This window comes from Tachyglossus aculeatus, chromosome X2, assembly GCF_015852505.1.
Source record: "Tachyglossus aculeatus isolate mTacAcu1 chromosome X2, mTacAcu1.pri, whole genome shotgun sequence".
Lineage (NCBI taxonomy): Eukaryota > Metazoa > Chordata > Mammalia > Monotremata > Tachyglossidae > Tachyglossus > Tachyglossus aculeatus.
The window spans coordinates 7,331,082-7,403,170 of NC_052100.1; the positions used below are offsets into that span (position 1 = coordinate 7,331,082).

The 72,089-nt window shown below is 46.5% G+C and overlaps 1 protein-coding gene across 1 annotated transcript; it reads left to right on the forward strand.

The window, feature by feature from the left end:
• Window positions 1-30,482: 30,482 nt before the first annotated feature.
• LOC119949693 (titin-like) lies at window positions 30,483-40,465 on the forward strand. Its single transcript, XM_038771607.1, is given in 5 exon segments — window positions 30,483-32,092; window positions 32,284-32,927; window positions 33,366-33,757; window positions 34,466-39,778; window positions 40,190-40,465. Coding segments are annotated over 5 exon segments (7,974 nt in total). The 3' UTR covers window positions 40,205-40,465.
• Window positions 40,466-72,089: the final 31,624 nt, after the last annotated feature.

The following is a 72,089-nucleotide window of genomic DNA, read 5'->3' on the forward strand; positions in this document are numbered from 1 at the left end:
GTCACTTAACTTCTCTGTGCCTCAGTTACCTCATCTGTAAAATGGGGATTAAGACTGTGAGCCCCACATGGGGCAACCTGATTACCTTGTATCAACCCCAGCGCTTAGAACTGTGCTTTGCACATAGTAAGCGCTTGACAAATACCGTCATTATTATTATTATTATAAGCCAGTTAAAATCTTAGGGACACAACCCTAAAGCAAAATTCTTAATGGAAAAAGCACAGGTCTGACAGTCAAAGGACCTGGGTTCCATCCCGGTTCTGCCACTTGCCAGCCATGTGATCTTGGGCAAGTTATTTAGCTTCTCTGTGTCTCTGTTTCCTGATCTGTAAAATAGGGATTTCAATGCCTGTTCTCCTCTCTCTTAGACAGTGAGCCCCATATGGGACAGGGACTGTGTCCGAGCTGATTATTTTGTATCTAACCCAACACTTAGTACAGCGTGCTTCGTACATAGGAAGTACTTTTAACAAATACCACCATTATTATTACCTATATTTTATATACTACTTTGACTTATATCCCTGCAAATATGCACTTCAGGCACCAGTGGTCGCTCAGCAGGGAATTAGGATTGAATTTAGGAATCATTATTCTGGTTTTGTCAACAGAAATGGCCAATGGAGACTGGAACTAAGTTGGTGGGGTGTGGGAGGGAGGGGCATGTAACAGAACTCTCCTCAGTGGGTACTCATCCTCCAAAACTCTGTTTTTCAAACCTTCAGCTTTTCAATTAATTAATTAATCCATCAATCAATCAATAGTATTTATTGAGTACTTACTCTCTGTAAGGCATTGTAGCAAGTGCTTGGAAGAATTCAATAGAGTTAGTAGACATCATAATTAATTGTAGTATTTGTTAATTAATTAATTATGATATTTATTAAGTGCTTATTATGGGCCAAGCACTGTTTTAAGCACTGAGTAGACTACAAGATTATCATATCAGATGCAATCCCTGTCCCACATGAGGCTCATGGTCTAAGTAGAAGGGAGAACAGGGATTGAATCCCCATTTGACAAATGAGGAAACTGAGGCACAGAGAAGTTAAGTTACTTGCCCAAGGTCACACAGCAGGCAAGTGGCAGATCCAGAATTAGAACCCGGACAGGAGCTGACAATCTAGCCGAGTTTCAGACACTAAAATAAATTACAGGTAGGGGTAAGCAAACTAAACTGAAAGATAACGCTAAACATAATACTAGGGTGGGGAGGAGGGTAAGTACCCAAGTGCTTAGGTAATGCGGAAGTACCAAAGTGGCAGTAGAGGGGAAAAGAAGATGGGGAGATGAGAGATTAATCAGGGAAGGCCTCCTGGATGAGGTGTGATTTCAGGAGGACTTTGAAGATGGAGACAGCAGAGGTCTGCCAGATGTGAAGGCGGAAGGAGTTCCAGGCAGAAGAGAGGGCGTCAGCAAGAGTTCAGCAGTGAGAAAGATGAGCACAGGGCACAGTGGGCAGGTTGACTTAAGAGGAGCAATGCATGTGAGCTGGAGTATAGCAAGAGTCTAGAGAGAGAATAAATTGGGGCCTCTCCACCCTATTCCATCAGGGAAGAGAGGTCTCCCACAGTGGCCGGGTGACCTGGTGGTTGGAAGAACTCAAGTGAAAATGAGCCAGGGTTAGGGGACACTCCCTTCCCTTCTGCAGAGGTTCCGTGTCCATGTGGCCAGCAGAAGAGGAGGCTTGTCAGTCCGGCTCTTTCAAACCACTTCCCCTCTCCCCAGAGCCTAACCCCTTTTCCCCCTTCAGAATTCTTGAAAGCTCTGGTAGTTTCTCCTCAGGGTAAGGCCCAGCCTCTGGCATTCAACTAGAGTAGTTTACAGGGATGCAATGCCTTAAGAATGGCATTTGTTAAGCACTTACTATGTGCTAGGCACTGTACTAAGCGCTGGACAACACAGTTGTCCAGGATAATGTCTGGAGTCACACCAGGAAACTGCTGTCACCAATGCAGGGAGACAGCCTCAAGGGCAATCTAAGAGAAGGAGCATGGCCGAGTGAATAGAACACGGCCCTGGGAGTCAGAAGGACTTAGGTTCTAATCCCGGCTCTGCCGCTTGTCTGCTGTGTGACCTTGGGCAAATCACTTCAATGTGTCTCAGTTACCTCATGTATAAAATAGGGATTAAAACTGTGAGCCTCATGTGGGACAGGGATCGTGTCCAACCTGATTAGCTTGTATCTATCTCAGTGCTTAGTACAGTGCCTGACACACACTAGATGCTTAACAAATACAAAAAAAAAGTGCCATTTGAACGAGTCTGTACTAAGCCAGTGACTGACTTCTAGGCCCCTGAAAGTACTCTTTAGGCATTGCTGTGAAGAGTCACTGGCACTCATGAGCTGTTCATTCACATGCCCGAGTAATACACCAAAGGATACATCGATCTAGATTCATGGAGAGTGATAATAATAATAATAATAATGGCATTTATTAAGTGCTCACTATGTGCAAAGCACTGTTCTAAGCTCTGGGGGGGATACAAGGTGATCAGGTTGCCCCACGTGGGGCTCACAGTCTTAATCCCCATTTTACAGATGAGGTAAATGAGGCTCAGAGAAGTTAAGTGACTTGCCCAAGGTCACACAGCAGACATGTGGTGGAGCCAGGATTCAAACCCATGACCTCTGACTCCAAAGCCCGTGCTCTTTCCACTGAGCCATGCTGCTTCTCACCCCTGGCCACAAAGAAGGTCTGTGGCTGGGTCCCGACGGGGCCCGCACTGCCCGGATCCCATGACAGGCAAATGTGGTATGCTCGGTCAGTTGATCAGTCAACCATTTTTATTGGGCACTCTGAACACAGTAAGCGCTCAATAAATATGATTGAATGAATGAATGAATCGAGCACACACTGTGAACAGAGAGCACTGTACTGACGGAGGATAGAGGGAAGGGACTTAATTTTTTCCACGGAGTAACACCTCTATTCTTACCTTAGACCCCAGTCCTTGGTAAAAGAGCTAAGAAAGACAAAAAAAATTTTGGGTTTTTTGCTCCGACAGAGTCATGTACAGGTGGCACAGGCTTTCAGGGTATAACCGTAATAATAATAATAATAATGGTATTTGTTAAGGACTTACTATGTGCCAAGCACTGTTCTGGGATAGATACAAGGTTATCAGGTTGTCCCACGTGAGGCTCACAGTCTTAATCCCCACTTTAGAGATGAGGTAGCTGAGGCACAGAGAAGTTAAGTAACTTGCCCAAAGTCACACAGCTGACAAGTGGCAGAATGGGGATTAGAACCCATGACCTCTGACTCCCAAGCCCGTGTTCTTTCCACTAAGCCACACTGTTTCTCTAACCATAACTTGAGTTATGGCCACTCTATAATATAGGCAACTCAGGGATATATTTGCTGACTCACCCCAGCATAATAAAGCCCCATAATGGACCAGGGCCATGTTAAACCCCTTGTTTGCCCAGGGCTACTGGATTTTCTGGGGTCCCCATGTGATGTGTGGCATCACTATGTCATGCTATGTGCTATGGCATCAGAGCCATCTTCCCAGCTTAAATGATTAACACTCAATGCCCATCTGCTCCCCCCACCCCAGTCCTGAGCCCCAAGCCACATTCTCAGTTCAGTAGGGACTAATTAGGCATACCTATGCCCTAGGTGTCACTCCCATTAACAATCAATCATCCTCCATCAATAAGTGATGAGGTTATTGCTAATGGGGATATTAGCATTAGCCTGTTTGATCCCCAGGTAGATGCTTTCTAGAGCTGAGAGAGAACAGTGCCACCTGGGTGGGCTCCCTCACAGGCAAGAGTTCTTAGGCCAGGGGAATGGGAGGAAAGGACAAGTGAGGGGGATATTCTCCACCTCTGCTTCTCTCCCACAGGTCTGAGGTTCTCTCTCCTTCCAACTTACCGAAGCTGAGCTGGGGTCTTATGAGTCAGGTTGGCTGGGGGCTGTGATTTCTCCTTGGCTCCTGCCCATTGTCCCCAGCGACAACAGGCCAAAACTGCAGGGAGAGGAGGTGGTTCCATCAGGGGAGGGGGAGTGATTGGGGAGGGGAAAGTGTGCTCTGTCCAGTCATGCCTGAGGGCATTTTTTTTGCAGAGATGGAGTTACAGTGGCCACAGCAGTTTATGCAGCTAGATTAGGAGCCCCACTGTAAAGTATTCAGGACACCCTCCCACCCCTTATCTCAGGTCCCCTAGGCTTCAGCCCCATGAGCTCCTTGGTTAATTCAGCCCTACCCTGATGTTATGTTGTCCATAATATCACCCTACTCCCCTTCCTCCTTTCACCCTACTTACCTTCCCCTGTTCCCAGTCACCTTCCTGCCTTCCATTTGTACCCCAATCTCAGTTCTCTCATCTCCCCAGTTTCCCTACTGTGTTCCAGTATTTTTTTTAATTAGCAACCAACACTGCAAGTTGACCATGGACTCCACTCTCCAACCCCCTTCCTACTTGCAGCCCCCCAACCCAGGGACAACCCTGGTGGGAAGAGGGAGATGGGTGTGATCTCCTCCCAAGATGCTGCTGTCCCATCTAGTCCTGTTTCCTCCACCCACCCCGTCCCCTGCACATTCCTCTGTCCCTGTCCCCAGTCATGTGGCTGTGGCTTGGGGAGGGGAGCTATAACAGGAAGGGAAAGGGGCCAGTGGGAGCTGCAGTCTTGGCAACAACAGCTATCACTATGATTAATTTTAAAAAGAAAAAAAATACTGGAGGGTCAGGCGGGGCCAGAGACAGGAAACGAGTGGTGTAGGTTTAGGGTGTAAGGAAGTAGCATTGGAATAGTTGCTGGAAACAAGGGAAGATAGGGAGATGTGACAGGAGAAAGAGATGAAAGACCAGGGATGGATTTAGGGTGTAGTTTTTACTTACCTGTAGTGCTCAGCTGCCACATCAGGGCTGGTTTTCTAATGAAACCTAACTAATTACATGCGAGTATATGGGCAAATGTATCTTACAGCACAATCATTCACAATACAGCCACATTTTCAGGGAATATAACCTGGTATATTATGGGGTTTGCTTACGTGGAGCCTGCAAATCAAGTCCATCTTCAAGGCACTCACAGGATCATTAATAATAATAATAATAATGACATTTATTAAGCTCTTACTATGTGCAAAGCACTGTTCTAAGCACTGAACTTATTTCTGACCTGTGTTAAACACTTAAAAGGTACATAACATTGTGCTAAGTTCTAGGGAAAGAAAGACAAACTTTGATTCAGACATGGTACTTGGCCCTCAGGGGGCTCATAAGACCCAAAAGAAAAGAAATAATGTGGTAAAAATAAGCAAAAAAAAATTAAACACAACAGCAGCAATCAATCAATGGTATTTGTTGAGCTCTTTCTGCATGACAGTACTGTAGTAAGTGCTTGGGAGAGTACAACAGGGTTGGTAGACCCAATCCCTGCCCACAAGGAATTTACAGTCTAGATCGGGAGACAGATAGGAAAATAAATGACAGATGAGGGAAATGGCAGAGCATAAAGATATTTATTGATTTATTTTTTTAAATTAATGCCTGCCCTTCCCCCATCTCAGGAACCTTAGGGCAGTCAGTGCTCTTCATAGGAGCATCTTTTTTCCAATCTCCTCCAGAGTCTCTCTCAAAGTGCTCACCTGGCTGGAGGAGGAGGAATCCAAGGTGAAGTTTTTCTTTTCAGTCTCTGACGGCAAATGGTTTGGGAATGCAGGCATCCCAGAGGCTCCACCATTTGCCTGCTGTGTGATCATGGGCAAGTCACTTAACTTCTCTCTGCCTCAGTTTCCTCAACTGCAAAATGGGGATTCAATACCTGATCTCCCTTCTACTTAAACTATGAGCCACGCATGAGACAATCTGATTAACTTCAATGCTTAGAAAAGTGCTTGACATTTGCTTAACAAATACCATAAAAAAAGGGAAACAGGAAGAAGAGGTGAAGATTGAGGAGCAGCATGGCCTAGTAGATAGAGTATGGGCCTGGAAGTCAAAAGGTCCTGGGTTCTAATCCCAGCTCCACCACTGCAGGGTGTCTGTTGTGTGACCACAGGCAAGTTACTCAATTTCTGAGTGCCTCAGTTACCTAATATCAGTCAGTCAATTGTATTTAGCCCTTGCTGTGTGCAGAGCACTGTACTAAGCACTTGGGAGAATACAATATAATAATAGACACATCCCCTGCCCACATCGAGTTTACAGTCTAGAGGGGGAGATAGACATTAATATAAATAAATAAATTATGGATATGTACATCAGTGCTGTGGGGCTGGGAGGGGGAATGAATAAAGGGAGCAAGTCAGGGTGCCGCAGAATGGAGTGGAAGAAAAGGCCCACATCCTCCCCCTTGCCTGGAATGCCCTCCCTCCCAACATCCGCCAAGCTAGCTCTCTTCCTCCCTTCAAGGCCCTACTGAGAGCTCACCTCCTCCAGGAGGCCTTCCCAGACTGAGCCCCCTTCTCCCTCTCCCCCTCCTCCCCCTCTCCACCCCCCCGCCTTACCTCCTTCCCTTCCCCACAGCACCTGTATATATGTATATATGTTTGTACGTATTTATTACTCTATTTATTTATTTATTTTACTTGTACATATCTATTCTATTTATTTTATTTTGTTAATATGTTTTGTTTTATTCTCTGTCTCCCCCTTCTAGACTGTGAGCCCACTGTTGGGTAGGGACTGTCTCTATATGTTGTCAACTTGTACTTCCCAAGCGTTTAGTACAGTGCTCTGCACACAGTAAGTGCTCAATAAATACGATTGATTGATTGAGGGCTTAGTCAGAGAAGGCCTCTTGGAGGAGATATGCCCTCAATAAGGCTTTGGAGTGGGGGAGAGTAGCTGTCTCTCGAATATGAAGAGGGAGGGTGTACCAGTCCAGAGGCAGCACGTAGGCAAGAGGTTAGCAGTGAAATAAGTAAGATTGAAGAACAGTTAGCAGGTTGGCATTAGAGGAGCGATGTGTGTGGGCTGGGCTGTAGTAAGAGAGCAGCGAGGTGAGGTAGGAGGGGCAAGGTGATTGAATACTTTAAAGCCGATGTTTGTTGTGGAGGTGGGTGTACAATGGCTAGTGGTTCTTGAGGAGTGGGGAAACATGAACTGAACGTCTTTGTAGAAAATTGATCTGGGCAGCAGAGTGAAGTATGGACTGGAGTGGAGAGAGACAGGAGACAGGGAAGTTGGCAAGGAGGCTGATACAGTAATCAAGGTGGGATAGGATAAGCGCTTGGATTAATATGGTAGCAGTTTGGACAGAGAGGAAAGGGCAGATTTTATCAATGTTTTGAAGGTTGAACTGACAGGATCTGTAAAATGGGGGCTAATACTTTGAGCTCCATGTGGGACATGGACTGTGCCCATCCTGATTAGCTTGTATCTACCCTAGCACTTAGAACAGTGACTGGCACTTTGAACAAATACCATAAAAAAGAGTAGAACTAGTACTTTGGCCTAGTTTTCCTGGGAAAGAACAATTCTAAACAATGTGAGTTTGAAAACTCCCAGCTTTGCCTTACGATTCAAAATGTTTAAAAATACATGGATTTTAAGCAACCCAAACCTCACTTCATATCCATGAGTGCTGAGTGCTAACCGCTAACTGGTTCCCTCGGGATTCTGGTTTTACTTCTGCCTGGGGTGACAGAGAGATGGGTTCACAGGGCCTGCTATTTCCAGCATTACAACAGCCTTGTGTATCTAGTAGGTCCTAACACCACACTGAGGACTCTTCTTCCACCTCAAGGCAGTCATCTCCTTGTTTCGATTTTACAAGTAGAAAGAGTGAAACAGGGAAGAGTGTCTCAACTCTCAGGCCACTGAAGTAACCATGAAAATCAGCCCAGGTCCCCAGGCCCAGAGCCTGAAAGAAATGATGCTGAGCCTCCAAATTCATTCTCTGGTAAATACTAGAAACCCCATAAGAATTGTTTTCCAACTGGCAGAAGTCTCATCTGGTGCACACATTCACCTGGGTGGAAAAAGCTGGCTCTGACATGGCCATTTCCTCTGGAAAGCCCAGGTTTGAATTCAGGGGAAGTTGTTCAAAAAACTCTGAACTTAAAAGGACAAGGCTCACCGTTGTTCTGTGAGCTAACCAGCAAACTAATGAATCAGCGTCCTTTCCTAGGGATTTCCTGTTTCCTTTCTGGCCAAGATTCCCCGGAAAACTGTCTCCAGACTCTTCAGCTTGTCTTCTCTGAGCCGAGACTTTCCTGAACCTCTCCCCTCCCTGGCCCCAGGACTGCTTCGCAGAACAAAATTCCCACCCACCCAACCAGCTATGAACTAAACTGTGTTCCAATCAACCAATCAATCAATAGCATATCTTGGGCTCTTTCTGTGTGCAGAGCATTGTACTAAACATTTTGGAGAGTACAGTAAGAATGGTACATGATCCCTGCCCTCAAGGAGCTTGCATTCTAGCAAGAGAGACAGGTGCTTGAAATAAATGCATACAGGAGGAAATATTACAGCATATAAGACACAGATATAAGGTTTTGGGGGTTGAAGGTGCCTAGGTGATAGGGATGGGCTGAAGTGGCAGTTAGGGTATAGAAGGTGGGGAGATCAGCATGATTTCAGAAGGGCTTTGGAGATGGGGAGAGCTGGGTGTGTCAGATACGAACGAGGTAGGAGTTACAGTCAGGGGGATTGTGTGAGCAAGAGTTTAGAGATGGGAGGGACAAGAATGAGATACAATGAGTAGGGAAGAACAAAGAGTGCAAGCTGGGGTGTAGTGGGAGAAGAGAGTAGATAGGAGAAAGTCAGAGAGTTAATGGAGTGCCTTGAAGCTACTGGACAGGAGTTTCTGCCTGATGTAGAGAGGAATGGACAACCATTGGAGGTTTTTTGAGGGATGGGGAAATGAGTGCAGAACAAGGTTTTAGAAAAATGATCTGGGCAGTGGAGAGTATGGACTGGAGAAGAGAGAAATTGGAGGCAAGGAGATGAGTGTGGGAGCTGATGCAGGAATCAAGCTGAGATATGAAAAGTGCCTGGCCAAATGCGTTGCAGTTTGGATGGAGAAGAAGGGACAGATTCTGAAAATGTTATGAAGGAAGACCCAAGAGGATTTGGTGACAGATCAAATATGGGTGTTGAAAGACAAGAGTCAAGGATAATGTCAAGGTTATGGGCTTGAGAGATAGGGAGGATGGTGGTGCTGTCCCCTGTTCACACTGAGCTAACCCAAGCCCTGCCACTTCAGGGCTTAAGGTGAGGTTGAAGTGTTTCAGAAATCCCCGAGCCTACCCACAAGGACTTCACCAGCCACAAGGTCCCAGACCATGGTATCTAAGACTGTTATCAATTGGGTGTTTTTCATTCTAATACTGGATCCCTTGGGACTCTCTTTAGGGCAGCCAGGTGGCAGGTTTTTAGGTATTCGTACTTACTATGTTCCAGGCACTGTACTAAGCACTGAGGTAGATACAAGATAATCGGGTTGGACACAGTCCCTTCCCCACATGAGACTCACTGTCTTAATTCCCATTTAACAGGTGAGGTAACTGAGGCCCAAAGAAGTGAAATGCCAGGCTCAAGGTCACACAGTAGACACGGTGGCAGAGCCGGGATTAGAACCCAGGTCCTTCTGACTCCCAGGCCCATGCTCTATCCACTAAGCCATGAGGATTTTTCTTGCTCTCTCCAAGGAATGGTGTTTGACCATAAATCTAATTGCTTATCATTTGTTCTGGGAGACTTAGGATTTCTGAAATTTTTGCATTACAGTGCCTGGAGCCTTTCGCAATCATGTAAATGGTGCCAACTGTCCACTCTCGCCTTTGAGGATCCCAGGGGAAAGGTGGTAGTCTTCATTAGGTAGTGTCCGTCGCCTGTAGGAGTCAAGCTCTCATCACAACCTAATACGTACTTTCATTCTTCTGGAAAAAATCATCAAGGCACTGCCAAAAATTATAATTATGGCATTTATTGAGCACTTACTACGTACTAAGCACTGGGCTAGAAAGAAGCTTTTGAGTTCAGGACAGTCCCTGTCCCACTTGGGGCTCACAATCTATCTTATCCCCATTTTATAAATGAGAAAACCTAGGCCCAGGGAGATTAAGCAATGCAGCAGGTCAGTGACAAAGCTGGGACTCTAACCTAGGTCTCTTTACACCTAGGTCTCCTGTGCTCTTTCCGTTACGTGACTCTGCCTCCTCGGTCCCTTTGTCTGACACATGGAAAGAACTGTAGGAGGGAATGGGGCAGAAGGGCCTATAATAATAATGATGACATTTGTTAAGCGCTTACTATGTGCAAAGCACTGTTCTAAGCGCTGGAGGGGATACAAGGTGATCAGGTTGTCCCACGTGGGGCTCACAGTTTTAATCCCCATTTTACAGATGAGGTAACTGAGGCTCAGAGAAGTTAAGTGACTTGCCAAAGGTCACACAGCAGACCTGTGGTGGAGCCAGGATTCGAACCCATGACCTCTGACTCCCAAGCCCATGCTCTTTCATTGAGCCATGCTGCTTCTCATTCATTCATTCATTCATATTTATTGAGCGCTTACTGTGTGCAGAGCACTGTACTAAGCGCTTGGGAAGTACAAGTTGGCAACATATAGAGACGGTCCCTACCCAACAGCAGGCTCACCATGGAAGAAGTCTCAATGGACCTGTAAGCTTGTTGTGGGCAGGGAATGTGTCTGTTTATTGTTGTATTGTACTCTCCCCAGTACTTAGTACAGTGCTCTGACACTGACCTCCCATGATCCTCCCCAGACAAGACTGCTTAAACTATGAGCTCTATGTTGGGCAGGGATTTTCCCTAATATCATTGTATTGTATCTTTCCCAGTGCTTCATTCAGTGGCCCATAGTAAACCCTTAAATATTACAATTATTGATATTTACTCCCCAGCAATATTGCGGAGGATCCCTCCATCTGCCTTCCTGTGAACCTGACTTTCAACTAGAGTGAAGGGCTGGGAGGTGGGGTAACAGTGAGGGGACAGATCCAAGAGAAGGAAAAAGGAAGGCATAGAAGAAAGAAGGAGTCAAGGAGAAACAAGGGCCCACAAGCCATTCATTAACTGACTCTCAGATCCACCGGTAATCCTTGTGGGGCCGGATTAACTTGAAATGGACGTGGTCATGAAGGCTATGCTGTTCCTGTGAACCTTGTCATTGGAGCTTTTTGATTCCCTTCTTTTGTTTTCAGAGGGATCGAGGAGATGAAAATACTTTGAGATCCTTAGGAGAAAGAAAACAAAAGAGAACAATGAAAGAGATGTTGGGAAGACATTGTTTCTGACCTCGCTTGAGGCTTTAATTCCATTCTTACAGTGCAGAATGGGCTCTGGCTCATTTTTCCACGATTCTCACATTGTGTGGTGGGAGAGAGAAGGAGGGGAATGAAGATCCAGAACAGAAAATAATGTTCAGTTGCAATCAATCAATGGTATTTACTGAGTGCTTACTGTGTGCAAGAGCACGTACTAAGCACTTGAGAGAGTACTATATAACAGAGCTGGTAGACATGTTCTCTGCCCACAAGAGTCTTACAGTCTAATAATAATAATAATGGCATTTGTTAAATGCTTACTATGTGCCAGGCACTGCACTAAGCACTGGGGTGGATACAAGGAAATCGGGTTGGACAAAGTCCCTGTCCCACATGGGGCTCACAGTCTCAATCCCCATTTTATAGATAAGGGAACTGAGGCCTAGAGAAGTGAAGTGACTTGCCCAAGGTCACACAGCAGACAAGTGGCAAATCCAGGATTAGAACTCATGATCTTCTGACTCCCAGGTCTGTGGCTCTATCCACTATTCCAGACTGCTTCCCTGCCTAGAGGTTGTAATCCTTCTACAGGAGACTTGGAAGCTAGGGGCTGGACCATAACCACTCTAGTTGTAAATATTTTTGTTTGTCTCCCACATTAGAGTATAGGTTTCTTGAGGAGAGAGAACTTGTCACTTTGTTATTCTGTACTTTCCAAGTGCCTAGTAGAGTGTATCACACCGTGCGGGTGCTCAGTAAATGCTACTACTGCTATTACCATCTCTGAGATATGGAACTACAGCTACGTTTTCCTTCCCATTCCTGTTCCCTGTCTGCCAGAGCCTGCCTCCTGCCTAGAAATAGCTCAACAGCCAGGACATTCCTAGGGATTAGGAACCACCTTAGCTCTGTTGCTGGATGTCAGGCAACAAGTCAAGAGTGGAGTTTGAACTTCTGTCTCCTTTTTTGCCTCTGTCCAGGCTGTCATTCAGCATGGAAACTCCAGAGAGCAGGACCTTTGGAAGTCTCCACAGAGAGACAGAAAAGGTTGGCTGCCTCTCTGATCCGCACTATCTGGCTCCTTTGGACTTTTTCCAGGGACCCATCTTTTCATGGTATTGTCCTCGCTTCCTGGTAGGCAGTTCTTTTTGGAAAGGCTACATTTGGAGGCAGGTAAATTGGAGAGGCTTCTAGCCAATCCAGCCTTCAGCCCCAGAAGAAGATCACCAGTCAGTGGTCAGGTGGAAGAACAGGTTTTAAGGAGACTGGGGCTCCTCTTTCACCTCCAGGAAGCCCTCCAACAGTGGAACTCAATTTCATCTCCAGCCCATTTCTTAGGTTTCATCACCGCCCCCCTCCACCCACTCCCAGTGCTTACATTCTGCCTTCCCCAAATCCCCCAGACGCTGACACTTCTCCTCCTCATCATCAATGGTATTTGAGTGCTTACTGTGTGGAGAGCACTGTACTAAGCACTTGGGAGAGTAAAATTCAACAGAGTTGATAGACACATTTCCTGCCCACAGTGAGCTTACAGTCTAGAGAGAGTTTACAGTCTAGTCTGGCTGGCTGCCCCCTGTCCAAAGAACCTCCATCTATAGCATACACATGCCTGCTAGGCTTTCAAGCTTGCCTTTCCCTCCTCCTCCTCTCAACAGCAAAAATAGAGTTGTTGAGAAAAGCACTTGAAGAGAGTGAACGGAGGGAGAAATGTTCCTGTGGCTAAAGATTTTCCAACAGAAAACTGAAAGACCATTGAACTGTTTCTCTGCACTTTCCCATTTCACCTGTCTGCTTTGCTGACATTCTGGTCCTAGGGAGGCTGGCACATGGGATGTTGTTGGTGGAGTTTGACTCCTAACTTCCCACTGGCTTCTAACAGGATCCAGGATGATCCCTGAACCCTGGGCCACAGACATTACCTACTCTCATCCTCCCTTCCCTTCCTGCCACTTCCCACTTTAGGGATTAATAGGATTATTATTAGAGAAGTCACAAGTCTGAGAAAGGGAATTGTTTCTGAGGAGACCCTAGAATCTGCAATCTGTAGGTGTTCTGCTTTCTCCTTTAGCACAACCCTTGCCCACCAGTGCCATTAGGCTCCCTGGACTTGTGGTATACCAGCATTAGGTGTCAGACCACAATGCATATTAGTAATAGTAGAAATTGTATTTACCAAGTGCTTACTTTGTGTCAAGCACTGTACTAAAAGCTGGGAAAGAGTATACAAGTGGGAACTAGACATGGACCCTGTCCCTCAGGAGACTCACAATCTATTCCCAGGATGAACCATGGATCCTGACTTTGGGGGTGCCTAAGGGCTGAGACATCCCACAAAGGATGCCTGACACTCCCTGATTCCCAAGCTCACTTAAATCCAAACTATGCCCTCCAGACTCCTTGTAACCTGCATGGCCTTTCCTAGGAATCACCCTGGCAGTTCAGAAACCAAGGATGCTGAGAGAGATGAAAATGCTTGGAGATTTTAGGGAGGAGGGTGCCATAGATAGCTGAGGTTGTATTGTCTTATCTCCTCTGGATGATTAGGTTACTGCAGGTCCAACCAGGAGAGAGGAGGGAGGAACCAGAAAGAGAAACAACCTCTCTCCAAGATCAACAAGACATTGGAGTACCTTATGTACATTCCCCAAAATAATAAAAAAATAAGAATTATGGCATTTATTATGTGTTTATTATTTGCTAAGCACTGGACTGGACTGTGAGCTCCTTGTGGGCAGGGATTATCACTGTTTACTGTTGTATTGTAGTTTCCCAAGCACTTAGTACAGTGCGCTTTACACAGTAAGTGCTTAATAAATACGATTGAATGACTACTAAGTGCTGGGGTAGATACGAAATAATTAGGTCAGAAACAGTTCCTGTCCCATACAGGGCTCACAGTACAAGGAAGGGAGAGGAGAACAGATATTGAATACCCATTTTATAGATGAGGAGACTGAGGCCCGAGAAGTAAAGAGTCTTGCCCAAAGTCACAGAGCAGGAAAATGGCAGAGCCAGGATTAGAATCCAGATTCTCTGATTTCCTGGCCTGTGCTCTTTCCATTAGGCCACACTGCTTCCCCAGTTCTGAGAGATCTCCATAAAGTCCACCCGGCTGGTTATGCCAGCCAATCCTGCCTCCCCATTTGGAGGGCATATTCTTTGAGAGGAGGACTCATGTTTTCTCTCTGTAAGCCCAGAGCACCTAGAATGGAACTGGCACACAGCAGGGCAAATTGTTTTGGAGTAAGAGAAAGTAAGCTTGATTGTAAGCAGCTTGAAGGTTAAACCTATGTCTACCTACTCTATTATACTCACCCAAGTGCTTAATACAGTGCTCTGCACACAGTAGACTGTAAGCTCCTTGAGGGCCATGATCATGTCTACTAACTCTATTGTACTCTTCCAAGCTCTTAGGAGAGTGCTCTGCACAGAGTAAGTGCTCAGTACATACTATTGATTGAAGATTTGTCAAAAAAAAGCAGAGGCTGGACAATGCAAATGCTGCAAGAGGACAACCGGTGACCTCCCTCAGACCATTTGGCCCCCTAGGATGGGTTGGAAACTCTACTGCCACAGAAGAAGAGGGAGCGATTCACTGCATCTCACTGGGCTGCTCTAATTGACCTTTCCAATGAAATAATTAGAATCGGATGGCATCTGCTCTTGCTAATTAGGTTCGTTAGCTGGGAGGTTCATTGCAGGGATATGCTGGCTGGCAGCATCAAGGCAGCCTGCTTCTTTGGGAAGGCAGTGAAGCAGGACTCCTCTCTCCACCCATCCCTTCAACCTTCCAGCCGGGGGACCAGTAACCCAGGGGGCTAACAAGTTAATTATCTGTAAAATAAAACAATTAGGCTAGTTTGCTTTGTCATCCACTGGATTACTAATTACTAATAGAAAACTTGCTAGTGCCAGGGGTCCGAGCTGACCTTGAGTTTGAGGAAGTGCTACTGACCCCTCAGCTCCCTGGTTATTGCTGGATTAGCCAGAGGCAGTGTGTTGCCTCCGTGGATCAAGATCGATGGATGGATTGAAGGAGTATTGTAATAGTACTCACTGGTAAGGGATGAGAGAGAGGGAGGAGGGCAAGAAGAGGTAATTGAGCTTAAGCTTAGAAGGTAAGAAACCCGGCCACATGCATAAAAAGAGAAATGAAAGAAGTAGTAATAATAATAATAATGATGGTATTTGTTAAGCACTTACTATGTGCAAAGCACTGTTCTAAGCACTGGGGGGGATACAAGGTGATTAGGTTGTCCCACGTGGGGCTCACAGTCTTAATCCCCATTTTCCAAATGAGGTAACCAAGGCACAGAGAAGTTAAGTGACTTGCCCAAAGTCACACAGCAGACAAGTGGCAGAGCCAGGATTCGAACCCATGACCTCAGACTCCCAAGCCCGTACTCTTTCCACTGAGCCATGCTTATTGAGCACCCCCTAAGTGTGATGAACTATAATAAAAATAATCGTGGTATTTGTTAAGCGCTTACTAAGTGGCAATCACTGTTCTAAGCACTGAGGAAGATACAAGATAATCAGGTCAGATACAGTCCCTGTCTCACACAAAGCTCACAGTATAAGTAGGAAGGAGAACAGGTACTGAATCCCTCTTTTTACAGATAAGGGAACTGAGGTACAGAGAAGTTGTGACTTTCCTAAGGTGACACAGCAAGTGGTGAGGCAAAGTCAGGATTGGAACCCAGGTTCTCTGACTCTCAGCCCCAAGCTCTTTCCACTAGACCATGCTGCACCCACTGTAACCCACTGTACCAAGCATTTGCAGCCCTGTTGCTGATCTGGTGGGTAGATCACTGCTCTGAGAAGCAGGAAGCCTGGGTTCTATGCTTGGTACTGCCTGAAGCTGGCTAACATGGGCAGACTGTAAATTCACTTTACCATGTTCTGCACCCTGTGTCCAAGCAAGAACATGTCTGGCAGGGGTAAGAAAGTGAGAGTGGCGCTGCCCAAATCACTGGCCCTACAGTCAGTTCCTCTGTTCAAGCTCTTGGTCCTGAGGTCTCCAGACTTAAAATCATCCATTGTCCAACAGGAGACTCCATCATCACTAAGCACATGTTAAAAGATAACAGAAGCTCAAGACACAACCACGTGGTGACGTCCTGGAGGCAAGAGAAGTGCCACACCTATCTCTCTAATTCCTCATCTACATATTGTGAACTTGTTGATTCCTCATTGCTTTGGCATTTGTATGTCAATTTAATTTTCCCCCACTTTCTTTGTGTGTTGTCTCCCTGGCTTAGATTGAAAACGTCTTCGTCACAGTATCTCTGATTCATTGTAACTTACCCATCACCCAGATCAGTATTCTGCCCACTGCAGGTGATTAATTAATATTAGTGGTGCTGGTATGCTATAGGGCTCCATGGCCTGAAAAACAGAATTCAGGGTTTCTGGAGGCTTGACCCTGAGGCCTCTCCTGGACCCAAATTAAACAACCCATCAGATGGGTTAAAAACATTCCTTGTGCCTTTAACCCCCACCCAAGGCTGGAGGCAGAGAGAACGGTTTCTGGTATGTTGGGCTTTGCTGCCCTTGACTCCAGCTTGGACACATGGCCCTGACAGGGGTCAAGTCTGAGGGCAGAGAAGTTAAACGTTGACCCTGCCGCCCACTGGATTACTAATTACTAGGGGAGAGACTGCTGAGGCCAGGGGTTCTGGCTGACCTTGAGTTGGACTGAGGAAGCACAACTTCATCAGCCCAGCTCTGCCCTCTGTCCCTGGCTCTCGCTGGGCTTCATCTCAGCAGCCGGGCTTGACTGCACACTGTTTGGGTTTCTGTCAGGCAGTCTAGTCTGGGAGGGCTGGAAAAGCCATTCTCCCTGGGCCAAGGAGATTGGCAGAAACTCCAATCAGTGGGAATCCTAGATTTGCCCACCCCTATTTGTCCGTGCCTCTTACCTTCCCTCAGAAGGTATCATGGAAAGTGAAGGGCAGGTACAAAGGCGAGAGCTGGGAGAAGCCTCAACCTTGATGTCATCCCACAGTTCCAGGTTGATCCTTGGGGTTCCAAAGTAGGACATAAAGCCTTCTCTCATGGCTTCTAGGACCTCTACATGGAAGTTGATCACCTGGATCTCACTGGCTCCAGTGGAATCTCCTGCCTTTGAAACACAGGGCTCCTCCCTCTACCCAGGGTACCAGCCAAGGGTTCAGGAAAAGAATGAGCTGGATGAAAGGGGGATAGAAACTAAGGGAAGCCAAGAGAGAAAGCAGCTTCCTTGCCCCTATGAGTAAGCACTTAGTTTAGTGTTCTGCACTCAGTAAGTGCTCAATAAATACCATTGATAAGTATTTATTGAGCACCTGCTGTGGGTAGAGCACTGTACTAAAGGAAAGTACAATAGAATTAAAAGTACATTCTATCCCTGCCCTCAAGGAATTTATAATCTAGTGGGGGAGGTTGCAATCTAGCGCACTGTACTCTCCCAAGTGTTTAGTACAGTGCTCGGCACACAGTAAGCGCTCAATAAATGATTGACTGATTGAGGTTACAAGCCACTGGGGAAACATGGAAATGTTCAGGCAGCATCAAGAGCTCTTGAGGCACTCTGCTATTACTCAGTAAATGGAAAAATTACAGGGAATGGCTCCCCGAGGCTCCAGAAATGAGTGCGGTGATAGATGGAACAGAGGAATCTTAGGAGGGAAATATGGGCCAACCCGGGCTTGGAGCTCTGGGGAGTGACCTCTCCCCGCAATTTCTAAGTTTGCTTCAGGGATGAGAAAAGAGCCAGCTGCTTTGGTTTGGGCTGCCTTGACCCCCACTGCCTTGAATGCCAGGGCCAGCTGGGAATCTCCTGTCTCAAGGTTGACATGATGGTTATGGTATTTGTTAAGCTCTCACTATGTGTCAAGCACTGCACTAAGCTCTGGGGTTGATACAAGATAGGTCAGACATAGTCCCTGTCCCTCATGAGGCTCAGAGTCTAAGTAGAAGGGAGAACAGGGATTGACTCCCCAATTTACAGATGAAGAAACTGAGGCCCAGAGAAGTGAAGTGACTTACCCAAGGTCACGCAGCAGGCAAGTGGCAGAGCTAGGTTGAAAATCCAGGTCCCCTCACTCCCAGGCCTGGGCTCTTTCCACTAGGCCCTGCAGCAGGGGAAGACCTGTCTCCCAGGAACCCCTTTCCTCTAGGAGAGGAAGCCTTGCTAAGACATTTCGTGACCCTGTGAAAGCAAGGCACTGAAAGAGGAGGGAAGGGTTGAAGGGTAGATTTGAAACTTCCCTATCCCCTTTAGCTGTAAGTGAAAAAGCACCGGGGTCAAAACAAAACTAAAAGTCTTTCCCTTCAGGCACTGTTTGCTTTGTTTTGAGCAGGGAGGAAAGGGGGGGAAGGATAAAAACCTTGGGTTCTGGCTAAAAACGCTACTAGGACCCATCATGGGCTATCGGGGAGGAAAGGGACAAAGCCAGCCCAGTAACCCACAGAGACAAGTAAGCAGAGTTCAAGGAGAGGGGGTGAAACAGGCATCTGCATAAACAAACTGGAGGGGGTGGGCAGGACACGCGGAACCTCAAAGTCCCTGGCCTTGTTTATATCCTTCAGGAAATGAGTTTGCAAGCCCCTTCCGCCTCCAGGCACCATCACAAGAATCTCCCTCCCCCCACCACCCCTTTCCTCTGAGACAATAAACAGTGAGGAGGGGAGAAAGCACCCTGGAGACTAGGGCTGCCTTCTCCACCCTGGAGAGCCGGCAGTTGCCACATTAAAGAGAAAAAACCTCATGGGCCACTCTGCCCCTTCAATGGACACACAAACTGTATCCTCACAGAGCTAACAGACAGCAGGGTGAAAAAAATCTCCCAGAACCCACCTGTTTCTCAATGGCCCTGAAAGTGCCCACTAATGATAAGATGATCTTGTATTTAATAGTTGCCATTAGTCCAATAATCAGACTGTGTCTGATCTGATTATGTTGTATCTACCCCAGTGCTTAGCACAGTACTTGGCACATAGTAAGCACTCAATAATGACCATGATGATGATGATGACTTCTGATCACTGAACCAAGGAACATTTTTTTAATGGATTTGTGGGAGCAAGGGGAAATAAAAAGTAATAACCCTTCTCCAAACTGGCATTTGTAGAACAAGTGATGGCCCAAAATGGCCAAGATCTCAGAAAGCCTCAATTCTACAGATCTGGGTTGTAAATATTCAGAACTAGGACTTGTGAAACAAGCTGTGGGTTGGGATTAATTGGTCAAAAATAATTATCTTATTGGCATAAAAAAGGAATTAGTTGCATTAAGTGAGCAATAGCAATTGGGAACTGATGAAGGGTATGGGTTACAAAGTCAGGGGCTCAGGGAGGGTGTTGGGGAGGGACTAAAATCAAAAGCGGGGGGATTACAAAAAGTTTGGAAATGGTGGGGGGAAAGCAAGGGAAGAAGCTCTAGGAGGCTGATCCAGGCTTTAGAGGAGATAGGGGAATTAAGTATTCCACATCCAGAAGTGATTGGGAGGATTAGAATAATCGCAGTGCAAACTACAAAGGCCTTTTCTCTGTCAGAAGGAAAAGCTATAAATTGTGAGCAATTTGCCAAGAAGCTGAGGAGAATACAGAAGGAGATATCACAGGGATGAAATAAGAACTGGAGACAATCAGGAAGGACCTAGGTCTTCAAGACCAACAAGAACAGAAGTGGAGTCAGTAGGCCTGGGTTCTGATCCCAGATCAACCACTTGCCAGCTGGATGACCTTGGTCAAGTCACTTAACTTCTCTTTACCTTAGTTCTTTCATCTGTAAAAGGGGTATGAAATTCCTGTTCTCCCTCTCCCTCTTAGACCTTGAGTCCCATGTGGGACAGGGACTGAATCCTATCTGATTGCACTGCATCTACCCTAGTGCATAGAGGAAGGGCCTGGGAGTCAGAAGGACCTGGGTTCTAATTCTGGCCCCACCACTTGTCTGATATGTGGCCTTGGGCAAATCATTACACTTCTCTGTGCCTCAATTACCTCATTTGTAAAATGGGGATTGAGACTGTGAGCCTCATGTGGGACAGGGACTATGTCTAACCTAATTTGCTTGTATCCATCCCAGCGCTTAGTGCAATGCCCGGCACATAGTAAGCACTTCACAAATGTCACAATCATTATGATTATGAACACAGTGCTTGTCACATAGTAAGACATAAATGAATACCATAGTTATCATTATCATTACTAACTAATCCAGGACCCCAAAGGGAAATTGAAGCAGGATCATGCAGAGGCACTGACAGGGCATCCCTAGGGAAAATCGTTTCAAAAGAAACCCTGGTTTAGTGGAACTTGGCATGAATACTGAAAAGAGGCAGGCTCAGACAATTCAGAGCCTATCTCAGGCCTTGAGAGAACAGAAAAGGCTGGCTGCCTGTCACTAGGATGGGAAGGAGTCATTGAGGAGGAGGTTCTAATTAGAACAGTTAGGGAGAAGGAGACTCAGGGGTTTTTAGAAGATTAAACTAAAGAATTGTGAGAAGTTGCAACTCATTAAGGAAAGCAGGGAAGGAATTCTTGGGGTGAATCAAAGGGGCTTCCCAGAGATCTGAATTAAGCATCTTTTTGGGTTAAACAGATTCCCAAACATCTTCAGGATGATGCAGGAGCAGCATGACCTAGTAGAAAGAGTATGGATCAGGGAATCAGAGGACCTGGGTTCTAATCCCTGCTCTGCCATGTGTCCGATGTGAGACCATGGGCAAGTCACTTAACTTCTCTGTGCCTCAATTACCTCTTCTGTAAAATGAGGATTAAATCCTACTCCTTCCTACTTAGACTGTGAGCCTCATCTGGGACAGAGACTGTGCCCAATCTGATTAACTTGTATCTACCCCAATGCTTAGAACAGTGCTTGGCACAGAGAGCTTAACAAGTACCATAATTATTATTATTATGGGGTAGGAGCCATTACAGGAAAGAAAAGAGGCCAGGGGACACTGAGAAATTGAAAGATCTCCACCTCTGCATGTGGTCTTTCCTACCCCATAACACCCATTGGTAAAGCAGTTAGGATTGCATGGGCATCCTCGAATCTGCTCTCTCATTCACCCCTCACATCCAAGCCATCACCAAAACCTGCCGGTCTCAGCTCCACAACGTTGCCAAGATCCGCCCTTTCCTCTCCATCCATACCGCTATCCTGCTCATTCAAGCTCTCATCCTATCCCGTCTGGACTACTGCATCAGCCTTCTCTCTGATCTCCCATCCTCATGTCTCTCTCCAATTCAATCCATACTTCATGCTGCTGCCCGGATTATCTTTGTCCAGAAACGCTCTGGGCATATCACTCCCCTCCTCAGAAATCTCCAGTGGCTACCAATCAATCTGCGCATCAGGAAGAAACTCCTCACCTTGGCTTCAAGGCTCTCCATCACCTCGCCCCCTCCTACCTCACCTCCCTTCTCTCCTCCTACAGCCCAGCCCACACCCTCCGCTCCTCCGCCGCTAATCTCCTCACCGTACCTCGTTCTCACCTGTCCTGCCATCGACCCCCGGCCCACGTCATCCCCCGGGCCTGGAATGCCCTCCCTCTGCCCATCCGCCAAGCTAGCTCTCTTCCTCCCTTCAAGGCCCTATTGAGAGCTCACCTCCTCCAGGAGGTCTTCCCAGACTGAGCCCCTTCCTTCCTCTCCCCGTCGTCCCCCTCTCCATCCCCTCCTTCTTACCTCCTTCCCTTCCCCACAGCACCTGTATATATGTATATATGTTTGTACATATTTATTACTCTATTGATTTATTTATTTATTTTACTTGTACATATCTATTCTATTTATTTTATTTTGTTAGTATGTTTGGTTTTGTTGTCTGTCTTCCCCTTTTAGACTGTGAGCCCACTGTTGGGTAGGGACTGTCTCTATATGTTGCCAATTTGTACTTCCCAAGCGCTTAGTACAGTGCTCTGCACATAGTAAGCGCTCAATAAATACGATTGATGATGATGGGCAATGTTCAGCCTTTAACTGGCCGTAGTTGAGGAACGCATAGAATCAGGATTAGTGATTTGGGAACCCAGGGTCAAGAAGATCTGGAAGACATTAATCTTGGGCATCTCTGGCGGAGAGGTCATTGTCCTTGCCCTCCTAGAAGTATTTATAACCACCCTCTGGAGAGCCACCAATGTGCTATAGATACTTTAATAAGCAGTCACCACATCCCTATAGGCATGGGAAAATGATGGTTATAAGAATGCCATTGGTGGTGACATTCCATACCAGCACCTCTGGGAATTGGTAGACGGACACAGTCAAAAGTGCCTGCACCAAATATGAGTGGCAAGAATTAAGTTAAAAGCAGGTGGAATGATTCTATTTGCTTTTCTCTGGCAAGATGAGATCCAGAGCATCCCTACCAATGTCCTGAAAGGCACAAATTAGAATGAAAAAAGTGGAAGAAAATCGGGGGTTCTGTGACTCAGATCAGGAAGCTACGAGAGTTCACAGCTCAAATGGAAGAACAGGTGGCAGCTCAATCATGCAAAGAGGCAACAGGTCCTATAGATGACACCCTCCTCCCACCACCCCCAACATTATGAAAGGTTTGTGATGATTACGAACATGAGAAATATCATTACCAGGTCAGCACCCCAGTCCAACCAGTCTACTGTTCTTTCTCTGACACTGGCCAGAGAATGCTTGAGGGAATCATTGATGATCGATTGATAGACTGGAGATGTGGGGGCGGGGGGTGGTGGCTTGAGGAAGGGAGACCAAGACTGAACTCCTTGTCTTCCCTCCCAAACCCTGCCCTCTCCCTGACTTTCCCATCACTGTTGACGGCACTACCATCCTTCCCGTCTCACAAGCCCGCAACCTTGGTGTCATCCTCGACTCCACTCTCTCATTCACCACTCACATCCAAGCCATCACCAAAACCTGCCGGTCTCAGCTCTGCAACATTGCCAAGATCCGCCCTTTCCTCTCCATCCAAACCGCTACCCTGCTCGTTCAAGCTCTCATCCTATCCCGTCTGGACTACTGCATCAGCCTCCTCTCTGATCTCCCATCCTCGTATCTCTCCCCACTTCAATCCATACTTCATGCTGCTGCCCGGATTATCTTCGTCCAGAAACGCTCTGAGCATGTTACGCCCCTCCTCAAAAATCTCCAGTGGCTACCAATCAATCTGCGCATCAGGCAGAAACTCCTCACCCTCGGCTTCAAGGCTCTCCATCACCTCACCCCCTCCTACCTCACCTCCCTTCTCTCCTTCTACAGCCCAGCCCGCACCCTCCGCTCCTCTGCCGCTAATCTCCTCACTGTGCCTCGTTCTCAACTGTCCCGCCATCGACCCCCAGCCCACGTCATCCCCCTGGCCTGGAATGCCCTCCCTCCCAACATCCGCCAAGCTAGCTCTCTTCCTCCCTTCAAGGCCCTACTGAGAGCTCACCTCCTCCAGGAGGCATTCCCAGACTGAGCCCCCTCCTTCCTCTCCCCCTCGTCCCCCTCTTCATCCCCCCGTCTGACCTCCTTCCCTTCCCCACAGCACCTGTGTATATGTATATATGTACATACTTATTACTCTATTTATTTATTTATTTTACTTGTACATATCTATTCTATTTATTTTATTTTGTTAATATGTTTGGTTTTGTTCTCTGTCTCCCCCTGTGAGCCCACTGTTGGGTAGGGACTTTCTCTATATGTTGCCAACTTGTACTTCCCAAGCGCCTAGTACAGTGCTCTGCACACAGTAAGCACTCAATAAATACAATTGATTGATTGATTCTAGGACCATATTTGAACCAAGGAGGTGGCTATTTTGGTGGACACTAGAACCAGTCTCTTGTCTCCCAGCCCCATACTCTTTCCATTAGGCGACGCTGCCTCTTACCAAGTGAACAGCAATGCTTTCCCCACTTCACCTCTACTACAACTGTGGGTCCTACCTAGTGTAAAAAGGCCCAACAGTGGTTCGGAGGCTAGGCCACCCAGGAAGCTAGAGGCCCACATGCACATTTGGGGGAATATAGGGAGAGAGCCCAGGGGTTAGACTTCACCCTGGAATGTCAATCATATTTATTGAGCACTTAGTATGTGCAGAGCACTGTACTAAGTGCTTGGGAGGGAGACCACATTCAAATGCACATTTCAGAATGGGCCTTGAGCACAGGGCTAGGGGAGGCAGGGATGTGGGCTTGCAGGGGACATGCCCCCAGTAGCCCTGACAGAGGCCCATCAGCCTGGATCTTAATAAAGGGAAACATAAAACATCTAGATTTGGTGAATAAAGTCTGGGGATGTGCTGGCTGCTCATCCTTTGCTGCTACTGCTGCTACTGCTTTGACGCTAAAAACCTAGACAGCTGCTGCTGTTGCTAAGAGTGGAGTAATAACAAGGGGATTCCATCTAACCCCACCTTTGGGAACACAAGACTCTCCATATGACTGATCCAATTCTGGCTTACTTCCTACTTATGTGGGCCTTTCAAGTTTGGCTATGGCTGTTATGTTTCTGTTTGTTTTTATAGAATTCAAAGGGCTTTGGAGCCTCAGGCATATCCCAGGGAAATGGCCCTTCCAGGAATCAAGCACAGAGAGAGGTCAAAAACAAGTGGACAAAAAATCCTTTGAGTCCAAACAAGATGGGAGGAAACCCACCAGAGGGTTATTTCATGGTGTGGTATTTTGCATGGTCATGGATACCTCTCCTCTGGCCAACCTTATCTTCTCATAGCTGACAACCCTGAGACTGCTTACTGGACCGAGGAACCAGAAGAGGAGCTACAATGGTAGAGACAGGGCCAATGAGCTTTAGCTCTCACTTCTCTACCTTGGCACTTTTCTGACTAGAAAGGACCTCCAGAAGTCCCTCCCATTCTGAACTCAAAACATTCCAGAAAGAAAAGTGCCTTCCCATTCCTTAAGAAAAAAAAATTCTAGAAAAGGAAACTCCACAATCTCCCTTGATTCTGTCTTCTCCACAATGTTTGAGTAAAAAATTGTTCATCTCACCATCTACCCTAACTCCATCCTGCTGTAATATAATCTCCTTTCTTCCTGGCCCCAATATTCCTCACACAGCACTCTTTCATACACTTGAAGATGGTAATTAAAACTTCATCTGCTTACCCCACCCCTGCCAACCTTGCCTTTAACCTATTTTTGAGCCTGATTTTCTGTATAAAGGAAGCTCATCAATTACAACAGGATCCTGCAGACCAATTACAAGCCTGTGAGAGGGTTGGGGAAGTGAAAGGAACCAGAGTTAGGACACTGAAAAAATCTCTGAGACACAGCATCCTATACAGTGGCTGATGGGAAGGACAAAAGATATAGACATTAAAGGGACAGGCAGGACCTTGGCCAGATCTTCAGGAAGTGCTCTGGATTTAGCAGAAGGCATGTGGAGTTTGTCTGCCCCAATGGGAGGGCAGGAGCCCTTGGCATCTGTGAGGGAAGACTGACCCCCTACAATTTAGAGACCTTCTCTGTGGGGTGAGCATGTGGGGACAGGGTTCCTCTCGTTACATTTTAACTTTTTCTCTTTAGAGAACAAGGTGGCAGGTTTCAGAAATTGCTGGGATCAGGCCAGAGACTAGGACCACCCAATTACTATAACTCTATTAATCTAAAGGGGAAAACCTACCTCCTTATTGAGAAACCTGCCTGCTACCCAGCCAAGTACTCAACAAATACCATCAATTGATGGGTTCTATCATTCCTTCTCCTTTTCTCTCTCGTTTTCTCTCTCCTTCTCTCTCTCCTCTCTTGCTCTCTCCTTCTCTGTCTCTCACTTTCTCATTTTCTCTCCCCTTCCCACTTTCCCTGCCTTTCTCTTTCTTTCTCTCCTTACTCCTCTTCTTCTTTTTTTTCAATCATATGATTGGCTCTTTGCACACCAACTGGACAGTGGTTTCATTGTGTTTGGCTCTTTTGCACAAAAAGGTTACTCTGGACTAATAATAATAATAATAATGATGGCATTTATTAAGCGCTTACTATGTGCAAAGCACTGTTCTAAGCGCTAACACCAGAGTAGAGTAACACCAATCCAAAAGTTTTCAAAAATCATTCGGCAATAAGCACTTCTATTTAAGTGGGAAAATATGCCCTACACCCCTTTAGTAAAGCACTACCCCTCAACTCCCCCAACAGTATTTAGAGGAAAGATTTGCTTCATTGTATTCGTCCTCTCTTCCCTCACTCACCTAAGAAAACATAACCACCTGCCTGCAGCAAATGAAGTGTTCTCTAGAAACAGAGCACATTGGAAAGAAGAGGCAGATTTCATTTTCTATATTTTTGTCCTGCTGTCTCATCATCTGCATTAAGCACTGGGCATGTGGGCTTGTGCTTGTTCTCAAGGGAACATTAAACCCACCTTTGTTCGCTGCTCCCTTTCTATGTAACCCAACTCTCCCAAGAACAGGCTCTCATGGGAGATTCTCCAGGTGAGATGGAAATGCTTTCAAAACCACATTCTCTGGCACACTGTATTGCCACTGTTTTCCAAGCTCTTAAAAATTAGACAGTGATGAGTCTGGTTGGTGACAAGGGGACATAAGACAGTACGTTTCATATAAATCTATTTCCCAAACTCAGATTTATTCTTTCATAAAAGGCCTTTATAAATCAATAAATTATATTTATTAAATGCTTATGATGTGCAGAGTACTGTAATAAGCACTTGGGACAGTATAACACAGTATAGTTGGTAGATGAAATCCCTGTCCTCAAGGAACTTACAAATACACACACAAATACATGCACATGTACACACCCACTCTCACACACACACCACTACTCCCCACAAAAGAACATTTGTATCTAGCCTCAGTAATCACCCATTTAGTTTCCCATCATTGCAAATGATCTAAGCGATGTGTCTACTCCCCTTGCTGATTAAACTCTTCAGTAAATATTCTTTCAGGGTTGCTTTGCAAATTACTTAATCAAATGTCAAGCATGACTTTATCAGCAAAGACGTTCATCTTTCAATTACATTTCCTACTTTTCTCTCTATAAAGCCAGCTGTGGGGTTGGAGGAAGAGTTTTCTTTTTCCCATTTAGATGATAACAAGAATGTGTTGAAACTGCCCCAGATATGGGCCATGACAGGCAAAATCCCAGAGCCTTATCAATCAATTGTATTCAGTGAGCACTTACTGTGTGCAGAGCACTGTACTAAGCACTTGATAGAGTATGATATAACAGAGTTGGTAGACACATTCCCTGCCCACAAGGAGCAGCCTTATCCTCCCATCTTTCTCACACAAACCTGCCAACTCCCCTCATCCCTTCTTCCTCAAGTATATTCACTTCACCTCTCCCTTCTGTCTGTTCTCTCTGCCCCATCCTTTGGAAGCCCACCCCAACTCACCGAAAATCTAAGAAGAAAAGCAAACTGATATAAATTCCTGGAAAAGAAGTTAAAAGAGGAGGAGTGTAGATATGAACAAGAAATATAAGTGGCTAAGTGGATTGAGGATATGTTGCCTCTTCCACAGAAAGTCTTATGACCTGACCAATCTCCTTGCCTTTACTTCTTCAAGAAGCATATATTTTCATCAGCATTATAGCAGCCCCTATGGCAAACCAAAACTTCCTGCCTTCTCCAGGATTTTCACTTCTGTCCTCCATGTAAATCTTCCAATCATTGATTTTGTTACCTGAGAGAAGAGATGAAGAACAAGCTGTGGTGAAAAAATATTGTGTTTGTATTAGTTCATATGAGAAGCAATGTGGCCTAGTGGAAAGAGCATGGGTCTGGGAGTAAGGTGTCCTGGGTTCTAATCCCAGCTCCCCCACTCACCTGTTGTGTGGCCTTGGGCAAGTTACTTAACTTCTCCATGCCTCATTTTCCTTATTTGTAAAATGGGAATTCGGTACCTGTTGTTCTGCTACTTACACTGTGAGTCCCATATGGGACAGGCACTGTGTCCAACCTGATTATCTTAGTGCATTGCTTGGCACATAGTAAATGCTTAACAAACACCACAATTATCAAGCACTTAGTACAGTGCTCTGCACACAGTCAGCACTCAATAAATACCAAAGATTGATTTTTTGGGTCATGAAGCTCAACTCTATCAAATTGCACTGACAGAATAATCGAACTGAAACCAGCAGGAGGTTTGTTTCAGCTGTTATTGGTCTCCTTCAAACATACTTCATTCATTCAATCGCATTTACTGAGCTCTTACTATGTGCAGGGCACAGTACTAAGTGCTTGGGAGATTACAATACAGCAATAAACAGACACATTCCCTGCCTACAATAAGCTTACAGTCTGTGGAGGAGGTAATAATAATAATAATAATAATAGTATTTGTTCAGCACTTACTATGTGCCAGGTATTATACTAAGAACTGGGGTGGATACAAGCAAATTTGGTTGGACACAGTCCTTGTGCCATGTGGGGCTCACAGTTTCAATCCCCATTTTGCAGATGAGGTAACTGAGGCCCAGAGAAGTGAAGTGACTTGCCCAAGGTCACACAGCAGACAAGTGGCAGAGCCGGGATGAGAACTCATGACCTTCTGATTCCCAGGGCCGGGCTCTATCCACTACACCATGATGCTTCTCTATGTGCTTAGAGCAGTAAAGCACAGATCACATTAAGTCCTACATATTCAAAAATCCGATCTCAAGTCTGGGAATCAGTTGGCAATGATATACCAGAATGGAATACTGCTCTCAAAAAAGGAGTGGTATTTTTTGAGTAAAAGCTTCATAAGAAACTAGAGGCAAAAAGGCAAAAAAGAAAACAGTGCCAGGAAATGTGAACATCAAATAATAATAATAATGAGATATTTGTTAAGCACTGTACTAAGAACTGGGTAGAGACAAGATAATCAGGTCAGACATAAGCAGCATGGCCCAGTGGAAAGCACATGGGCCTGGGTGTCAGAGGACTTCTAATTCCAGCTCTGCCATTTGCCTGTTTTGTTATCTTGGGCAAGTCATTTAACTTCTCTGTCTCTCAGTTTCCTCATCTGTAAAATGGTCATTCAATACATTATTTTTTCTATCTAGACTGTGAGTTCCATGAGGGACAGGGACTTTGTCCAATTTACTTATCTTTGTTTCTAATACAGCATTCAGCAAATAGTAAGGACTTAATGAAGACTAGTAGTAGTAGTAGTAGTAGTAGTAATAGTAGGAAGCAGCATAGCTTAGTGGATAGAACATGGGTCTGGGAGTCAGAAGGATTTGGGCTGTAATCCCAGATCTGCCACTTGTCTACTGTGTGACCTTAGGCAAGTCACTTAACTTCTCTGTGCTTCAGTTACCTTATCTATAAAATGGGGATTAAGAGTGTGAGTCCCCTGTGTGACAGGGACTGTGCCCAACCTGATTAACTTGCATCTACCCCAGCACTTAGAACAGTGCTTGGCACATAGTAAGCACTTTAAAAGTACCATAACTATTAGTGGGAATAGTAGGCTCACAGTGTAAGTTGGAGGAAGAATGGGTACTGAATCCCCATTTTACAGCCCGTGTTCTTTCTACTAGGCCATGCTACAAACCCAGCACAACAGACAGCCTTTTTGTGTTTCCAATGCATCCAGGCGTGGGCCCTCTGTGATACCAGAATGGGTCAGAGAGTTCAACAACCTCTTACACTCCCTCCAAGAGGACTTCATCCCTCTGGAAATCCCACCACCTACGCAGCAGCAGGAGATAGGTCCCTCTGATGAGCCTCAGGAGCCAAACAGGAATAATTCTGGGGAGTCGGAATGGAGCAAAGAGCTCGTAATCACCTTGGAGCACAATGCAGTATTACCATCCACCCCTCAAATGCCTCCTTCCTCCTCTTTATCTTCCTCTTTCTCCTCCACTTCCCCCACCTCCACCTTATATATGGCCTCCTCCTCCTCTGCTTCATCCTTCTCCTCTTACACTCCTTGTTCCTCTTCCTCCACTTCCTCCTCCCCCTACTCTTTATTCTCCTTCCTTTTCTCCAGCTCCTTCTCTTCTCACTCCCCTTCCTATTTTCCCTCCCCTTCCCCCTCTCCCTCCCCTTCCCCTTCCCCCTCTCTTTCCCCTTTCCCCTCTCCCTCCCCTTCCAATTGTCTCTCCCCTTCCCCCTCTCCCTCCCCTTTCCCCTCTCCTTCCCCTTTCCCCTCTCCCTCCCCTTCCAATTGTTCCTCCCCTTCCCCCTCCCCCTCTCCTTCCCCCTCCAATGCTGTCCAAGAGCACGAGAGGAGCCCATCCTTGAACCCACAGCAAGAGCAGCAAGAACTTGGCAGCAGCCATCTAACAAGCTTCCTGCAAGCACAGGAAACAACCCTAGTGAGCAGCCATGAACAGGAAGTCCGTTTTCCTGAGATGAGCCCATCAGCAATCTCCTCCCAACAGGACCTTGGAAGCATTTCTGAGGAGCCGTTCTTGCTGCTGATCCAGCCCACTTGCATGTCTGGACAGAATCACAAGGATGCCAAGGTTGGTTTGCTCAGAAAACTCAATCTAGAAAATAGAGTCTTCCAGACAAATGTGACCACTCTCACCAAAATCCTAAGTGGCACCTTGCCTCCTGAAAAGGTCCTGATTCAAGTTGCAGTAGTCCAGTCAGGCCAAAAGTACAACCTGCCTGTTGACTGCCCAGCCTGGGGGGAACCCCATGGGCAGAGTTCCTCTCTGCAGCACACCTCGATGCCTGAGAATGGTGCTCTGACTGCAACCCAAAACTCAGGAGCCCAGGCCAGAAATATGCCATTATCACCGGTCCAAAGGCCAGCTGAGGGACCCCAGCATCATGAGGATAGGGGGGCCCAGCCAGTATTGCTGTTATCTGCACCTTCTGAGAGAAAGCCAGTGGCCCTGGACAGCACTCTCCAAGAACTTCAGCAAGAGAAAAATGTATTGCTTCCATTCACACTGCCTAAGACTCCTTCCCGCCTGGAGGACTTTCGCCCAGTAGACCAGCAGAAAACCACCCCACTGGGTCTGGTTCCTCCAGTCAACAACTCCCAGGCCTCCCAACCCTCATCTGCAACTAAAATGTGTCCCCTCTGCCAAACATTGCTTACAAGCCCTAAGGAGAATATGGAGAATAATCTCCAGGAGCCGACAAGCGGTCACCAGCTGGTTGATGACCAGCCGACCCCAAGGAAATATGTCCAATTTAGTGTCCCAAAAACCACAATAAACATCTCTGTGACCAGAGGAAAGGAGACTCAACCTGTCCTTAAGGCAGGAATGGAACGAGTACCCTCTGACAAATGCAGCATGAAGCCTCTGGCGAAGAATGATTCCCAGGTACCAAATCTGAGAAATAACCCAGAGAAGATCCCAGTTGATAGAAAACAGCCAATGGAGGGTGATGAGCAGCTGGACTCCAAAAGGGAGCTCCATTTGAGCGTCCTGGAGACCAGAGTTCCTACCTCCATAGCCAGCAAAAAGGAGGAGGAAACTCAACCCGTCATTAAGGCAAGAATGACACTAGTGCCCTCTGCCAAATGCAGCATGGAGCTCCTGGTGAAGAATGACTCCCAGGTGCCAATTCCGAGAAATAACCAAGAGAAGATGCCAGTTGATAGAAAACAGGCAGTGGAGAGTGATGACCCAACCCCCAGGAAGAAGCTCCTATTGAGCCACCTGGAGACCAAAAACCACACCTCCACAGCCAGCGAGAAGGAGGAAATTCAACCTGTCTTAAAGACAAGAGAGAGAGTAGTGCCCTCTGCCAAATGCGGCATGGAGCCTCTGGTGAAGAATAATCCCCAACTGCCAACTCCAAGAAATAACCAAGAGAAGATCCCAGTTGAAAGAAAACAGCCAGTGGAGGGTGATGAGCAACTGGACCCCAAGAAGAAGCTCCTTTTGAGCACCCTGGACACCAGAGATCATGCCTCCACACCCAGTGAGAAAAAGCAGGAAACTCGACCTGTCTTTAAGGCAAGAAAGATAATACTGCCCTCTGCCAAATGCAGCATGGAGCATCTGGCGAGGAAAAATCGGAATTGCCAATTCCGATAAATAAAAAAGAGAAGATGCCAGTCAATAGAAAACAGCCAGTAGTGGGTGATGAGCTACAGGACCCCAAGAAGAAGCTACTTTTGAGCACCCTGGACACCAGGGATCACACCTCCACAGCCAGTGAGAAAAAGGGAGTGCCTTCTGACAAAAGCAACATACAGCCTCTGGTGAAGAATAATCCCCAATTGCCAACTCCAATAAATAACCAAGAGATGATCCCAGTTGAAAGAAAACAGCCAGTGGAGGGTGATGAGCAACTGGACCCCATGAAGAAGCTCCTCTTGAGCATCCTTTACACCAGAGATCAGGCCTCCACAGACAGTGAGAAAAAGGAGGAAACTCGACCTGTCTTTAAGGCAAGAAAGACAATAATGCCCTCTGCCAAATGTAGCATGGAGCCTCTTGCGAAGAATAATCTCCAATTTCCAACTCCAAGAAATAACCAGGAGAAGATCCCAGTTGAAAGAAAACAGCCAGTGGAGGGGGATGAGCAGCTGGATCCCAAGAAGAAGCTCCTTTTGAGTGTCCCGGAAACCAGAGGTCATACCTCCAAAGCCAGCGAGAAGGAGACAGAAACTCGACCTGTCCTTAAGGCAAGAATGACACTAGTGCCCTCTGCCAAATGCAGCATGGAGCCTCTGGCAAAGAATAATCCCCAATTGCCAACTCCAAGAAATAACCAAGAGAAGATCCCAGTTGAAAGAAAACAGCCAGTGGAGGGTGATGAGCAGCTGAACCCCAAGAAGAAGCTTCTTTTGAGTACTCTGGAAACCAGAAATCACACCTCCACAGCCAGTGAGAAAAAGGAGGAAATTCGACCTGTCTTTGAGGCAAGAAAGATACTCGTGTCCTCTGCCAAATGCAGCATGGAGCCTCTGGCAAGGAATAATCTCCAAATGTCAATTCCCATAAATAACCAAGAGAAGATGCCAGTCAATGGAAAACAGCCAGTGGCGGGTGATGAGCAACAGGACCTCAAGAAGAAGCTACTTTTGAGCACCCCGGACACCAGGGATCACACCTCCACAGTCAGTGAGAAAAAGAGAGTGCTGTCTGCCAAAGGCAGTATGGAGCCTTTGGTGAAGAATAATCTCCAATTGCCAACTCCAAGAAATAACCAAGAGAAGATCCCAGTTGAAAGAAAACAGCCAGTGGAGGGTGATGAGCAACTGGACCCCAAGAAGAAGCTCTTTTTGAGCACCCTGAACAACAGAGATCACACCTCCACAAGAGGTGAGAAAAAGAAGGAAATTCAACCTGTCTTAAAGACAAGAGAGAGAGTAGTGCCCTCTGCCAAATGTGGCATGGAGCCTCTAGTGAAGAATAATCCCCAATTGCCAACTCCAATAAATAACCAAGAGAAGATGCCAATTGAAAGAAAACAGCCAGTGGAGGGTGATGAGCAACTGGACCCCATGAAGAAGCTCCTCTTGAGCATCCTGCACACCAGAGATCATGCCTCCACAGACAGTGAGAAAAAGGAGGAAACTCGACCTGTCTATAAGGCAAGAAAGACACTAATGCCCTCTGCCAAATGCAGCATGGAGCCTCTGATGAAGAAAAATCTCCAATTGCCAACTCCAAGAAATAACCAAGAGAAGATCCCAGTTGAAAGAAAACAGCCAGTGGAGGGTGACGAGCAACTGGACCCCAGGAAGAAGCTCTTTTTGAGCACCCTGGACAATAGAGATCACACCTCCACAAGAGGTGAGAAAAGGAAGGAAATTCAACCTGTCTTAAAGACAAGAGAGAGAGTAGTACCCTCTGTCAAATGTGGCATGGAGCCTCTGGCGAAGAATAATCCCCAACTGCCAACTCCAAGAAATAACCAAGAGAAGATCCCAGTTGAAAGAAAACAGCCAGTGGAGGGTGATGAGCAGCTGGACCCCAAAAAGAAGCTCCTTTTGAGCACCCTGGATACCAGAGATCATGCCTCCACAGCCAGTGAGAAAAGGGAGGGGACTCGACCTGTCTTTGAGGCAAGAAAGACACTAATGCACTCTGCCAAATGCAACATGGAGCCTCTGGTGAAGGATAATCCCCAGTTGCCAACTCCAAGAAATAACCAAGAGAAGATGCCAGTTGAAACAAAACAGCAACTGGAGGGTTATGAGCAACTGGACCCCAACAAGAAGCTCCTTTTGAGTGTCCCGGAAAGGAGAGGTCATCACTCCAAAGTCAGCAAGAAGGAGGAGGAAACACGATCTGTCTTTAAGGCAAGAAAGACAATAATGACCTCTGCCAAATGCAGCATGGAGCCTCTGGCAAACATTAATCCCCAATTGCCAACTCCAATAAATAACCAAGACAAGATGCCAGGCAATAGAAAACAGCCAGTGGAGGGTGAAGACCATCTGAGCGTTTGGAAGAAGTTCCTTTTGGGTGTCCCAGAAACTGGACGCCACACCTCCACAGCCAGCAAGAAGGAGAAACCTCGACATGTCTCTAAGGCAAGAAAGACACTCATTCCCTCTGCCAAATGTGGCACTGAGCCTCAGGCAAAGAATAACCCCAAGGAGCCCATTCCAAAAGATAAGCCGGAGAAGATCCCAATTGACAGTAAACAGCCAGTGGTGGGTGAAGATCAGCTGATCATTTGGGAGAAGTTCCTTTTGGGTGTCCCAGAAACTGGACGCCACACCTCCACATCCACCAAGAAGAAGGAGGAATCTTGACCTGTCTTAAAGGCAAGAAAGACACTCGTGCCCTCTGCCAAATGCAGCACTGAGCCTCAGAAAAAGGACAACCCCCAGGTGCTCATTCCAAAGGAGAAGCTGGAGAAGATCCCAGTTGACAGTAAACAGCCAGTGGAGGGTGAAGACAAGCTGACCGTTTGGGAGAAGTTCCTATTGGGTGTCCCAGAAACTGGATGCCACACCTCCACAGCCAGCAAGCAGGAAGAAACTCAACGTGTCTTTAAGGCAAGAAAGACACTCACGACCTCTGCCAAATGCAGCACTGAGCCTCAAGCAAAGAATAACCCCCAGGTGCCTATTCCAAAGGATAGGCTGGAGAAGATCCCATTTGACAGTAAACAACCAGTGGAGGCTGAAGACAAGCTGACCGTTTGGGAGAAGTTCCTTCTGGGTGTCCCAGAAACCGGACACCACACCTCCACAGCCAGCAAGCAGGAAGAAACTCAATGTGTCTTTAAGGCAAGAAAGACACTCGTGCCCTCTGCCAAATGCAGCACTGAGCCTCAGGCAAAGAACAACCCCTAGGTGCCTAATCCAAAGGTTAAGCTTGGGAAGATCCCAGTTGATAGTAAACAGCCAGTGGAAGGTGAAGACAAGCTGACCGTTTGGGAGAAGTTCCTTTTGGGTGTCCCCGAAACCGGACGTCACACCTCCACAGCCAGCAAGAAGGAGAAACCTCGACATGTCTCTAAGGCAAGAAAGACACTCATTCCCTCTGCCAAATGTGGCACTGAGCCTCAGGCAAAGAATAACCCCAAGGAGCCCATTCCAAAAGATAAGCCGGAGAAGATCCCAATTGACAGTAAACAGCCAGTGGTGGGTGAAGATCAGCTGATCATTTGGGAAAAGTTCCTTTTGGGTGTCCCAGAAACTGGACGCCACACCTCCACATCCACCAAGAAGAAGGAGGAATCTCGACCTGTCTTAAAGGCAAGAAAGACACTCGTGCCCTCTGCCAAATGCAGCACTGAGCCTCAGGCCAAGGACAACCCCCAGATGCCTATTCCAAAGGATAAGCTGGAGAAGATCCCAGTTGACAGTAAACAGCCAGTGGAGGGTGAAGACAAGCTGACCTTTTGGGAGAAGTTCCTTTTGGGTGTCCCAGAAACTGGACGCCACACCTCCACAGCCAGCAAGGAGGAGGAACCTCAACGTGTCTTTAAGGCAAGAAAGACACTCATGCCCTCTGCCAAATGCAGCACTGAGCCTCAGGCAAAGGACAACCCCCAGGTGCCTATTCCAAAGGATAAGCTTGGGAAGATCCCAGTTGACAGTAAACAGCCAGTGGAAGGTGAAGACAAGCTGACCGTTTGGGAGAAGTTCCTTTTGGGTGTCCCCGAAACCGGACGCCACACCTCCACAGCCAGCAAGAAGGAGAAACCTCGACATGTCTCTAAGGCAAGAAAGACACTCATGCCCTCTGTCAAATGTGGCACTGAGCCTCAGGCCAAGAATAACCCCCAAGAGCCTATTCCAAAAGATAAGCCGGAGAAGATCCCAATTGACAGTAAACAGCCAGTGGTGGGTGAAGATCAGCTGATCATTTGGGAGAAGTTCCTTTTGGGTGTCCCAGAAACTGGACGCCACACCTCCACATCCACCAAGAAGAAGGAGGAATCTCGACCTGTCTTAAAGGCAAGAAAGACACTCGTGCCCTCTGCCAAATGCAGCACTGAGCCTCAGGCCAAGGACAACCCCCAGATGCCTATTCCAAAGGATAAGCTGGAGAAGATCCCAGTTGACAGTAAACAGCCAGTGGAGGGTGAAGATAAGCTGACCGTTTGGGAGAAGTTCCTTCTGGGTATCCCGGAAACCGGAAGTCACACCGGAAGCCACACCTCCACAGCCAGCAAGGAGGAGAAAACCCAACGTCTCTTTAAGGCAAGAAAGACACTCGTGCCCACTGCCAAATGCAGCACTGAGCCTCAGGCCATGGACAACCCCCAGATGCCTATTCCAAAGGATAAGATGGAGAAGATCCCAGTTGACAGTAAACAACCAGTGGAGAGTGAAGACAAGCTGACCGTTTGGGAGAAGTTCCTTTTGGGTGTCCCAGAAACCGGTCGCCACACCTCCACATCCACCAAGAAGAAGGAGGAATCTCGACCTGTCTTAAAGACAAGAAAGACACTCGTGCCCTCTGCCAAATGCAGCACTGAGCCTCAGGCAAAGAACAACCCCCAGGTGCCTATTCCAAAGAATAAGCTTGGGAAGATCCCAGTTGACAGTAAACAGCCAGTGGAAGGTGAAGACAAGCTGACCGTTTGGGAGAAGTTCCTTTTGGGTGTCCCCGAAACCGGACGCCACACCTCCACAGCCAACAAGAAGGAGAAAACCCGACGTGTCTCTAAGGCAAGAAAGACACTCGTGCCCTCTGCCAAATGCGGCACTGAGCCTCAGGCAAAGAACAATCCCCAGGAGCCTATTCCAAAAGATAAGCCGGAGAAGATCCCAATTGACAGTAAACAGCCAGTGGTGGGTGAAGATCAGCTGATCATTTGGGAGAAGTTCCTTTTGGGTGTCCCAGAAACCGGTCGCCACACATCCACATCCACCAAGAAGAAGGAGGAATCTCGACCTGTCTTAAAGGCAAGAAAGACACTCGTGCCCTCTGCCAAATGCAGCACTGAGCCTCAGGCCAAGGACAACCCCCAGATGCCGATACCAAAGGATAAGCTGGAGAAGATCCCAGTTGACAGTAAACCGCCAGTGGAGGATGAAGACAAGCTGACCGTTTGGGAGAAGTTCCTTTTGGGTGTCCCAGAACCCGGACGACACACCTCCACAGCCAGCAAGGAGGAGGAACCTCAACGTGTCTTTAAGGCAAAAAAGACACTCATGCCCTCTGCCAAATGCAGCACTGAGCCTCAGGCAAAGGACAACCCCAAGGTGCCTATTCCAAAGGATAAGCTGGAGAAGATCCCAGTTGACAGTAAACAACAAGTGGAGGGTGAAGACAAGCTGATCGTTTGGGAGAAGTTCCTTTTGGGTGTCCCCGAAACCGGACGCCACACCTCCACAGCCAGCAAGAAGGAGAAACCTCGACATGTCTCTAAGGCAAGAAAGACACTCGTGCCCTCTGCGAAATGCAGCACTGAGCCTCAGAAAAAGGACAACCCCCAGGTGCTCATTCCAAAGGAGAAGCTGGAGAAGATCCCAATTGACAGTAAACAGCCAGTGGAGGGTGAAGACAAGCTGATCGTTTGGGAGAAGTTCCTTTTGGGTGTCCCAGAAACCGGACGCCACACCTCCACAGCCAGCAAGGAGGAGGAACCTCAACGTGTCTTTAAGGCAAGAAAGACACTCGTGCCCTCTGCCAAATGCAGCACTGAGCGTCAGGCAAAGGACAACCCCCAGGTGCCTATTCCAAAGGATAAGCTGAAGAAGATCCCATTTGACAGTAAACAGCCAGTGGAGGGTGAAGACAAGCTGACCGCTTGGGAGAAGTTCCTTTTGGGTGTCCCAGAAACTGGATGCCACACCTCCACATCCACCAAGAAGAAGGAGGAATCTCGACCTGTCTTAAAGGCAAGAAAGACACTTGTGACCTCTGCCAAATGCAGCACTGAGCCTCGGGAGAAGAAGAATCCCCAGGAGCCTATTCCACAAGATAAGCCGGAGAAGATCCCTGTTGGCAGAAAACGGCCAGTGGAGGGTGAAGACCAGCTGACCGTTTCGAAAAAGTTCCTTTTGCGTGTCCCAGAAACTGGACGCCGCACCTCCACATCCACCAAGAAGAAGGAGGAATCTCGACCTGTCTTAAAGGCAAGAAAGACACTTGTGACCTCTGCCAAATGCAGCACTGAGCCTCGGGAGAAGAAGAATCCCCAGGAGCCTATTCCACAAGATAAGCCGGAGAAGATCCCTGTTGGCAGAAAACGGCCAGTGGAGGGTGAAGACCAGCTGACCGTTTCGAAAAAGTTCCTTTTGCGTGTCCCAGAAACTGGACGCCACACCTCCACATCCACCAAGAAGAAGGAGGAATCTCGACCTGTCTTAAAGGCAAGAAAGACACTTGTGACCTCTGCCAAATGCAGCACTGAGCCTCGGGAGAAGAAGAATCCCCAGGAGCCTATTCCACAAGATAAGCCGGAGAAGATCCCTGTTGGCAGAAAACGGCCAGTGGAGGGTGAAGACCAGCTGACCGTTTCGAAAAAGTTCCTTTTGCGTGTCCCAGAAACTGGACGCCACACCTCCACATCCACCAAGAAGAAGGAGGAATCTCGACCTGTCTTAAAGGCAAGAAAGACACTTGTGACCTCTGCCAAATGCAGCACTGAGCCTCGGGAGAAGAAGAATCCCCAGGAGCCTATTCCACAAGATAAGCCGGAGAAGATCCCTGTTGGCAGAAAACGGCCAGTGGAGGGTGAAGACCAGCTGACCGTTTCGAAAAAGTTCCTTTTGCGTGTCCCAGAAACTGGACGCCACACCTCCACATCCACCAAGAAGAAGGAGGAATCTCGACCTGTCTTAAAGGCAAGAAAGACACTTGTGACCTCTGCCAAATGCAGCACTGAGCCTCGGGAGAAGAAGAATCCCCAGGAGCCTATTCCACAAGATAAGCTGAAGAAGATGTCAGTCAATAGAAAACAGCCCATGGAGAGCTTGGACCAGCCGCCCCCCCAGAAGAAACTCCTATTGAGTGTCCCAGAAACCAAAGGTAGTACCCTCACTGCCAGAAAGAACAAAAGGGAGACTCGACCTGCCCCGAATGGGAGAAAGTTGCTGGTTCCCTCTGCCAAATGCAGCACTGAGCCTCAGGCAAAGAATGATTTCCCGGTGTCCATTCGGAAAAATAACCCAGAGACGATGCCAGTCTACAGAAAACAGCCCACAGTATGTGATGACCAGCCGAAACCCAGGAAGAAGCTCCTACGGATTACCCCAGAGACCACGGGCAACACCCCCACAGCCAGCAAAAAGGAGGAGGAGACTCATCCTGCCCATAAGGTAAGAATTCATTCATTCATTCACTCATTCAATCGTATTTATTGAGTGCTTACTGCATTCCAGGCACTAAGCATTTGGGAGAGTATAATACAACATTAAACCGGCATATTCCCTGATGTCTCTGCCACTCACAGCATTGAGCTTCAGGAGAGGAGTGGTGAAAGGCTGGGAGTACCCACGAGGTGCTTATTAAAGGGCTTGGCACATAGTAGGGGCTTAACAAAAAAATACAATTATCATTATTATTATTTTTATATCGTTTTGTGGTCCTGCTGGGGTGTTAGGCCAGGAAACTGAGTCCTTGGCTGGCACCATCAAGTGTCTTAAATCACCTTATTGGGGGCGATCCAATTGACATTCCAAGAGCTACCTGACATTTCCCCTTTGTTGTTTTTTGCCTCCCTGCTGCAGGATGACAGTGCCTAGCCATCAACCACCCATCACAGCCACCACCACACAGACCTGGATGCCAGTGCCACTCCAGACCCGAACTGCCACTACCAAGACCTGAACGGACACCAGAAGGCGGGTATGTGAGCAGTCCAGGGGCAAATGTCTAGTGTGCTGAACCCCCAGAGATCTCAGTCTAACTTCTGGAGGTGAGGAGAGGGGAATTGTCTTCCCCTGGCCCTGCTGAGGAGGAGGAGGAGGAGGAGCATGTAATGTCCTGGAGTGTAAGTCCATATAGCTGGTAATTCTGTTTAATTTATTGTTTTTCAATTTAATTTTGTTTCCTTGGTTGACTATTAAAAATTGTTCCAACAAAAGCCTTATTGTTTTCTTTGCATTCACTAACAGCTCATTGTGGGTGGGGAATGTGTCTAACGTTATATTGTCCTCCCCCAAGCGTTAAGTACAGAGCTCTGCACACAGTAAGCGCTCAATAAATTTGACTGCCTGACTGACTGTTACAGGGAGTCATCAGGACCAGAGGAATCTCATACACCAGAAATGGGGTACAAGGAAGGGATGAGCCGGAGGATAAAAGTGGGAAAGACGGATTGGAACAGTGAGTGTTTAAGGTGATGATTAGCCACGGTCCAGCCCTGACTGTGGATAGACCTGATCGCTTAGTCTGAGGACTAAGCCTGTCCCTTTATTCCCTCTCTAGGCACCCATTTAAGAGTGAAACATCTGGCCTACTTGTGGAGTGCCTTCTGAGCTCCCACTTCCTACCCACTGCTGCCCTTTGACTGTCACCTTCAGAGGCAGTCAAGGGCTAACCCAGCACACATCTTTCTGTGGCTTTGGTGCCTGCTCTTGGGGATCTGTGGGTGGTCTAGATCTGGTCTCCTTCAATCCCTCTATTGTATCAGGCTCAAAGCAGCTATGTCCATGATGGAAGCAGAGAATCGGCCTCTCCCAAGCTCACCGGTCAATCCCTATTTCCCCAGGTCATTGTCTCAGCACAGGAACCAACTTCAGCAACAGGCCAAGCTGGAAGTTTCTCTGCCAACTGCACATGGGTTTCCATTTCCCCTCAAAAATCAGGGACTAAAAGCCTTCGGATTGTGTGTGAACAGGTTTCAGGGACCAGGACATGAAGAACCTGCCAGTGATCAATGTTCCATGAGTTCTTAAGCTTCTTAAACTGACCAAATCAGAACCCTCTTAACCACATGAATGACCCAAAACCCTCACTTTGTCCATAAGTTTCAGCTTCTTTCTCCATTCTACTCCTTCCCCACCCCCCACGCTTACTCTTACTGGAACAGCTGAAAAGCAGCAATATGGGCTGGTTTAAATTTAACTTCCTTTTCCTGCCTCTGCCCCACATCTGGTGGAGATGCTAACAAGAAATGAAATAGATGAAAGGCAGTAGCAGGAGGAAGAAAGAAAAGAAGTTAAGGGCCCGAAAAAACCACAGATAGTTGTATTTATTAGGCACTTAACTGGGTGCTGTGCACAGGGGTAGGTACAAGGAAATCAGATCAGACACAATCCCTGACACCCACATGGCACTCACATTCTAAAAATGAGGGAGAGCAGGTATATTATCCCCATTTTCCAATGACAAAATAAATCAATGGTATTTACTGAGCACTTACTGTGGGTGAGGCACTGTGCTAAGCACTTGGGTGAATACAATACAACAGAGTTGGTAGAAATGATCCCTGCCCTCAAGGAGTTTACAGTCTAGTGACAATGAAGTACAGAAAAATTAAAGTGACTTGTCCAAAGCCACACAATAGGTCAGTGGCAGATCTGGGATTCGAATCCAGGTCTCCTGACTTCGAGTCCTTTATGCTTTCCATTAGTCCACACTGCCTCCCATGGTCACAAAATGAATAATCAGCCTCCAAATGATTGAAAATTGACTGACCATTCACATTTGGGGGCAATTTAATTGAAAATCATTGTATCCTGTTTCACTACTAACCCATGAAACTGGTCATGCCAATCAATCAATTGTTTATATTGAGCACTTACTGCGTGCAGAGCGCTGTACTAAGTGCTTGGAACAGTATAATAAATTAGAGTTAGTAGACATGATCCCTGTGCTCAAGAACCTTCAGTCTAGTTGGGGAGGCAAACATGAAAATAAATTACAGACAGGGAAAGCAACAGGGTGGAGTAGAGATGCTATCAATAACAAAACTTATGCAGCCCATACACATATGGATTCCTGGTCATGTGGCTCCCTCCTGAACATACTTAGGAGCCACTGCTCTTTATGATCATTTTTAGAATGTCTAGCCATTTCTATATCATCAATCAATGCTATTTATTGAGCACTTGCTGTGTGGAGAGCACTGTACTAAGCATTTGGGAGAGTATGACATCAAAATTAGTAGATACATTCCCTGCCCACAAGGAGCTCACAGTCTAGAAGGGAAAACCATGGGTCATCTGCTGCAGGCCTTGGCTACCTCTTTCGAGTATGCATTGTTGATTTCCCTTTGGAGATGCTTCTGGGGCACTCTTTGACTGCTTTGACCTGGCCACCACAAAAACATGAGTCAGTTACATGATCTACATGTAGAATTATATGAAGTAGTCTGGCAACAGATAGACCCTTACAGACACACTCTGACCAGTGTTGATTAATCTTGGCAAGCATTGTCTCAATGCTGATAGAGCCAGCTTTCTCAGGGATTTCATTCACAATTAGCATTTTCTGAGCACCTGCTGTGTGCAAGCACTGTACTAGGCACTTGGGAGAGTACAATAAAAGTCAAATATATGGTTCCTGCCCTCCTGGAGTTTACAGTCTCAATATTGGGAAGCTTATCTTGTCAGCAAATATGTGCTTTCTCCTATTCCTCATGTGAAAAAAGTCCAGTATTTGCATGTATTGGCAGCATGGGGTCCAGCTCTCTATTCCATAAAGAACCGTAATGGCTGCAGAATAAAAAACATTTTACTTTGGATCATTTTTAAAATCTAAGCAGATTCTACCTTTGGCCAGGCCAGTCTCTGAAAGAGAAGCAGTGTGGCCTAATGGATAGAGTGCGGGCCTGGGAGCCACTAGGACCTGGGTTCTAATCCCAGCTCCTCCACTTATCTGCTGTGTGACCTTCACAGTCACTTCACTTCTCTGTGCCTCAGTTACAGGCAGTGCCGACATTCTTCTAGACTATGAGCCCGTTGTTGGGTAGGGACTGTCTCCATATGTTGCTGATTTGTACTTTCCAAGTGCTTAGTACAATGCTCTGCACACAGTAAGCGCTCAATAAATACGACAATGAATTGAATGAATGAGTCTTCTGTGAAGGGACATGGTGCAGGCTGAGAGAGGACTTCTGTCTCATTCACCCTGGTAAACCTACAAATCCCCTTTGCAAGAGGCAAAGAAGGCACAGTCATTGTCATAAAGCTAATGAAGAAGTTACACGGACATCTTTATTTTTGCTTGTAGCCAACCTGAGTTAAACAGTTTTCCATTTGAGCCAAAACCCACATATATACCCTCTGGTGGTATTAGCTATTGCCTCTTTGATAACTAGGGCATAGAATAGGATAAATCATATTGGTGGCAGCCCACAGCTTTGCCTCACTCCAGTTGCTGTGGCAAAGGCAACTACTAGCACACCACCACCAGAAATACAGCCCATAATACTGTCAACATGGACAGCCAAAAAAATTGCCTAGAGGCCAGTACTGTGTTCCCAACATTTCTTCTCCAGCTGTCTGGTACAAAGATCAGGTTACCTCTAGCTCTATTTGCTTGAAAACGAGCTTGAGATGCTGGGAGTTGTTTGACAGCAATATGATAGCGAGGAGGTGTTAGTCTCTTTCCCTCCCATGGCCAACGACAATATCCTATGTTAATTGTCACACATTGGTGTGATCACCCGTAGTCTTAAAACTTGGGATTATCTGTCCGGGTTTCCTATCTTATGGCATGACTGCAGCAAACAGTGAATACGGATCTTGTGACAAAGTAAAGCTTGAAATCTGTGGCTCTCCATTTGGTAAACCACCTTGGTCTGGGGTCTTCCCACAAGAGAAGGCCCCAGAAGTGGCTTGGCCTAGCTGAAACAGCATGGGCCTGTGAGTCAGGAGGCCTGGGTTCTAATTCCAGCTCCACCATTTAATAATTGTGATATTTGTTAAGCACTTACTATGTGCCAGGCACTGTACTAAGTGCTGGGGTAGATGCAAGTTAATCAGGTTGGACACAGACCCTGTCCCATGAGACTCACAGTCTTAAATACTCATTTTACAGATGAGGTATCTAAGGCCCTGAGAAGTGAAGTGACACGCCCAAGATCACACAGCAGACAACTGGGATTAGAACCCATGACCTTCTGACTCCCAGGCCCATGCTCTATCCACTACGTCATACTGCTTCTTCTTGCTATGTGACCTTGGGTGAGTCCCTTAGCTTCTCTGTACCTCAGTTTCCTCATCTGTAAAGTGGAAATTCAAAAACGGTTTGTCTTCCTCCTTAGATTATGAACTCCATATGGTGTCTGATCTGATTATATTGTACCTACTCCAGAACTTGGCATATAGTAAAGGCTTAACGAATACTATTGCTTAGCTGGCAAACTGCACAACTGTTGATGGCCTACTGAGGATATCAGAGAAATGCTGTGCCAAAATTGTCCTTAAATCTTTCAGGTGGGTTTTATTTGAGGATAATTCTAATGGGGCTGTTGCTGCTACGTTGGGACCATATGCCTGGTTTCCTACTTTGGCTGCTTTCCTACTATTCATTCGTTCAATCATTCCATCGTATTTACTGAGCGCTGACTGTGTGCAGAGCAGTGTACTAAGCGCTTGGAAGGTACAATTCGGCAACAGAGACAATCCCTACCCTCAATAATAATAATAATACAATGGGCTCACAGTCTAGAAGGGGGAGACAGACAAACAAAACAGGTGTCAGTATCATCAAAATAAATAGAATTATAGATATATACACATCATTAATAAAATAGAGTAATAAATATGCATAAAAATACACAAGTGCTGCAGGGAGGGGAAGGGGGAAGGAGTGGGGGTGATGCGGAGGGGAGGAGGAGGAGAGTAAAAAGGGGGGGGCTCAGTCTGGGGAGGCCTCCTGGAGGTGGCGAGCTCTCAGTAGGGCTTCAAAGAGAGGAAGAGAGCTGGTTTGGCGGATGTATGGAGGGAGGGCATTCCAGGCCAGAGGAAGGACGTGGGCCAGGGGTCGATGGTGGGACAGGAGAGAACGAGGCACAGTGAGGAGGTTAGTGGCAAAGGATCAGAGAGTGTGGGCTGGGCTGTAGAAGGAGAGAAGGGAGGTGAGGTAGGAGGGGGCGAGGTGATGGAGAGCTTTAAAGCTAATAGTGAGGAGTTTCTGCTTCATGTGAAGGTTGATAGGCAACCACTGGAGATTTTTGAGGAGGGGAGTGACATGCTCAGAGCGTTTCTGTAGAAAGATAATCTGGGCAGCAGAGTGAACCAGCCCGCACACTTCACTCCAGTAATGGAACCTACTCACTGTACCTCAAGCTCATCTATCTTGCCACCGACCCCTTGCCCACATTCTGCTTCTGGCCTAGAATGCTCTCCCTCTTTATACCTGACAGATTATCACTCTCCCCACCTTCAAAACCTTATTGAAGGCACATCTCCTCATCTCTCACTCCTTTCTGTGTCACCTCGGCACTTAGATTTGACACCCTTTATTCACCCATCCCTCAGTCCCACCGAATTTATTAACATATCCATAATTTATTTATTTTAATGCCTGTCTCCCCTTCATTGTGGACAGTAACGTGTCTACCAACTCTGTTATACTGTACTCTCCCAAGTGCTTAGTACAGTGCTCCGCATACAGGAAGTGCTCAATAAATACAATTGATTGATCGACTGATTGGTTGGATGCTGTGTAGGGAAGCCAATCAATGTGGCTGCCACTGAGGGTTTATTTATTTTAATGTCTGTCTCCCCTTGCAGATGGTAAGCTTCTTGTGAGCAGGGATCGTGTCTACCAACTCTGTTGTAGCATACTTTCCCAACACAGTAAGCACTCAATAAATACCACTGACTGTCTGAGGGACATTTTGCTGAGCTCTTGGCAGAGGCAAGAACTCCAGGAAGTCCAGCCCAACAAATCAAAACAGGTATGATGAGAAACTACTCTGCTGTTCCAGGCTCCCCGCAGCTCTCACCTGTGCCAGAAAAGCCCAAGAGACACCTTTGCATCCCCAGAAGCACATAGGCATGAACTTTTTGGGGAGCAGCTGGAGTGGTTTCCCTTTTAACCTGCTCTTGCAACTGCTGCTCTGCTCTCTCAGTGATATGTGTGTGTTAGTGCTGAAAGGGGGAAAGATAGATGTGGAGGTGGGATGGGGATGAGATGCTTTGAGTGAACCCTTGAAATACAGGAGTACCCATTTCTAGAAAAGGTTGTACACCTCTGCACTAGGGAATGGTGCAGCAGAGAGCACAGGACATGAGTCACAGGCCCAGTGCAATCCCATCCCTGGCCTCCCCTCCCCTTTGCTGCTGTATGATGAATAACTAAATACTTCCTTTTTTGCCCTGATGCCTCCTTTGTTTCACTTTCCTGATAAAGCCCATTAGTTCCTCTATTCAAATAGATTAATTTGGAAGATAATCAAAGTCATCTGCCCCACTGGCTTCAGGATTCAAAGTTTCATTGTTACCACTCTGACTTTGAAATAATGAAGCACAATAGATTACTATTTTTATTAAAACAATACTTAGCCAGTGATTAGATAATTATCCTGCACCCCAGTTAACCCCAATTTCCATTATAATGATTGGTAAGCTCATTTAGACTGAAGCTACAGCTTTAGTATTATACTATGTAATTAAGATTGCCATTTCTATAACTCATCCTATTTGCAATACGCGTTATGATCATTTTTATGCATTGCTTACTATTGTTCATCATAACCTTATGAGCTGAAGCCACAGTTTCCTCCCCACTTTTCAGAAGAGATACTTCTAGCCTGAGGACTGGGAGGGGGAGGGTGGGGCAAAAGAATGAGGGAGCAGGAAACTGGGAGAATAGAACTGGGAAATCAGAGGGGCTGAATTGGAGAGGGGCTGAATTGGAGGGTGGCAGAACAGAAGTGTGGGGGTCGGAGAATGGGTGAGAGCAGAGAGAGAGAGTGGAAGGAAAAGTGGGAGAACAGAGAGAGGCTTGAGCAGATAGGAGAGGGAGGAGAGCAGGAGTGGGAAAAGGAGGGAAAGGAAGGGTGGAGGAGTGGGCGACCCAGAGTGAGAACACAGGGGACTAGGAGTGCAGGCTATCATGAGCCTTCAGAGGGTTACCTTCAGGTTTACTCAGAGAAGCAGGTGGAAAGAGCATGGACCTAGGAGTCAGAGGACCTGGGTTCTGATCCCAGCTCTACCATTTTCCTGCAGTGTGACCTTGAGCAAATTGCTTCACTTCTCTGTGCCTCAGTTACCTCATCTGTAAAATGGGGGTGAAGACTGTGAGCCCCATGTGGGACAGACATGCACTGTGTTCAATCAGGTTGTCTTGTATTTAACCTCAGTGCTTAGTACAGTGCCTGGCACATAGTAAGTGCTTAAGAAATACCATTTAAAAAAGAGAATGAGGTAAGGGAAGCTGAGAATAAAATGTCTCTCCTCTCCATTCTCTGTCATTTTACCACTCTGCCTGCGCTCCATCCCAATCCAATCTCACGGCCCCAAAAAGGGGTGTGGCTAGGGTCAGGGCAGGGGCACCATTGCTACCCTAGAGCAGCATCTGTTTGCTGTCCATTACACCTTGGCTAAACCACTTGTAAATACCAGAAAGACACTGGGAGAAAATATGACCAAAGGGAAGAAAGTGGGAGGATACAGATGGGAGGGAGTTTTCTCCCCTCTGAGCCCATGAGAGTATACTGCAAGCACCTTTCCAGGCCCAAAGAGGAGATTTGAGAGAAGAGTGAAATATGAGTACCCTGGGCATCTATCTGCAAGTATATCAACACAATTCAGTGCTTTCATTTTTTAATGTCCGGAACAGCAGCTACCACACCTACTGCCATACTGTGTGTGTCTGCACAGTCATACACTCGCTCTACTTGACACCCCTGAAATGGACACCGAAGGTTGTTGGGGGCAAGAAAGAGGAGAGAGGTTTCAATGATGAAGTTTTAGAGAAGAGAAAGTTAGTCAGCAGAGTTGAATCCACAGGAATGGGTTTTCCAAAGTGTCTGCTTTTGATAAACTCAAGATGGGCCTGACTTCCTTTGTGACTCCCTTCCCCGCCCCCCGCCCAAACTCCTTTTGGCTGACAAATCCCAGTCACCCTTCGTTTCCCTCCTCTCCCTTTCTTGACATCCCCTGATGTCCTCTCTCTAACCTTAGTGACTTCTGCACTGTTTCTCCCTCCAGTAAATGCTTTTAAAAAAGAAATGTCATAATGAGTCTGTTCTTCTCCTGTAGCTGTGCCATGTATCTGGGCTTCAGGACTCCCTGGACTAAAGAACTGGGTGGCCCAGGGTATCGAGTTCCAATCCTAACTCTGCTATGACCTCTCACTAATAGGCGAGGTCCCCTTTGTGGGGTTGCATTGAGGAATGATAAAATAATGGGTACTCCCTGTACAAATGGGAAAGGTTAAATTTCAGAGACCAAATGAGGGGCTTAGTAGTAATAATAATAATAATAATAGCATTTGTTAAGTGCTTACTATGTGCAAAGCACTGTTCTAAGTGCTGGGGAGGATACAAGGTGATTAGGTTGTCCCACAGGGGGCTCACAGTCAATCCCCATTTTACAGATGAGGGAACTGAGGCACAGAGAAGTTAAGTGACTTGCCCAGGGTCACACAGCTGACAGCAGAGCCGGGATTTGAACCCATGACATCTGCCTCCCAAGCCCGTGCTCTTTCCATTGAGCCATGCTGCTTCTCTAAGTACAGTGCTCTGCACACGGGAGGCACCGGATAAATAGTATTAATTGATTTTTTGATTAAGGGCAGAGAATGCTGTGGGGAAGTGAAGGGAAAAAGGAAAACTTTAAGCAAGCAGGAGAAAGGAGAAATGAAAACCGAAGGGATGAGAAGCAGAGAACTACAACAGAGAGAAAGAAGGTGACACCAAAACTAGATTAGAGTAGGTTGACTAGCAGACAGAGAGTACAAGGTTAGTTTCCACTCAATAAGTTCAGCTGAATAGCATGTTCCTTCCTGTGGGAGTTTATTAGAGAGATTCACATTTTCTCAACCTAGTGAGAAGAGGCTGGCTTGAAAGGTCCAGATGTTGTCGAGCAAAACAACCCACCAACATTGACCTATATCTGAACCCCCTCTAATTTACTACTGGTTGCTATAGGGTGAGTACCCTGGGTCTTTGAAAGTGCAGCTGTGCCCTGTGCAGCCCGCAATTTAATGGCCTCTTCAAGCCTATCTCCCAGAGTCTGATATGGTTATGCTTTGAAAGCCTTCCCTTGAAAGTCTCGAAGCTCTCCCCCTCATGCACTGGGCTCCCATCAATCCTGCTACCATGCTTAAAGAATCAGTCCCGAAATTCCCACTTAACTTCCACCAAAGTTTCCCCTGCTTCCCTCTGACTCTCATCCCAAGAACTATTATGCAGGTTCATTCATTCATTCAATCGTATTTATTGGGCACTCACTGTGTGCAGAGCTCTGGAGAGACCTGCAAGGAAAATCTAGGAACTGCTTCCCAATGTCTGAGTCCTTCAGAAACTCTCTTCTCAGTCAATCCCAAAGCAGTTAAGGAATCAATGGTATTTATTAGGTGCTCACTGTGTGCGGAGCACTGTACTAGGATCTTGGAAGAGTACAGTTGAGTAAGTAGTCACCTCCTGGCTTTGCCTTACTCTTTAACATTCACTTTAACCTCCAGCAATCATCCACCCACCTCCACCTCACACAGAAACTCCTTACTATTGACTTTAAAGCACTCAGTCACCTTGCCCCCTCCTAGCTTACCTCTCTGATTTCCTCTTGCAACCCAGCACACTCCTTTCACTCCTCAAACAAGAACCTACTCACTGTACCTTGATCTCATCTATCTCACTGCCAACCCCTGACCCATGTCCTGCCTCTGGCCTGACTGCCTGCTGGGACTGTGCAGTAGTGATGATGGCCCATCTTGGCCAGCAGGAATCTTGAAAAATGGCTGGCCAAGATGGGTAGCGAAGACTGCAGCGTCTACCAAGACATGTCTAAAACAGAATTCCTCATCTTCCCACCCAAAGCCTGTCCCCACCCTGACTTTCCTAACACCCTAGACAACACCACCATCCTCCCTGTCTCACAAGCCCAAAATATTGACATTATACTCAACTCATCTCTCCCATTCAACCCACACATTCAGTCTCTCATGAAATCCCATCTGTTCTACCTTCACAACACCTCTAGAATCCACCCTTTCCTCTCCATCCAAACTGGTACCATGCTCAGTGGAAAGAGCACAGACTTGGGAGTCAGAGGTCATGGGTTCAAATGCCAGCTCCACCACTTGTCAGCTGTGTGACTTTGGGCAAGTCACTTAACTTCTCTGTGCCTCAGTTACCGCATCTGTAAAATGGGGATTAAGACTGTGAGCCCCACGTGGGACAACCTGATCATCTTGTAACCTCCCCAGCGCTTAGAACAATGCTTTGCACATAGTAAGTGCTTAATAAATGCCATTATTATTATTATTTCCTCCCTGACTACCATATCAGCCTCTTTGCTGACCTCCCTGCCTCCTGTCTCTCCCCACTCCAGTACATACTTTGCTCTGCTGCACAGATCATTCAGTCCATATCTCCACACTCATCAAAAACCTCCAGACATTGCCCATCCTCATCCACATCAAACAGAAAATCCCTCCATTGGCCTTAAGGCACTCAATCAGCTCTCTTCCTTCTACCTCACCTCGTTGATCTCATACTACAACCCTATCTGCACACTCTGTTCTTCTAACACCAACCTACTTTCTGTATCTTGATCCTGTCTATCCCGCCGTCAACCCCTTGCCCACATCATCTCTCAGGCTTGGAACTCCCTCCCCCTTCATCTTTGACAGTCCACCACCCCTCCTTCAAAGGCCTGACTAAACTTCTCAAGAGGCCTCCCCTAAGCCCCCATTTCCAGCCCCACAACACTTATGTACATATCCTTATAATATACTATTTCCCCTATCTGAAAGTATATTTCAGTATCTGTCTCTCAGCTAGACTGTAAGCTTCTTGTGGGCGGGGATCACTTCTACCTACTCTTTTGTATTGTACTTTCTGAAACACTTAGTACAGTGTTCTGCACATGATAAGCACTCAGTCAATACCACTGGTTGATTACCGAGGCACCTATCTGCCAGTCATGGCACTTCAGCACAGCATGAGCACTCTGCTGCAGCATTTCAGCCCATAAGTAGGTCCTGCACGTTAAAAAAAAAAAGAAAAAAGAACCTCTTGGATACATTTTACAATGTGCTGCATCAATGCAGACAACTCACTCATTGCACTCTGCCCCATGAGAACATGACTGGCAGGGACAAGAGAGTGTGGGAGGCATTGTACAAACCACAAGCACTTGAATCAATTCCCCTGTCCAGGCTATCGAAGTTTCAGGAAGGAGGCTCACCTGTCATTCCTGATAGGAGACTTCATCATCCTAACTCAACTGCAAAATATATTTGTACAGATTTATTACTTCATTTTACTTGTACATATTTACTATTCTATTTATTTTGTTAATGATGTGCATATAGCTTTTATTCTATTTGTTCTGATGGTTTTGATACCTGTCTACATGTTTTGTTTTGTTGTCTGTCTCCCCCTTCTAGACTGTGAGCCCGTTGTTGGGTAGGGACCGTCTCTATATGTTGCCGACTTGTGCTTCCCAAGTGCTTAGTACAGCGCTCTGCACACAGTAAGTGCTCAATAAATACGATTGAATGAATGAATGAGGAGAGAGATGGAGAGAGAAAAAGAGAGAGAGAATAGGAGTATGGGAGAGGAGAAAGGCCTCTATCTTCTGTGAGACCCTACTGGGGCCCAGAAATCTTGTGGTAACCCTGTCAGACTTTGCCGGTTTATCTCATCTTCAACTGCACTTGAAAATCCTGATCAGAAGTTTTTTCCTTTAAGCAATTTACCTAACCTTCAAACAGCCAGTACCAGATCCCTTGCCCCCAGTTATCTTGAGACAAACTAGACATTTGGAGGGCTGAAGTAAGTGATGGACTTTCGGAATCAAGTCTTCAGTTCTTTAACAGGCAGGGACTTGTGATTTCACTTCTTTTTTTCAACCCACCCTCCTCTCTCTCCCTGTTTAATTTTCCCCTCTCACAATATCATTTTAATGATGGGGGATGGCCCCATCTTTCTGGTCATGCCCTGCCATTAGTCACCTTGGCACACAAGTGTACAGCTGTTTTGCATTTGCTAACTATTGATTTAAATGCCTATTTGTTGGAGAAGCAGCATGGTGTAGTTGATCGAGCACGGGCCTGGGAGTCAGAAAGTCATGGGTTCTAATCCCAGTTTTGCCACGTCTCTGCTGTGTGACCTTGGGCAAGTCATTTTACTTCTCTGGGCCTTAGTTATCTCATCTGTAAAATGGGGATTGAGACTGTAAGCCCCATGTGGGACAGGGACAAATATCATAATTATTATTATTTTTATCATTTCTTTCTCTGCTCTTATTCTTGTTCCTATTGAACGTTTGCAATTTGGGTCTCTTTGTTCCTCTCACTAGACTGTAAGCACTGCAAGGGACTCTAACTTTTACCTCTACCATGTGTTCAGTCAGGCAATCAATGATATTTTTGAGCAACTACTGTGTGCAGAGCATTGTACTTAGCACTTGAGAGAGAACAATACAGCAGAGTTGGTAGGCATTATCCCTACCCACCAGGAGCTTACAGTCTACAGGGCTCAGGTTCCCAAGAGCCTGTTATAATGCTCTGCACACAGTAGGACTCAATCAAGTTATTAAGAAGAAGAAGAGCGATTGTGGTATTTGTTAAGGGCTTACTATTTACCAGGCACTGCACTAAGCACAGGGCTGGATTCAAGCAAATCAGTTTGGGCACTGTCCCTGTCCCACGTGGGGCTCACAGTCTCAATCCCCATTTTACAGTTGAAGTAACTGAAGCACAGAGAAGGAAAGTGACTTGCCCAAGGTCACACAGCAGACAAGTGGCAGAGCCGAAATTAGAACCCATGACATTCTGACTCCGAGGCTTGTACTCTATCCATTATGCCATACTGCTTCTCTGATGATAATGATGATGATCATGATGGGGAGCAGAGGAAGGAGAAACTGAAGCTCGAATAAAGAATGGAACTTAATCAAGGAAGGGAATCCAAAAAGAATTTAGGAGCTGTCTCCCAGAATACTAATTAGATGGCCCAAGCAGCATTATGATGTGACTGCTATACGCCATCTGGAATTGAAATCCTGAACTTTTATATAGAGTCCAGGGAAACCCACAGTTGAAGCAGCAAACTTCAAATCAGATGGTTAGTCAGATGGGGTTATTAGATATTATCTGAGGCTCCTCCCCCTAATTTCTTATGGAAAAGTAATTCAAAAATCACTTTGGATGGGTATGCGTGTATGTGTAAATCACTCCTTTCCTTGCTTCCCAACACCTGTGATGTCATAAATAGCTGGCAACTGTGCAGGATAAACTTGCTGCTTTCTAGACATCTGTATCCAATGTGGGCAATATCTGGGCAGCTGCTAGTTCCCTTCCCTGGATGTAATCCATGGGTGACCTGGCTTCATTAGTTGTGGGGTGTTGACTTCACAGAACTATTTGTCCCAAAGGAAAAAGCCTGGAGGAGAAGACAGTGAGTTTATTGCTCCTATAAATAGCCCTCCTGCGTTTTCCACACTCTGTTCTCAGATACCTCCAGGTTGTAGACTTCTAATAAAAACGTCCGTTACTCATGTCGCAGGGGTTTGTCTTTAGAGAATGGGGACCTAGCCAGCTTAAGGGGCTGAGTAACAAACCCTGGAAAAGAGCTGTCCAGAAATCCACTCTGAACCACTTTAAACCTTTCTCTTAGTCTCTTAGCACTGGGCTAGGACTTTGAAAGTGTCCTACTTTCATCTCTCAATACCTCAGAGAGATGAGCTTGAGAAGCAGCATGGTCTAGTGGATAGAGCACGGGCCTGAGAGGCAGAAGGACCTGGGTTCTAATCCTGGCTCTGCCACCTGTCTGCTGTGTGGCCTTTGGCAAGCCACTTGACTTCTCTGTGCCACAGTTTCCTCATCCTTAAAATGGAAATTAAGACTACAAGCGCCATGTGGGACAGGGACTGTTTCCAACTCGATTAGCTTGTATCTACCTCAGCGCTTAGTAAAGTTCCTGGCACATAGCAAGCGCTTAACAAATATAATAAAAAAAGCTTCAGTTGTAGGAGTAGTTGCCTTTCAGTTTGAAGACGGTGCTGGTGAGATTATATCCATGTGTGTGAGTCTCGCCTAGAATCTAGATGTTGACTAGGGAAGCCAGTCACAGGTAGCCAGCCATTTCACAGAAATCTTCTTTCCCCTAGATCTTTAAGAAGAAGGGAGCTCCCCTCATCAGTCTGAGCTGGTTCTGCCTGGAAGCAAGGGATCATTCAGTTCTAATCTCTCTCAGAGCCGAGAAGGCACTCCCGGTAACTCCCTCATCACACCCCTACCCCATGTTAAGCCTGGTGGAGGGGAAAGGTACCCCGCAATCCCACCAGTTCCAGCAGCCTATATGCTCTCAGTCCATCTTACCATGATCAGTTTAGAATGGTCAAGGCCACTTTCCTGCAGGAAGCAACTAGAGCAGAAAAACATCACTGCCATGGATAGCGACAACTGTTCCCCAGTGTGCTCTTGGCCACAACCACATACACGGGGTGTCACTGCACAGCCAGAGTGGCAGTGCGTTTGTGCTTGGGAGGAAAGAGTGGAAACCTCTCCCCCACCCCCTCTCACATAAAGACACATAAGCACACAATGGGTGTCCACACATGCGCTTAGGGCCACTGCTCCCACTGCATATGGGGTAGTTTCGGATTGCATGAACTGTGATTTCATGCACACAGTGTGCACAAATGCCGAAGATGGAATCAATGCCTTCTCCAGCCTTGAAGACGCCTCTGATTCTACATCTGGAAGCTTGAGGCAGAGCACAATTGTCTCAGGCTGCACGTCTTGGTCCCTTCTTCCCTGATTACCTTGATCCAGGCCCATGAGAGGAACCAGCTCCCACTGGCATCTCTTCTCAGATCCCACCGCTGGGGTGAGCGGGCGAGGGCCCACTGTGGCTGAGCTCAGGCAGAGATTCCCCAGTCCCACTCTGCGGTTCGTGGTGATGAGAACAAGGTGCAAGAGACAATAAAAAAAAGCAAGGAAGAAAAAAAAACCAGGGGGCCAAGCCCCAACTTTTATGAGCTCATTTCCTTGTCTTTATGTGGCTGACTGGAGATGGGCCAACCCCAGCAAACTAGCTTTGTTCACCACTGCTTTTAATTAACCAGAGAGGGCCCCGCACAGTTTTCCCAATAAATTAGCAACAAATAAAATATCGGTATTAGCCCTTGGCAGCCTCCTCCTCAGCCGCTGTCACAGAGCCCCCAGAGCGGCCTCTTGATCTTGGCTTCCAGGAAATCTTGACACAATTCAGACCAGATTCTCGGGTAAGCGAGAACCAAATGTTGCAGTGCTCCATGTCAGGGCGGTAGGATTGTCAGAGAGGCCTAGGCCAATGAGATCTCCTGCCACACACCCACTGATCTATGGGCCTTCTGATTGCAGCCAATTCAAACCTTCCTAAAGCAGCTTGGCCCTTATCTTCAGCCAGACTCCTTTCTTCATGCTTAGGTAGCAAAGCCTTCCAATTCCCTGCTGGACTATTTGCCGCATTCCTAAACAAGTCTCTTGCTCTGAGGCAGTCCAATGGCTAAGAAGAGCTTAGGTGAGTATTGGAGGTTTGGGCCCAGATGGTATTGGATTGGAAAACCTCCTTGACTACTTCACTGAGTACTCCACTTGACTATTCCACTGAGAATGGTGTGAGCCTGTCTGACCGTCAAGACTTCCCTTCTTTCCTCTCCTTGTTGAGTCACTCTATTGGGCGGATCCCTGAGATGGGATCTGGGATGTCAGGAACTGAAGCTGTAGCTCTCTGCCCAGGGTGAAGGTCTCTGGTCAAGAAATGGGTCCAACCTTTTGGAACTTCCCTTGTGCTGGGCCTGAAATAAGTCTCCTGCAGAGGGGAAGGGTTAGGGGCAAAGGCCTGGCCATCTAGGAGAGAGAGAAGGGGGTTACTGGTAGGCTCCTGGGATCCAGGGGAGTGGAAAACTGGAGGACATAATGAAGGAGAAGGAACTCTGCTTCCCAGTCAGGGAGATCAAGGACTTCCCAAAGACCAGGGGCCTGGGGCCAAAGGGCTGGGGCCTGGCCTGAGCCAGGAGATCTGTCCTGTGGGGACTAACACCTGCCAACCAGGGGGTTGTAAGCCCAGGAGGCATATGCCATTGGGAGAAGCTGCTCTGATTATATCTCCCTTCAGGTTCTTGTCCTATGCTGTATGACAATTACGAAGTGTAATTACACAGAGCTCTGCAGGAGACCATAATTGCTGTGCTTGCAGGGCATTTACCAGCAAACACTATTAATTTACCATGCAATTAGAGGGTAGTTATGTGAGATTGGAGCGGCTGCCTAGAATGCATTACCCTCATTTCCTGCATGCTTGGCCTCATGGGGACTGTCCCACTTCCAGGCTTGTCCGCTTCCTTGGGCAGGGAATGGGTGGGTTTTTTTCCTTCTGGCAGGAAAACACTGGGGCTTTGGTTCCAACTATTCCCCCAAATCCAGCCAGGCAAGTGGCCCACCCTTAACTCCTCTCCCTTTTCCACTTGAGTTCTTGCCCTTGCTCTCCCCATGCCCAAAACAGCTCCCTTCCTTCTGTCATCCAAACTCCAACCTTCCCAGGTTTTAAAACCCTACTTAGAGCTCACTTTTCCTAAAAAGCCTTTCCTTATGAGCAAGGCTTGACCCTGGGGCACCATTAATCCCCTACAAAGCATTTTCTCCACACATTATCATGGGGGTTTATTTGATGGGGGTGGGGAGGGGCAGTACTAGAGGTGCCTCGGCTCCTTTGTACTAGAGGTGTGTGGGCTCCTTTGTATATATTTATTTTCTCATCCTCTGTGCATCTTGGAAAGAACAGCTTATAATACAATCCAGCCCCAAGGCAGGAAGTTGGGCCAGGTGACTTTTCACTGTTCTTTCTACCCTAGGATTCTAGATACGCAGACTCTATCTATATTCATTTTTTGCTAGTTTTATTTTCCCGCTCCTTCAGATTGGAAACATTTTCGTGGGTGAGCGGGGGGGAGTGACTGTCACCACCGTAGCTCTGAGAACCAGAGAGGTTCAGTAAAAGTTGGTTAATGAAGATATTGATCAGTTCATTGGAAAAATTTAAAAAAAACATAGGATTTAGGATACAGATGGTGATAACTTCTAGGGAGGGGATGAGAGGAGGAAAGAGAGTGGCCACTTCTGGAATGTGAGCCAGACTCCCCCTCTTCACCTTTCTTCATGCTCCTTCTGCCACTTGGCCAAAAAGCTGCTGGAAATTTCTTGAAGCAAAGAGTCCTTAGGAAAAGGTGAGGCAGCTGAAGTCTGCTGAGGGGCAGAGGAGAGTGGAGAATGAAGGAAGGCAACTCCTTCCCAGCACTCCCAGGAAATCTGGCATAACCTGAATAGGTCTCTGGGAGACTAGCTCCTTGGACCCATCCTGCACTCCCTAGACTGAACAGAAACCAGCCTGTCCTTTGGGGAGGAGGGAGGAGAGTTAGAAAAAAAGCAGTGTGCCATGTTCCTTGGCCTTCACCCCGGTGCACTGACCTTGATGTCCCAATGAGGCAAATCTGTTGGCATGGTCGATCCACCATGCAATCCCCAGACCACCAGAGATGTATTAGACTGTAAGCTCATCATGAGCAGGAAATGTGTCTGTTATATTATATTGTACTCTCCCAAGCACTTACTACAGTGCTCTGCCCATAATAAATTCTCAATACGATTGACTGACTGTTAGAGTTCACGTTGCCCTTCCACTCTGCCTGCGACAGTTCAGTGTCCTGGGAATTTCACAGCAATTAACACCAGACATGGGCCCAAAGGAAACCAGGAGCCATTGCTTTAGCTGCTAGACTCTCAGAATGACAGGCAAAGAGAAGCAAATCATCTTGGTCTTGGGTTCCCCATCACTTTTCTCACTGTGATCAGAACCAAAAAACAGAAATGTGACCTGGACTTCCTAGGCTTCCCAGGTCTGGAAGGGATTGTTCAGAGATGATCTAATCCAACCCCTTGATTTTAGGTAGGACCCATCTCCACCATCCCACATTGGTGAGATGCTTTCTCATTTCTCTCAAGCTAAACTATTCATTTCTCATGCCAGTCTACTCACTGTGCCTAGTTCTCATCTCTCCCCCTTCTGACCACTTGCTCACACCCTTCCTCCTGCCTGGATCTCCTACCCCCTTCAAATCTGCCTGACCACAGCTCTCCCTGTATTCTAAGCCCTTCTGAAATTACATCTCCCCCAAGAGGCCTTTGCTGATTAATTTTTCTTCTCCCCAGATCATAACCTCCAATTCCCACCTCAGCAATCACATCCCCCCATAGCATTTCTGTTCACATCAAGCACTTATTCATCTGGATAACCATTTTTCCTTTCTCTACCTGTAAACTATTTTGTGCCTGTCACTCCTCCTAGATTGTAAGCTCCTTGAGGGCAGGGATTGCGCCTAGAGAAAGTAGTGTTCTGCATACAGTAAGCACTCAATAAGTACCACTGATTGATTGGGTAAGGATTTTGTCTTCTAATTCTCCCAAGCACTTAGTACCTTGCTCTGGACACATAAACCCTCAATAAATAATATTAATTAACTGATTTCAAAAAGCTCGCAATTCTTCCACCTCACTCAAAAATCCATTTCAATGTTTAGCAACCTCTCTGTCAGGTTCTATTTTCTAAGACAGCCACGCAACTCCTTCAGGTTCCTGCCACCTCCCATTGCAGCTCCCAGGGCCTTCAGCATCCCCCTCTACCAGACAGCTACACTGCCTCCTCACAATCCCAAACAGATTCTTCTCTGCATCACCAAGGAACCTCCATCCCAACCCACCTTCCACCACCCCAACCCACCTTCCACCACCCCAGCAAGGCAGAGATAAGAAATTGTAGCCTGGCCTGCCTCCTCCTCTAGACTGTAAGTTCATTGTGGGCATGGAATATGTCTGTTATTGTTATATTATACTCTCCCAACTGCCTAGTACAGTGCTCTGCACACAGTAAGTGCTCAATAAATATGACTGAATGACTGAAAAAACCTTGAGAAGACTATGGCAGCAACAGTTGTAGCAGTCACTTTGGCAGCAGATGTGACTATGGACTCTGAATCACAAGTCCAAAATTCTACTCCTCTAACCACCATACCCTACTTACTGATCTTTGATTTTGACTTCATGTTATCTTAGTGTTTTGTTTCATCTCTCCTTATGTATTTGTTACCAATTTTCTCTCACTCTCTCGCTCTCCCTCCCTCTCTCTCTCCCTATTTTTAGACTGTGAGGCCCCCAAGGAACAGGAACTGTATTTAATTTCCACCTATGTATTCTTTCCTAGAGCTTAGTACGGTGCTCTGCACATAGAAAGTGCTTAATAGATAATATTCCTACTATTAATACTTAGTAGTACTGCAAACCTACATCCCTCATGCTGCAGCTTAAGCCAGTGGGTCCTACCCAAAGAGGAGACTATCTTTCTCATTCTGCTTGGCTCTTCCCATGGTTTGGACAGTGAAAAACTGTAGGGAAAAGAGAGTGACATAAAAGCACTTTACAGTCTGTTCTGGAGGGAGAGTGGCTTAGCTGGAAAAAGTACAGGACCAGAAATCTGGAGACCAGAGTCTTCTCCCACTTCTGCCACTGGCCTGCCGTGTGACCTTGGACAAGTCTCTAGCTTCTCTGGGCCTCGGGTTTCCTCATCTGTAAAATGGGGATGAGAAAAGCTGTGAAAACCCTCTCTCCTACCGTGGGACAAGGACTTTATCTGATCTGATAACCTTGTATTTCTCCCAGTGCTTAGCTCATAGAAAGCACTTAATAATCATTAAGATTTTTCTGCCATAGCACATCAATAAATCAACATATTTTCAATTCATGGTTTGGGTACAGTCCTGTTGAGGAATTGGGGAGCATTTGTCCCGCAACACACACCTGTCTGAATGGAATGCCATGTGGTTTCAGAAGAGAGTATTTGGTATATGCACATGGAGTTCAAGGCACTGTAACTTTAATTTTCTCTATGAAATTTTCTCTACCTTTCTTCAGGAGCACAACCCTTGTGTTATAGGAGAACTGACTGGATTGTGAGACTGATTATCCAAATTACACATTTTACAACTCAAAGGGGTTCTGTTTTAACTTTTCAGCCTAAATCCAGATCAGTTCCAGCTTTCACCCAACCCAGTTTCCTCCATTTTGGTTATTCTGGGGGAGGAGAGGCAGCCAGCAAGGGAAGATAATATTTTGTGAGCCAGAATAAAGTTTGACATTAACTAGCTCCTGTCCTCTGTTGCTTTCCACTGAGGGGTGGTAGGAAGAGGAGGAAGGGTGAGGTAGTAGGGAGACTTGGTTCAGAGATGAATGACACATTATATTTCATTCTCCTTTTCTCCTTTGGAGCACCCAAAGCAGCAAAAAGAGTTGTGCCTTCTGGAGGTTAATGGTATGTCTGGGCAAAACACCCAGACACCCCAGTGTGATTATCAACAGGCAGAAAATGACATCTTCGAAAAAATGGTATCTTCCTCTCTGCTGTAGCCTTCATTCAGGCTTGGTTCAATAGCAGCAGCAGCAGCCTAAATGAAAACCACAATAATTTGGTTCTGCATTAGCACGGACTTGTCCCAGACCACAGAGTGGGCCACATGACACTTAGTGGTTGTGAATCTGTGCTTAAGGGAGGCAGTCACCTAGGCAAAAAAGGGTGGGTTCAAACAGCGTCAAAAGGCAAGACTTCATCAACACCTGGATCAAACACTCACCCTCAAAGAATCCCCCTGAGGGGATTAACTTATCTCCAAGATGGATGGATTGGTTGGGCAATTGGGATTCAGCAATCAGTCTGAATGGCCCGCTGTTTGGTATTTTTCTTTTCCCCTTTAACTTGGCAGAACTCCAATCAATCAATCCATCCATCAGTTGTACTTATTGAATGCTTACTGCGTGCAGAGTACTGCACTAAGTGCTTGGGAGAGTAACACACAGCAGAGTTGGTAGACATGTTCCCTGCCCACATTGAGTTTACAGCCCCAATTTGATCTGTAAATGATTTATATTAATGCCTGTCTCTCCCTTTAAACCGTAAGCTCCTCATGGGCAGGGAATGTGTCTACCAACTCTGTTGATTTGTACTCTCCCAAGCACTTAGTATAGTGCTCTGCACACAGTAAGTGCTCAATAAAAATACAATTGATTGATTGGTTGATGAACGAGGGACTGTTAGATACTTGTCTGGTTAAAGAGGTGATGCCTGAGGTGGGTGAGTAACTTCCCATTCTCATGTTTTTCAACCCTCAAAGATTCCACCAGGAGAGGGAGAATTCCAGACCAGTAAGAATCAAGGACAGTGTCCTCTTGTTGGGCACACAGTCTCCTTTAATCTTCTGTTTGGACAAGGTTCTGCCTGGCTAGCACTTAGAGGGTTCTGTTTGGTTATAATTCCTGTTTGTATTTGGAGGCAGTGTAATAGGGCACTCTGCTGTTTGAATTATGATTACTGCAAAACGTTACAGCTTTCCTCATTCAAAAAGAGCACTGACCATTAAACCGCACATAAATATCCTTTTTTATACCACTGAGGGGCCATTTCCAGGATGAAGCGACTGTTGTCCTCTTAGGAAACCTTTCAAAAGCTAGCCAGTCGCCTCCAGGGTTGATCCCTAAGAAACCCCAGGCAGAACTGAATGTTCACTGTTCTTCTTGGAATTCTGCTTCCCCAACGCCCCCTCCCCCCACACACACACCCTGGTTGCTTTCACAGCAGCTTCTGGCATGGTGTTATCTTGTTGGCTTGCTAGGTTTTCTATATCCGCATGACACAACCGGAGGAAGTCACTAGGGAGAAGGAAAGTCAGAAACAAGAGAATAAAAGGCCTGGTTGGTTTGGTTCTCTGAAAATTTTTGAAAACGAAACAAAAGGTACAGTTTTGACACTATATAAAACCATAGGGTGGCTATGCCTGAAATACTGCAGTCAGTTCTGGTGGTCACACCTTAAAGGAGAACATGAGAAAGGTGGGGAAGGTTTGAAGAAAAGCAATCAAGATTAGAAACACTCCAGGCTTGAAAAGGCACAGGGTGAGAGGGACTGGGATTGAAATCAATCAATCAATCAATCAATCATATTTATTGAGCACGTAATGTGTGCAGAGCACTGTACTAAGCACTTGGGAAGTACAAATCATGAAGGAAGTGGAAAGGGCAAACACAGAACGGTTGTTCACCAAATCTCACAACACCAGGATGTTGGGGATGGGGAGTGGGGGCACTCTTGTGGAAGGTGGACAGTTCAGAACAAACCTAAAGAAACAGATCTTCACACAGCAGGTGGTAAGTAAATGGAAATTGCTACCAAAGGAAGATGAAAATATCAGTAGGCTTCGGATCAATCCTTCACAGATTACCAGGGGAAACGTTAGAAAATTTAGATAGGAAAAGGTAGAGGTACTAGCTAATAGAATATGAAACATTGGATTCGTCCCATTTTGTAAATAGAGAAATTGAGGCCCAGGGAGGTAATCTTACTTTGGCCCTAGAGCATACACGATTCTTGTCTTTCTGGAAAGGTCTGGCATCAACTGAAATCCTCCTATTGCCCTTAACCTAGGAGCGTTTCTGTTAGGTACCCCGCAGCTACTTACATTTCAAATGAAATGACTCCATATGTAAATCACTCTCTCTCACAAGTAGCTGGAAGCAAACTCAGCTCTGCTGAAATGGACCGAGGCACCGAAACACCGTCCCATTAAATCCTTCTCTGGCCTCAAGTCAGCTCCCCAGGCCCATATTCTTAGCTGCCCCCTTATCCTGCCCTTTCCACCGGAGCCCTTTCTAACCTCTGGGCCGCTGGCCCAGAATCTCCAGCGGCATGCCTTCAAGACCTCTGAGCTACTCGACAGACAATACCTTCTCATCTCCTCCCAAAGAGCTCCAAGAGGGAGAGGGAAGGAGCTCCCGGCCCCCGCAGATCAGTGTTCAACCGGGAGAGCTGTCCTCAGCTGACATTTGCTTTTCATTGAAGGTTTCGATTCTGCCCAATTTTCCAGCTGGGTTGACTGAGGCACAAGGAATGTGAATGTTCTGCCAGAGATGACAGCAGTCCAGACCGGCTTACTCCTTTATTAACTCACACTCCTGCTGCAGGCGTCTCTTCTCCGAGTGCCCAGACTGCCTTCCATTCTCTGAGCCGCCTGGCCCACTCAGCAGAGGAAAAAAACAACATCACTACAAAAGTGTGTCAGGAGCAAAAGTGGTTAATGGGCATATTATAGTAAACTGCTTCTACCTGGATCCCTCTGGATCAAGTCATCTTGGAGAGGAACTCACCCTAGCCTGGATGGACTGGATGAGAGACAAGAAAGGAGGGGCCCCAGGACCTCCAGTCATTGCTGGGCAGATAGAGGAGGCACAATTAGCCAAATCCAGATAAGGTACTATCACGGCAGAGTATTGGAGATGGAGAGAAGAGATGGGATGGCTATAAGGCCAGGCTGTGGTCCCGGGCAGGCAGTTTCCCCGTCTACTCCTTTTAACAATAAAGTTCTGCTTGCTTGAACCATGGTCTCTTTCTGTGCTGGGGGTGGTTCTGCCACGGATTTGGGCTAACAGTGTGCAGTCCTCTCTGAGGGACAGTCCAGTGGGCAAGTGGAATGAGATTCAGCATCCCCAAGCACCTGCCAGTAAAAGGGGTTGGGAAAAATCCAAGCAGCATATTCTGAGGAGGGCAAGGCTGTAGCAAGTCCACAATTTCCCCCAAATCAATCAGTAGTATTTAGTGAGCACTTCCAAGGCCCAGTGGAAAGACCCTAGACAGGGAGTCAGAGGACCTGGGCTCTGAACCTGGCTCTGCCACTTACCTGCTGTGTGACCTTGAGAAAATCACTTAACTTCTCTGGGCCTCGGTTTCCTCATCTGTAAAATGGTGATTTAAATCCCTATTCTCCCTCCTCCTTAGACTGTGAATCCCACATAGGACAGGGACTATGACCAACCTGATTATCTTAGCCCAGTGCTTGATATATAGGAAGGCCTTAACAAACACCATAATTATTACTATTATTATTACTCTGAGCAGAGCACTGAATTGAACACTTAGGAGAGTGCAAAAGAGTAGCCATGATCCTGCCATCAAGTATTTTATAATCTAGTGGGGAAGATAAATACTATTCATTCATTCATTCATTCATTCATTCATTCAATCATATTTATTTTGCACTTACTGTGTGCAGAGCACTGTACTAAGCGCTTGGGAAGTACAAGGTGGCAACATATAGAGACAGTCCCTACCCAACAGCGGGCTCACAGTCTAGAAGGGGGAGACAGACAACAAAACAAAACATATTAACAAAATAGAATAAATGTGTACAAGTAAAATAGAGTAATAAATATGTACAAACATCTAAACATATATACATACATAAACAAAATAAATAGAATAGTAAATACATACAAGTAAAATAGAGTAACAAATCTATACAAATATATACAAGTGCTGTGGGGAGGGGAAGAAGGCAGGGCAGGAGGGATGGGGAGGAGGAGAGGAAAAAGGGGGCTCAGTTTAAATTATGGATAGGGGGAAGCAATAGAATTTAAAGAGATGCACATAAGTGCTAGAGGGAGGGGGTGAGAACCTAGGTGCTTAGGTGATGTGGAAGTGCTAGAGTGACAGCAGTTGGAGTCATGGGGTGGGGAAGTGAAAGATTAATCAGGGAAGGCCTCCTGGAGGAGGGAAGGTCCCAGGCCTGGCTGCTCCTTCTGACTCTCAAAGGGGGCAAGGAGCTCACGGAGCATCCCAGGGCCCACAACCCACTGCTGCTCTCTCATTCAACCCATTAGTTTTACCTTCACAACATCGCTAGAATCCTCCCTTTCCTCTCCTCCAAACCATTACCACACTGGTCCAAGCACTTGTCATATCTCGCCTCCTCGCCAACCTCTCTGCCTCCTGTCTCTCCCCACTCCAGTCCGTACTTCTCTCTGCTGCCCTGATCTTTATTCTAATAGATCGTTCTGTGCACATCTCTCCACTTCTCCAAAACCTCAAGTGGTTGCCCACCCATCTCTGAATCAAACAGAAACTCCTTACAATCAGCTTTAAAGCACTCAAATCAACTCTCCCCATCCTACCTAACCACACTGCTCTCCACTACAATCCACCCCACCTACTTTGCTCCTCTAACACCAACCTACCTATTGTGTCTTGATTTCATCTCTCACTCTCAACCCGCTGCTTATGTCAATCTGTTGCTTACGTCCTCCCTCTTGACCTGAGCTTCCTCCCCTTTCACATGACAAACCACCACTCTCCTCATCTTCAAAGCCCTATTAAAATCAAATCTCCTCCAAGAAACCTTCCTTGACTAACCTCTCATTTCCCCACCCTCTTCATCCTTCCTTCTGCGTCACTTGGATCTATTCCCCCTAAGAACTTTAATTCCCCACCCAATCCCACAGAACTTTATGAACATATTCTTATACTCTGCCACTCCCTGGCTTTAATTTACTTTAATGTCTGTCTCCCCCACTAGATTGTAAACTCCTTGTGGCTAGAGATTGGATCTATCAACTCTGTTGTAATCTCCCAAACTCAATTTGGTGCTCTGGTGCTCTGTAAGGGCTCAAAAAAATAGCACTGACTGCTACTCTTCAAGGGGGGAGGATGAGCCAAACCTCTTTCAGTGCTCCCTCCAAGGGTCACCCCTACTTCTTCCCTCAGCACTCTCCTAGGGGTTTGAACTCTAGCTCTGGGTAGTCAAGTCACAAAGCCCCAAACTGCTCTATCTGGAAAAACTGAACCAGTCATCGTCCCAACTAACCAGAAGGAATCAACAATCAGACATCCCTCACTCACCTTTCTGAACACCTACTAAATCCTGGATACCTTCATGCTAAATCTCCCTAGCTAATCCCTGTGAGAGGACTGCTCCATCCATAAAACTCAGCACTTTTCCCTTGGCCCCATCGCTTAATTGGCTAATTAGGTCAGGAATTAAAAGGGCATAGATGTCAGGAATGGCCCCGTTGCTAATAGCTTATTGAGTCTTCTCCCGGCTTGACAGGTTCTGGAGGAAACGCTAGCAGTGAAGGGAGAGAGCAACTCCAGTTGAAAGGCCTGAGATGGGATACCGACTGGATGGCAGTAGCTGTGTAAGAGCTGTTCTCTTTCTTCCCTGGTTTACCACTGCCTTACCCGTTTTACCAGGGAGGCGGGAAATGGGAGCTGGGAGGCTTGCAGGGAACCAGCTACCAAAAACATTTACATGGAGCAAAACTTAAGAAGGAAACGGAAAATTTTGTCTCAAAAAAGAACATCTGAAAAGTCAATGCACTGTAGGGGAAAACGTCGTAAGCAAAAACTTCTTAGGAGAGTTGGGCTGTGACTTATTTGAGAATAATAATTTTCACTTAGCAGCTTTCAAGGGCAGAGCATAGCGGGCAGGGATCTGTCCAGCTAACTGGGCATCCCAAGGAGGTGGTTCTGCTCTGTGTGCTCCCAGCTTCGCTCCACTCACAGCATCCTTCACTGTCTGCAAAATGGAGAAGTGTACTGAATAAGCTATCATCTCGGTTAGTGATAATGAGAAAATTGGAACAAGCTGTTCCCTTGCTGCGATCATTATCCAGTAAATTAAATGAGATTTTCAAAATACCCTGGCCAGCTATGGTCAAGGAACCACGCTGGAGTTGGGTTTTTATTTTTAACCATGGGGTCACTTCCCAGTGGGAAACTGGGGCTGCAATCCAAACCTACACCCTCCACCACCTGCTCACCCTCACCACTCACTGGATGGGCTCTTACCCCCTCTTGCAAACTCAAAGAACCCACTTTTCCAATCTGAGCCTCGGAACTGGCCAGGCTGATATGCCTCACCTCGTCTTCCAGGCTGAAAAACTGGGCTTCATCTTCAATAAGGAGGAGTTAGATAAAACAGAAGAAATGCAGAGGTTAGAAGGCTCCATAATGAACACTTGGAGCAGTCCCATGCATTGAGTAATCAATCAATCATTCATATTCACTGAGTGCTTACTGTGCGCAGAGCACAGTACTAAGCACTGGGGAGAGTACCGGACAACAGACACATTCCCTTGTGTCTGTTGAGGAGGTGGTAAATCAGGCTATGCTTTCCCTTGTTTTGTGATTTTTGCTGAGAAAAAGGGATCTGATGCTCTGCAAGAAAGGGCCACTTCTTTTTCCATCATCCTGGCCCAAGCGAGCAAGCCCAGAGGTGGATGGGGACAACCTTTTCTTTGAAGGTGCAGCAGAAATAACCTCATTTGGCACTTGGCACAAAGATGCTCTGCACACAGTAAACGCTCAATAAATACGATTGAAAGAATAATGAATGAATGAATGCAGTGGCTTTTTCATTCTCACCAGGGCCCCAAAAAGAAGGGAAAGAGAAGATGAGAAGAAGCAGTGTTCCCTAATGGACAGAACACAGGCCTGAGAATGAGAAGGACCTTGTTTCTAATCCCAACTCCGCCACTTGTCTGCTGCATGACCTCAGACTTAACTTCTCTGAGCCTCAGTTACCTTACCTGCAAAACAGGGATTAAGATGGTGAGCCCCATGTGGGACATGGACTGTGTCCAACTTGATTAGCTTCATCTACCCCAGCGCTTAGTACAGTGCCTGGCACATAGTAAGCACTTAAATATAATAAAAAGCAGAAAATGGAAAATAAGAGGAATAATTCCATAAAATAGACAGAACGGAGTGAACATGTTGAAGCAATTTTAAGGTGGACTTCTACCCATCAGGCTCGGCTGAGCCAAAAGAGGAGATTTTATGCCCACCTGGGGCTCCATTAGAATAGGAGAAGCAGTGAGGCTCAGAGATAGGGTGGCTACTGTCAGCCCTCCTGAATACCAGACAGGGAGAGACGAGTGACATCACACACATTACACTGGACACACAGCATATAATGATATAATAACCACCATTTTGCAGAACCTTGGTAATTTGGGGCAACTCTAGATCCCTGAACAACCCCGACCCATCCCCAGCCACTGCTCCAAAGTCTTTCCATTCCCTTCCCAGGTGAAATCTGTCCCTGTGTCTGAATCACAGAATGAAGAGAGGAGGAAGGCTGGGTGCCAAAAATAAAAAACCGGACATAAAAGCATCCAATACCATATCAAAAATAGACAGGGGACAGACAAGCTGAAAACTGTACTGTCTGATATAAAACCTGGACTGAACTGACCATCTATTCCAGGCTGTGAATCCAATTTCAGGGCCACTAATGTAAGAACGTTGAGAGATTCCAAAAAAGCTCTCCAAAAAAGTTCCAAAAAAGTATCCCGATCACTGAATAATCTTAATCGTTTACTGAAAATCCTACCGATGTTTGAATGTTGGTTTTATTTTGTGGTAGGGGAGTAAAGGGGGGGCCTTGAAAATATTTTGTTTAAATACTATTTAGCCAACTCTCAATTATTCGTGGTCACGAGGGACTTGCGTGGCCTGGAAAAAGAAAATCCATACATTATCCCAAACCCTCATTTTAGTCAATTCTCTACAACAAACGTTTTAGCAGAGCTGTTCAAAGTAGTAAGTTTGAGTTTTCCTTCTTCTCCCTTCTCCTGCTCGCCCCCTGGTGGAGATTCTAATGACTAGTGAAATGATGAAAGAAACTGGGCAGTCACATAGAAGGGACAAAACAAGGAACCCGTAATAATCCGCAAATGGAATGATCAGTTCGTGGACTGACTGTGATCTTTGACTTTTTCAGAATGTGAGGATTTTCTTGACATTTGACCCCCACTGGCCACTTCAACCACTGGGCAAAAATTAGGCCCACGGTTGTCAAATGGTGACCATTTTAAGGTGAGCAGAAATCTGGTTATCTTAGACCTGAAGGGAGGGGGCTTTTAGGGGTGGATTCTAAAGGGAATGGAACCAGAGTAAGGGAGGAGAGTTCCCATGAGAAGCAGCGTGGCCTAGTGGAAAAAGCATGGGCCTGGAAGTCAGAGGACCTGCCACTAGTCTGCTGTGTGACCTTGGGCAAATCACTTAACTTCTCTGTGCCTCAGTTACCTCATCTGTAAAATGGGGACTAAATTTGTAAGCCCTATATGGGACAGGGACTTTGTCCAACCCAATCATCTTGTATCTAACCCAGCTCTTAGTATAGTGCCTGGCACGCAGTCAGCCCTTAACAAATACCATTTTTTAAAAGGCAACTACTCCATTGGTCTTTATTTTGGTATTTTTATTAGTATTTATCTATTTAAATTAGCCTATGTGGGGGGAGGCCACAAGGAAGTATCCCAAATTCCTGAGTGCCATCAATGGCCACTCTCTTGGTGCTCGTGCTGCCACTCACCACCGCTGCGGTTCAGAAAGGAGTGTGTCTGCTTTGTGACTGACAGAGCTAAAGGACTCTGCCTTAGGAGACATGTTCAGGGAATTCATTCATTCATTTGTATTTACTGAGTGTTTTACTGTGTGCAGAACACTGTACTAGCGCTTGGGAGAGTACAATACAACAGTAAACAGACAAATTCCCTTCCCACAACCGAAATTCACCTAGGTATAATGTAGACTGCATTAGGGTTATCAGTGGTTACCCAGCACTGACTTGAGGAAGAAGGGTGATCACGAGTCAGGCCAAATTTGTACCCTCAGAGCCCAGGCCAAGGCCGCCACTTGTTTCAAATCATTTGGGAGGAAACACCAAAAGATTGAAGGATTGGACTTTGCAGTTTACTTAGTTCTTCCATAAGAATGCTTTTGGGGAATTTGGGAATATTTCCAACAACATGCATCTCTTAATCAATGGTATTTACTGCGTGCTTACTGGGTGCAGACCACTGTATTAAGTGCTTGGGAGGGTACAATATAACAGAGTTGGTAGACATGTTCCCTGCCCATGATAAACTTACAGTCACCAGGGAACATCTATCTGGACAGAACACAATGCAATGTCAGAAGAACGTGACAAAGCATGCTTGCTATAATCCAAGTTGTCCTTAACCCCCTTATAAAAGGAGAATTGAGTGCCCTTTGAATCTGGGCTAAATCAATTGATGATATTCATTAAAAATAATAATTATGGTATTTGTTAAGTGCTTACTATGTGTCAAGCACTGTTCTAAACACTGGGGTAGATACAGGGTAATCAGGTTGTCCCACATAGGGCTCACACTTTTAATCCCCATTTTACCGATGAGGTAACTGAGGCACAGAGAAGTTAAGTGACTTGCCCAAGGTCACACAGCAGACAAGTGGCGGAGCCAGGATTAGAAACCATGTCCTCTGACTCCCAAACCCTTGCTCTTTCCACTAAGTCATTGAAGGATTACTGTGTGCAGAACACTGTACTAAGCACTTGGGAGAGAATAATACATCGAAGTGGGTAGACATATTCCCTGACCAAAGGAGCTTACAGTCTCAGATTCAACTGACTTGTCCAATGTTATCTTAGAGGTCCTTGAAGTACACGTTTGTGACTGAACAGTCCCTGTAGCATCTCATTACCCTTCAATTTTGTATCTGTAAATTTCTTCTCCCTTGGAGATTAGCACCTTGCGTGAGCGAGACTCGGCCCACAGATCCCATGGCCCGATGGGACCCAGTGTTTCAATTGATTCAGGCAGAACCCCACCTCCCTACCAACTGCCCAATGCTTGACTAATTGGCAAGTTACAAGGGAAGAGAGAGAAGAGGATTCAATTCATATATACATTTAATTTTGGCTTTGGCTTCATCTTCCAACCAGAACAAAGAATATATTTAAATGGCTTACCTTCTCATTGTTTCTCCTGGCACTGCTCACAAAGCCAGAGCCTTGGAGCTATATTTAAAGGGGTGAGGCTCCTTTAGAAACAATTCTTACACAAGCAAATAATTTATGGGTAGGGGCAAACTGAAATTTGATTCTTATCAGGCTCTGGCCTGGCTTGCGCTAGATTGAGGGGGGCTAAGGTGACCAGATTTTCTGGGGTTCAAAGGGAACGAGGGGTGGGACCAGGAAGGAGGGAGAGAGAAAAAGGGAAAATGGGAAAGGGAGAGAGGTGGTGGAAAGAGCACAGGCCTGGGAGTCAGGAGACTTGGGTTCTCTTCTTCCAACTCTATCACTTGCTTGCTGTGAGACCTTGAGCAAGGCACTTAACTTCTCTTTGCCTCAGTTTCCTCATTTGTTAAAAATGGGGATATCTGTTCTCCCTCCCCCTTAGACTGTCAGCTCCATGTGAGACAGAGACTGTCTGATTTGCCTGTATTGTATCTACCCCTGGTCTTAGTACAGTGTTTGGCATATAGTAAGTGTTTAAACATCACAGTTATCTTGAGCATTATTATTACTGTCATTATTTTTAGTAAGATGGGGGAAGAGGAGAAAGAAGCAAAAAGTGAGGGTTTAGAGCGAAATTCACCATTACCATCCTCTCTTGCTGCCTCAGGGGTGGAAGCAGAAGTGAGGTCAACCCAACACATGATATGTCAGTTCAGTCAGCAGCATAGCCTAGTAGATAGAGCACGGGCCTGGGAGTCAGAAGGTCATGGGTTCTAATCCCAGCTTTGCCACTTGTCTGCAAGTCACTTCACTTCTCTGTGCCTCAGTTACCTCATCTGTAAAATGGGGATTGAGT